This window comes from Adiantum capillus-veneris, chromosome 1 (assembly GCF_014529385.1).
Source record: "Adiantum capillus-veneris isolate H3 chromosome 1, ASM1452938v2, whole genome shotgun sequence".
In the NCBI taxonomy this organism is placed as follows: domain Eukaryota; kingdom Viridiplantae; phylum Streptophyta; class Polypodiopsida; order Polypodiales; family Pteridaceae; genus Adiantum; species Adiantum capillus-veneris.
In genome coordinates, this window is record NC_140931.1 from 16,221,991 (window position 1) to 16,294,079 (window position 72,089).

General features: G+C 41.3%; 1 protein-coding gene across 1 annotated transcript; it reads left to right on the forward strand.

The window, feature by feature from the left end:
- Positions 1-15,585: 15,585 nt before the first annotated feature.
- On the forward strand, positions 15,586-48,698 carry LOC147464363 (uncharacterized). The gene is made up of 5 exons (XM_086509024.1): positions 15,586-16,875; positions 16,997-17,181; positions 48,174-48,239; positions 48,323-48,388; positions 48,467-48,698. The coding sequence occupies exons 1-5, from the start codon at positions 15,738-15,740 to the stop codon at positions 48,587-48,589; spliced, it is 1,578 nt and encodes a 525-aa protein (XP_086365150.1). The 5' UTR covers positions 15,586-15,737; the 3' UTR covers positions 48,590-48,698.
- The last annotated feature ends 23,391 nt before the right edge of the window (positions 48,699-72,089 follow it).

Sequence of the window (72,089 nt, forward strand, 5' to 3'; positions counted from 1 at the left end):
TTCCTTGTGACCTAGGTGATGCAATGAAGATGGAAAGCTTCATGCATCAGAAACATAACATAAAATTGAAGAAACCTTTAACTATCCCAAGCCTCAGTCCCAAGACCTCAAACACCTTCGAAGGTGGAGAGATCTAGCAGGGAATGTGGGTAGGGAAGAGGAAGAAGAAACATTTCGTAGGAGAAAGAATTAGTTCCTCACTTATCATAACTCTTGTTGCTAGCATACATAATAGCATAGTAATGAAGAAGAAGGAGATGGCAAGCTTAAGCATTGAAGCATGGCTCTTGGTTGGATTTGCACTCCATATCCAAGAGTGTTGGTGTAGGCTCTCAACCTCTACTTGCTTGGAGAAGGAAAGGGAGCTCTTGCACTTTGCATAGCACACAATGAGAGTGTTTGTGAGTGTGTGTGGGTGAGTATACCCCCTAAGCAACCCCCTAGGTTTCTTGGGTCAACCCCCCCTTGTAGCTCATGCTTGAAGCTCATTGGACCCCTCCAGCGCTAGCCAATCACAAGCAGGAGGCATTACAAGCAGCAAGGGTAGCCTTGAGACAAGTGTCCCCCTTTCCCCTTTGAGAGAGAGGGCTAGATAAATGCTAAATCAATTAATTAAATCTCCTAAATTATTATTGGACCCCTTGGGTGGCCAACCAATAGGCTTCAGGCACACCATGAGGGCAACATGAGGAGGAACTTGACAAGTGTCCCTTTTGCTTTCTTTGTACCATGCATGCCTTGTGTGAGTGTGTGGGTGTTCTCTCTCATCCCCCCTCATGTAGGGATCGCCCCCTTCTTGTAGGGATTGAATCTTTGACTTTTTGACACCTCAAGCCCCTCATGCATAGGCTCAGTTCCCACCACAAGCTTGGCTCATAAGCACTTTAAGCTTGGGTTGGGTTCTCACCTCAAGTGCAACCCTAGCATCTCAAGCATGTCAAGCACCTCAAGCACCTTAGTCATCAAGCATGACAAGCAGAACAAGCACCTCGAGCTGGGTCAGGTTCCCACGCCTCAAGCTCAGCCCTAGCTTACCTAAGGTCAAAGGCCTTTTACACACATTATTGGAGGTCTTCAATGAAGCTAACCCTAAGTTCTTATGCTCCATTTGTTAGCCTTGCTCTTTGATAGACCATCTCTCATTTGGCCCCTTTACCATGGGCCCCGTGTTGAGATAGATCTATAAGCACATGTCTATATCTTAACACTTGTTCCCGTTTATTCTACCACATTAAGTGATCAATTTAATATGAGAAAATCATTTGGGTTGGTTGGATATTAGATATTAGATTTTATGACATTACCTCTCTCTTGAAATCATAGTCGTCCTCGACTATGAGGTAGAAGAGATAAAGCCTTAGTCATTAGTCAATTTTACTTAGCGGGTAGAGGATCCCTTTTTACCCTACGACATCTTTCCAATATAGATGACTAATCCATTTGGTGCTTGGGAGACATAGTTGCCGTAAGCATGTCTGCTCTTTAGTCCATTTCATTCTCACAAAGTAGAGTGACAAATTCTACTTGGTGTTTGAGAGACGTCGTCATCACAAACATGATTCTAAGCATGCATACTAGTTAAATTTGTGCACAATTAAAAAGAGGACTAGTCTTATAAGACAAAAACATGAGTCATTTAAAAGAAATTTGTACATTTGCTTACTCTAATGTAGCATTGTAAGCATTGACAAGGTTCATACTATCCTTAAGATGTATTCCTTGCATCCATCTAGCATCTTCAAAAGGATAATTTTTGAACTTAATAAGATACCATCGGATAATCTTACCATGTCGTAGTACCTTGTCTTTATGCCGAAGAACAGCTTCGGGTTGTAGCACCTCTTCTTGGTCTTCAACTTCGGGAGGGTCTTCAATAATTGGTTCAATTGGTGGCTCTCCTTTGTAGAGCTTCAGTAGGCTTACATGAAAGGCATTGTGTATGAGCCAATGGTTGGGCAACTTGAGTTGATAAGCCGTCTCATTGATGGGCTTCAAGATTTGGAAAGGACCATTGTATCTTTTTCCTAGTTTAGCATAATACTTTTGATGGCCCGTAGGATTTTTGCCCGTCGTTTGCCTTAATCGAGCCTTAGGAAACTTGAGTAAGACCCAATCATTTTCTTTGAACATTAAGGCTCTTTTGTGCTTATCAGCAGCAGCTTTTTGCCTTTGTTGAGAGATGGATAAAGCCTCCTTAATCTTTTGAAAAGATTCTTGTAGGTCACGGCTATACTCATCGGCGGCGAAGATCTTCCCATGTACTTTGAGTAGCAAGGGACTTTAGGTCTTCCCTCAATGATCTCAAAAGGTGCTTTTCCCGTAGAAGTATGTACAGTATTATTGTATGCATACTCTACAAGAGGTAAGTACTTTTCCCATTGTGAGCGTTGATCTACTTCGGTAACATAAGTCTTGAGTAGATCGAGTATCGTAAGATTGGCTATCTCACTTTGGCCATCCGTTTGTGGGTGATAGGCCGAAGAGAAATTTAATCTTGTTCCTAGATTTTCAAAGAGACCTTTCCAAAAATTACTCGTCATTCTAGGATCTCTATCTGACACGATGGATGTGGCTAATCCATGGTGCTTGAAAATCTGATATATGAAGAGAGTTGCCATTTGATGTGCCTTAATAGTCTTTTTGACAGGAATAAAATGTGCTTGCTTGCTAAACCTGTCAACTATTGTCCATATTCCTGTATTCCCATGGATAGACTTGGGTAATCCAAAGATGAAATCCATGGATATACTCTCCCATTGTGAATTTGGGATAGGCAATGGCTGGAGTAATCCAGGTTGCTTCCCTCTATCATACTTGGTCTTTTGGCATACTACACATTTTGAAACATACTCTTGTATGTCCACTTTCATGGTAGGCCAATAGAAGTACTTCTCTACTCCTCGGAGAGTAGGTTGAATACCTCTATGCCCCGCATATGGAGGACCATGGGATTCATACATAACTTTCTCACGAAGGGAATGGGTAACACATAGCCTATTGCCGTGGAGAAGATAACCATCCTGCAACGTGAATGGTTCCTCTTTCTTCCCCAAAGCAAGGGCTGACAATATGTCTCTAAAGTCAGGGTTAGTAGCATACTCATCTATCATAGAAGATAGATCATTGTGAGTAGCTATAGACACCGCATTAACTTTGGGTCGTCGTGAAAGTGCATCGGCCACTTGATTGTGCTTACCAGCTATGTGACCAATATGGAAATTAAATTGCGAAAGAAAATTTTCCCACCTCATTTGTTTGTCGGAAAGCTTGGTTTGCGTCATGAAATACTTGAGACTTTGGTGGTCGGTTCCTAGGATAAATGGAGTCTCCAATAGGTAGTGCTTCCATGTGTCTAGGGCATGTAGAACAGCTAAAATCTCTTTCTCATAAATGCCCAAGACTCGTTCATCAATATTGAGCCTTCGGCTCTCATATGCTATGGCATGCCCTTCTTGAAGCAAAACTGCTCCAAGGCAATCACCACAAGCATCACATTGGACCTCAAATGGATTTGAGAGATCCGGAAGCACAAGGACTGGTTGGGAAGTAAACTTCTCTTTGAGCTTTTCAAAAGCATTTTTCTCATTAGCAGTCCATACAAACTTAACGTTCTTCTTAGTTAAGTCGTATAGTGGTCCTGCTACTTGAGAGAATTTTGCTATGAAGCGTCTATAGTATGCGCACATGCCAACAAAGCTTCTTAGCTCATGTAGATTTCTTGGGTTAGGCCATGCTTTTATTACCTCTAACTTTGATGGATCCATTTGGATACCATCTTTAGAGATAATATGACCTAGGTATTGAATCTCTTGAAGGAAGAATTCGCTCTTCTTTTGGTTGAGAAAAAGCTTGTTCTCCCTAATGCTTGAAAAATCACTTGGAGATGTTGCTTATGTTCCTCCAAAGACTTGGAGTAGATGATGATATCACAAAGAACACTCCAATGAATTTGCGGTATGGTCTAAAAATTTTCTCCATCAAATGATTGAACGTAGCTGGTGCATTAGTCAAGCCCAAAGGCATGACTAGATATTCATAAAGACCAAACGTTGTGCGAAACGTGGTCTTTAAGATATCTTCATCCACTATCCTTATTTGATGATAGCCACTCTTAACGTCAATCCTACTGAAGTAGATAGAGCCTTGTAGCTTATCAAACAGATCTTCTACCGGAGGTACAGGAAATCTGTTTTTGATAGTGATATGGTTTAGTGCTTGATAGTCCACACACATACGGTATGTACCATCTTTCTTTTGCACTAAAAGGACTGGAGAACAAAAGGGAGAGGAACTAGGTCTCACCATCCCTTTGTCTACCAGCTCTTGTACTTGCCTCATGATCTCCTCTTGTTGAGATTGTGAGACTCGATAAGGAGGCTTGTTAGGTGGTGAGCTTCCAGGAAGGAGCTCAATGCGATGGTCATCATCCCCTCGTTTTGGAGGTAAGTCCATAGGGATATCATCGATGAAACACATCTTGGAATCCTTTTAGAAAATTAGACAAGTCTAACTCTTCTTGATTCCTACCATTTACATTTGATGAAACATTAGTATCTTTTAGAGACTCTTTGACAAAAATCATGTACGCAGAAATTGAGCTCTTCATTGACTTATCAAAAGCAAGCGGATTTACAAGTGGAATAGTGCGACCATGCTCACTAGCATCTATATACATGTTCTTTCCCCTGAGGTGAAGTAGATTCTCCTTTCAGGGAACTTCATGTTGGCAGCCATGCGATCAAACCATGGTGCCCCTAGGATAACATCCTCATGTTGGAGAGGAGAGATGAAGAAGTCTTCTTTGTCGACATAGCTTTGGACATGAATTCTCAACTTCCCAATCAAGGGAGTAATGGAGGCTTGTTGTCCCTTGAAAGCTGCATCAGCCACTACTATATCTCCCATCTCAAAAGCTTGAATGCCCAACTTGGTGGCCAACTCCATTGATATGAAGTTAAGAGTAGAGCCAGTGTCAAACAAGATGAAGGCCGCATGCTCTCTTACCTTTCCCCAAGCATAGGAAAGTGATGATCCTTTGCACTGAGCATCCTCTTTTGGAGCTTCGATGGTGGAAGCCCTAGGAGTCTCATTGCGAATATTCTTCTTGGGGCAAGAACGATAGCCATGTCCTTGCTCCCCACACTTGAAACACTTATGGTCCTTGCGAAAAGCTTCAAGCTCTTCAAGATCAGAGAGTTTGTTTTTACCTTTGTAAACTCCCTTATCCTTGGACCGATTGTTGTTTTTGCTGGAAGTGACTTGGGAAGTATTTTGAACATTGGTTTTCCCCTTTGCATCATTTTTGTCTTTGTTTTCCATGGGCTTGACATTATGTCTAGCCCCTTGATGGAAATTGATGCGTGAAGCAACCATGGTGTGATGGATTACTTTGGTAATAGTACCAGGCCGTTGAGAGTTGATGTATTCGGCCATCTCTTCAGGTAATCCCGCACAAACTTGTTGCCTTTGCTCGGCAAAGTCTATCTTTTGAAAGACAGTAGCCTTGAGATGTAAATCCCAAAACTTGTCTACGTACTTGTGGATAGACTCATGAGAGAGAAGCTTCAAGCTGCGCCATTCAGTAAGCACTTTCTCTTTTGCATTGCTTGCAAGGAATTGCTTCATGATGGAAACTCATAGAGTTTTCCATGTCTTTGGGGCTTCACCATTGCCACGAAGGCTAGCCCACCATTGACGAGCTGATTTTTGGAAGTGCGTAGCTACATGGCGTAGCTTAGAGGACTCTGTGAAGCCCTCATCTCCAAAGGCCGCATCAAATTGCTAGATGAAGGCCAGCACTTTGTCGATAGCACCGAAGGTGCCATCATAGGTGAGAAAAGAGATACTCTTTCCTCCCTCCTTGAACTTCTTTAGCTTTTGTGACCTTCGCCATGCAGGAAATGATTTGCGATGTCCTCCCCTCTTGTATTCTCTAGGAGAATAACCATAAATTTCGTCAGAAGAGGAGGAAGGTGAAGAAGAAGGAGAAGAGGGTGACCTCTTCCTAGCCCTTTTCTTCCTTTGTTTCCTCTCTTGGCTTTCAGAGTGATGAGGAGAAGTACTATGTGTTGATTTTTTCCTCTTGGGAGGAGTGGGCGATCCTCTAGACCGCCGTCTTCATGGAGCCACATCTTCAGAGGAACTTAAACTTTCATTGCTTACTTGCTCTTTGGATTCCTTCTCTCGAATGGGAGAGAGTCTTCTTTTGGGGGTCTCTTCAAGAGGCCTCCTAAGCTCTCTCTCCTCTTGGAGAGGAAGGGAAATTCCATAAGCACGAAGTTGTTGAGTAACTTCGGCTTGCAAAGCAGGGTTTCCCATAGCTTGCTACAAGCTAGTGACGGGATAATTCACAAACATGGGAGCATCATCATTAGCACCTTCATGTGCAAAATCAAAGCTATCAATGTTCATTCTACTCTCTTGATTATTGTCATCCATGTTAACAAAATTTATGTATGTACTTAGTGTATGCTTTGGCAATTCAAAACCTTAGTTGCCACTTCTCTTAGCCTTTGAAAATCGGCTCTTAAGTATCTACACCCACAGCTCGAAGTGGTTAATTATAGAGAGTAGAGGAGTAGGTCTAACATAGCAGAGTTGCCAAGGGCTAGCTCCTTTCGAACTTCTTATGGCTCAATAATGGTAAAGCCGTCGGCAAGTCTAAAAAGACTCCATTATTAAGTCCAAAGCTCCCGAGGTGTGCACCATCCCCCACATAGTGGGCTCAACAAAACCGATAATAGATCCCAATTCCACTTACCCTAATATAATTAACAACATCAACCATTTATAGGCTACTTAAGGACCTCTCTTCTTAAGCAAGAAAAGAGAAACCAAATGCTCTGATACCAATGTAATGAAATTGGCCTATTTAATTTGAGAGTAGCGGAAACTAATGAGAGTACTTTTGATGACTTTGTGAGCATAGGGAGTGAACATAATTGAAGATAGCAACATAATCATAGCAATTAGTTAACTTGGCATGAACAATACTTTTGCCAGAGAGAGAATACTTTGTGAGCATAGCGAGTGAACATAATTGAAGATAGCAACATAATCATAGCAATTAGTTAACTTTGCATGAACAATACTTTTGCAAGAGAGAGAATTTAGAGAACATGACAACAGTTGCGGACCGGATTTATGTGGAGCTGGTCCCCCCTCCAATAGGCATTTGTATTATGATTTCTCCCATTAAGAGAGACTTGTTACAATACAATCTTTGTGTTCCTTGTGACCTAGATGATGCAATGAAGATGGAAAGCTTCATGCATCAGAAACATAACATAAAATTGAAGAAACCTTTAACTATCCCAAGCCTCAGTCCCAAGACCTCAAACACCTTCAAAGGTGGAGAGAGCTAGCAGGGAATGAGGGCAGGGAAGAGGAAGAAGAAACATTTCGTAGGAGAAAGAATTAGTTCCTCACTTATCATAATTCTTGTTGCTAGCATACATAATAGCATAGTAATGAAGAAGAAGGAGATGGCAAGCTTAAGCATTGAAGCATGGCTCTTGGTTGGATTTGCACTCCATATCCAAGAGTGTTGGTGTAGGCTCTCAACCTCTACTTGCTTGGAGAAGGAGAGGGAGCTCTTGCACTTTTCATAGCACACAATGAGAGTGTTTGTGAGAGTGTGTGGGTGAGTATACCCCCTAAGAAACCCCCTAGCTTGCTTGGGTCAACCCCCCCTTGTAGCTCATGCTTGAAGCTCATTGGATCCCTCCAAGCCTAGCCAATCACAAGCAGGAGGCATTACAAGCATCAAGGGTAGCCTTGAGACAAGTGTCCCCCTTTCCCCTTTGAGAGAGAGGGCTCTAAATAAATTATTTAAATCTCCTAAATTATTATTGGACCCCTTGGGTGGCCAACCAATAGGCTTCAGGCACACCGTGAGGGCAAAATGAGGAGGAACTTGACAAGTGTCCCTTTTGCTTTCTTTGTACCATGCATGCCTTATGTGAGTGTGTGGGTGTTCTCTCTCATCCCCCCTCATGTAGGGCTCACCCCCTTCTTGTAGGGATTGAATATTTGACTTTTTGACACCTCAAGCCCCTCATGCATAGGCCCAGTTCCCACCACAAGCTTGGCTCATAAGCACTTTAAGCTTGGGCTGGGTTCTCATCTCAAGTGCAACCCTAACATCTCAAGCATGTCAAGCACCTCAAGCATCTCAATAATTAAGCACCTCAAGAATCTCAAGCACCTAAATCATTAAGCACCTCAAGCACCTTAGTCATCAAGCATGACAAGCAGGACAAGCACCTCGAGCTGGGTCGGGTTTCCTTGCCTCAAGCTCAGCCCTAGCTTACCTAAGGTCAAAGGCCTTTTATACACATTATTGGAGGTCTTCAATGAAGCTAACCCTAAGGTCTTATGCTCCATTTTTTAGCCTTGCTCTTTGATAGACCATCTGTCATTTGGCCCCTTTACCATTGGCCCCGTGTTGAGATAGATCTATAAGCACATGTCTATATCTTAACACTTGTTCCCGTTTATTCTCCCACATTAAGTGATCAATTTAATATGAGAAAATCATTTGGGTTGGTTGGATATTAGATATTAGATTTTATGACAAGAGAAGCAATCTGCTGCTCGGGGGACAAGTCCAAACCAACCTCACAACCCAAGTACCGAACTGCAGTCCCTGGGGGAATCCACCTGAAACCCTCTCCTGGCATCCAATCTGGCACAGGATCACTGCCAACCGAGAAAGCCAATGTCTTTCTGCAATTGATCAGTGCGCCTGATGCACAACAGAAGGTCTCCAAAGCCTGCTCACATCTGTGTAGATTGGCCTTCTGGCCCTCTAAGTACAAGGCTGAGTCGTCGGCAAACTCAGCGTCCAGAAGCTCATCTCCCCGAATAGGGAGTGCTAAGCCCCTCAGACCAACCTTCTGTGACACCAAAAATCTGCTCATCGCCTCCACATACAACAAAAAGATAAAGGGGGCAAGAGGACAACCCTATCTGACTGATTGTGTGAGCATGAAGTGCTCACCTCTACCTCCTGCCAAAAGCACCTCACTGTGAGTCTGTCTGTACAAAGCTGACACCCCTCTGATCCAAGCATCTGAGAATCCCATCCTGTGTAGAGTGCCCTCTAGAAAGTCCCAGTCAACTCTGTTGTATGCCTTCTCAAAATCGAGAAGAAGAATCACAAGGTCCTTCCCACGGAACCGTGCCAGGGCAGAGCCTTGGTAGGAATTTTGTAGGCTGAGGTGAGGATGGCGATGGGGCACCACTGTCGAATCTCCTCCAAGGAGCCACCCTCCTTTGGAATGAGGTAAATCGGGCCCTCACTCATGCTATCCGGCATCACTCCTGTGTGCAGAATGTACTGAAAGGCACTACAAAGATCTGGGCCAAGTAATTCCCAGTACTCCAAGAAGAAGCTGGGAGTCAGCCCATCCTCACCTGCATCCTCACCTGGACAGCTACCACAAGGGAGCTCCCTAAGAGCCGTGTGCAGCTCCTCAAGCTAAAGAGGCATCTCTAGCCTCTGGCGCATCTCCTCAGTCACAAGACAAGGCATCTGTGCCCAAACCTGCTCCCTGCATGCATCTTGCCACTCTGACTGGGGCTCAGTCGATAGTAACTCACGGTAAAAGTCAGTAGCAACTACACGCATATCCTCGGGCTCACAAACAACTGACCCATCGGGTCTCCTCAACTGATTGACCTTGGCATGTGAGTGCCGAGGTCCCAGTGTAACAAAAAAATCACCTGTCACTCTGTCACCCACGTGAGTCCACTGAGATGCCTGTCAGTGAAAGGAAAAATCATGACGCCTCTCCCCTCTGCAAGCAAGCTCCTGTCGAGCCTGCTGTTTAACTGCTCCTCCAACCATGGACTCTCTGGATGCTGCTCCTGCATCCTCTGTAGTGAAGCAATGCCTCGTCTGAGATGCTGCTCCTCTCTCGCTGTAGCCCATCGAGCCAGAGACTCCTGGAGAAAAAAGTGGCTAAGCTGAGCTAGACCTAAGGCCACTCTGTCTGCAGGTAGAGCCTGGCTGTCCATGCCCTCTGTCCAGAGAGCCTCTACCCTCTCTCTGAGTGTTGAGTCCAACAAGAACCGCTCTGGGATGCGAAGCATCGTGCTCCCACTCCTCTGCCTGTCTGCCACTGTGAGGATCACTGGTGCATGGTCCGAGAAGGATGTCCCTGCCAGGATGCCCACTGATCCCCCCAAGTCACTAAAGTGGTCACTAGTGTAGAAGCGATCTATCCGCAATAGATTCACTCCTCCCACTCTGCGGTCCGATCTAGAGAAGACAAGACTCGCTGGAGGCCTCACAAAGCCAGAGTGCTGCCATGTATCCGAGACCCTCAAAGTCATACACAACCTCTCCCAAGCTGCTAACTCGACTCCATGCACAGTAGCATGGCTGCCTCCAATCCTATCAGAAGGGTCCTCCAACATGTTGAAGTCCCCTCCTACACACCAATGGTCAGCCTGTGGCAAAGACTCAACAATCTGTGAACAAAACTCTACACGAGCACTCGCCACATTGGGCGCATAGATGTTCAGGAAGCCCACAAGGCCACCCTGAACCTACATAGTAATCCACTGAGCCCTGCCTGGCACAATAATCCCTCTGCCCACAATGGCCTGCTGCAATGAGTCCGCAATAGTCATACATACCCCACCCTGGATGCCTCCAGGTCCAAAAGTAGCTGACCAAAAGGTATCATATCGTCCATGCAAAATCTGACCACATCGCCGAATGCGGCTCTCAAACAGATGGTGCTCCTGAAGCATAAGGAGATCAATATCTCCTCCCACAAGGCAACGCTGAAGCTCCTAACGCAATCGGCCCCGCTGTCGCTGAAACTGGAGCCCACCTAGTCCCTGCACGTTCCACGAGACGATTCTCATGGGGAGCGAGAGAGAACAGATGCTGTCGCAGCAGCAAGAAGGGCTATCTTCGAGGCTGGCTTGGATGGGGAATAATCCTCATCCGAGTGTCCTCTAGATAGGCGAGACTGCAGTGAGTGCCTAGCCCAAGCCCAAGCAGAGCGAGCCGTGCGTAAAGCAACATCCTCTGTCCAGGAGTCCTCATGAATGTATACATAGTAAGGCAAACACTGCGTATCAGCAAAAAAGTACACCACAATGTGCCTACATCCTGCTGAGTCTGGGGGTGTCACCGCAAACTTGGCTAGTGGCCACAAAGTCTGCAGCAAATCTGTAACTCCAAGTTCTCCCATGTGGTGAGAGAACTCATGTATGCAGCCATCCCACCACTGAGCCAGGGACCACTCTGTCTCGGCCCTACCACAGAGGGGGAAGGAGAAACGAACTGTTGAGTCCAAGGCCTCTGTCCCCCTAGCGGAGAGGAACAAAGCGTGGACCCAAAAGCAGGTTGCCTCGTGGTCTGCTGCTACGGAATCGCCGAGAAAGCGACTGAACCCGTAGTCAAAGAAATCCCAGCGGCGTCGGAGGTCAATGCTCGTCAGACCACGAGGGATAGCTGCAAGGGAAGATGTCTAAATCTGCAGAGGGGGCCGCAAGAAGGGCTGACCCTCTCTTGCTAGGTGACTCGTGGCAAAAGCGCTGCCAAGAGATCTCCTAGCCGCAGGCGAGGGACCAATCTCCTGAGTCGACTATGAAACTGGAGTAGGAGGGGGGGAAGAAGAAGTTGGGGGGGGCGGAGGGGAAGAGGAGCGGGGTGGGGCGACACAGGTAGAGGAGCGAGGTGGGGAGTGGATGGGAGCAGAGGGCGGGGGGGAGGATGAGGAGGAGGAGGGGAACTCTGAAGGGAGGGCGGTTGGCGAGGGTGAAGCGGAGGTGGAGACTGGCGTAGGGAGCTCCTCCTGCTCAAGAGGACGAAAGCGGTTCCCCGTGGGAATCCACTACTGCTGAGTAGGCACCTGAGGGCCACTCTGAGTGCTAGGCTGTCACTGTGGCCCGTGGCGTCGACCGCCACGAGCCTCGTGCCACCCCTCTTCCACTGGAGCCCCAGGCTCGGAGGGTGGCTCTGAATCTGTGCGTTGTGCCGCTGGCTGTGGCGGCGGCCCAGTCTTGGCAGGCTGGGGCTGAGGCTGAGGTGTAGGTCGTGGCCTCCTCCGTGGATAGGCCTTCGCTAGGTGGCCCATCTGTCTTCAAATGAAGCACTGGTTCGGGAGGCCCGAGTACTCCACACTCTGTCTAAACAAACCCCCACTCACCCGATACAGAAGGATGACCTTTGGGAGCGTGTGGATATCTTTGACCAAAACTCGAACTAAGGGGATGCCAGCCGCCTTGGCAGCTACTGATGCTGCCGTACGAGGTGTCTCCAGGACAGTCCCGATGGCGGAGCCAATCCTGGAAAGAAGTGGTAGGTACTCCCTCCGTAAACCCGGAAAGCATACTGAGATGGGGATGTCTGCCTCCTCTACTAGCACATCCGAAGTCGGGTCAAAACCATGTCGCCACTGTCGAAAGTGGACGTGTGATGCTCGGATGGCCAGTGGACTCATAGCTATGACCTTGGAAGCCATCTCGGAGGTCTCGAACTCCATCTGGTAGTACCCCCTTCTGAGAATCTGGACATCCAAGATCTTGCCCACCTCTGCGAAAAGGCGGGCCTGGAGAAGGTCTCGCAGCTCTCCTCTGCTAGTGCGGGTGCCGAGAATTTTGCAGATGACTGAAGTCGCCTGCAAACGCTCTACCTCAGTGGCTAGGCTCGCTTGCTCTGTCGACGATAGAGCAAGTCGAATGGTGGGCTCAGCGAGGTCGGGCGAGGGGGCTTCTGGCGAGTCCCTCTATGGCGAAGCTGGAGCCTCCATCTGTGTCTACTTCTGTGTTGTAAGAAGAGGTCGACGGGTAGACGCTGCAATCAAGCGCAGGAGACACTGCCCCAAAAATGAAGCAATGCCGAGCAGGCCGAACTGCAACGGATGGCGAGGAGAAACCGAGGCGGGGGGGGGGGGTAGGGGAAGGCTGGCGGCAGCAGGAGGAGGGGGTGACCGAGGGGGGAGGGAAGCAAGGCGTGCGCAGGTGGGCAGCAGTAGCGAGCTCAAAGTCTATTATTTTTCTTCTTGTACACTTTTCAAAATGCAATTGATGTTTCATATGTTTTATGCAGCTCAAAAGTAAAGGTGTTCATTTGTGCCACCTAAAATTGTGTGGCCCAAATGAGTACCTTTTATTTTGAGAAGGTGTGCAGCGAAAAAAAAATGCGGCTATATGCATGGCAATAAATGCGATAATATTCGCAGATATATATGTGCGAGCATTACCGCATTTATTCGTGGCAAACCATTGCCGCAGCAATTGCTGCTTTTATTATCGCAGACGCAAAGATTTGTCTCTCCATTTCCATTTGTTAATCCGCGACAATGTTGACAGTTCTCTTATAGTGTTAAGTTATTCTAGAGACCTTCGCGTAATAGATAACATTGTTGACCTTGATGTGAAGTAACCCTGGAAGGGAAATTTGAGAAAATATGTCCATCGTGTGGAGGGCAAGAGGTTGTCTGCAAGAAAGGGCTAGGTTGCAATTTTTAGGCGTGCTTCCATGCTTGGAGATCAAATACTCCCAATTGAGAGTAAGAGTTTTGAGCAAATGGAAGGTCCCTTAATATATATTAGTTACGTACCATAAAGGGCTGTCTCATGAAGTGAAATCTAGTCATGATGAAAAAAAGGAAGAGAGTATTGTAAGCTAATGTTATATAAATTAGTCTAGCCTTTTGAGCCTGGCATGCATGGACTCCATGAATTATACACGTGAAGTGCTTAAAATTTCCAAATACATAGCATGTGCAAGTGCTTTAATGTACTAAGTGGCCATGTCTATCAATAAGAAGTTCATTTGACTTAATGCTGCAAAAGCATGCTTACGTTATCAAAATGCTTGACAAAGTTGTGAGCAAGAGGTATTGATTATTGTGAAAGTGTCCAATAGAGTGCTTTCGTGTGTGTGTGTGTGTGTGTGTGTGTGTGTGTGTGTGTGTGTGTGTGTGTGTATATGTATGTGTACACTAAATTGGTTTGCCCTTGTGGAGTGGTGGGGACCAGTGTTCGAGAAAAATGTGTCTCAGTTAAAATCATGTCATTTTCAATTTTAAAAAATGCAGGTTGAAGGCAAGGGATTCACTCCAAAGTAAATAATGTATAAATATGTAAAGATAACCTAAAATTTTGAAATTTCATCCTAGCAAGTCCAAGGAAAGGAAATTTGTATGTTTGGAAAATTTCTTGCCCATGCCTGTGTGAGATAGTGCTGAGTGACCATGTCTCCAAATGACACAGGGTGATTGAGAAGGAAGTCACGCTAGGCTTAGTTATCAGTAATTTGAACTAATAACTAAGCCTCCTGCTTGGTCAGGTCAGAAGCAAAAAAGAGCATTAAATGAATGATTGTGCCTACCTTTGTGACTATGGCGATTTTGGCATTGTTGTGAAGTTCACGTCCAATAGTTGGGAGATTGAATGAATAACTAAGCCATGTCTGACCATGCAAGCAGCTTAGTTTGTGAAGTTCACGACCCAACTATGCCGATTTTGGCATTGTTGTGAAGTTCACGTCCAATAGTTGGGAGATTGAATGAATAACTAAGCCATGTCTGACTATGCAAGCAGCTTAGTTATTCATTTAATGCTCTATTTGAGCATAATTGGTGTAGTTATCTATAACTGATAACTAAGCCTTGTGTGACCATAGCCTTATATGATTGAGAGTAGTCTTGGCCGTAGCATGACGTTGATCACATAGGGGTGACCTAAATAGAGGTGGCCTAAGTTGATCTCCTATACTTGTTCTGACAATTGAGAGCATATGCAATACCCATTTTCAACCGTAGAAGGGGGGGACGAGGGGGGAGAGGGGTTTTCTCTTGCCTCAATCCATTCAATAGTGTTTATTTAAAAACATTGCTTTTGAGCATGTCAATGAAGATGCCACTTGGAGCACTCTCCTCGTTTCACCACAGGTTTTACCCCACTGTCGATCCCGAAAAACAAGGCCTTCTATTTTAATAAGTCGTTAGGGTAGGCTTCTTTACATGGTTATATCTCCTTCCCCACAGTTTGCACCATCATTGAGAAACGACCATTACATGATTGTGATCGCCAAGGTAGTAGACCCTGTCGATGATCTCTCTCAATCAAGCTGTCCCCTTGAATATCTCATTGACATTTTCATGAAGATGACCCGATTGTGTAATAGAGAGTACGCTCCTGCATTAGGCTTTGTAATGGCTCCATGCTCTACTTAGTGCAAACAGTCTATGGCGCTAGGTCGCGTGCGTCTCTCTCTCTCTCTCTCTCTCTCTCTCTCTCTCTCTCTCTCTGAATTTCTCCAGTGAATATTACTGCATCTATGGGATAGTAGAAAATATTCTTGAATAGCATTAATTACTGGGGATATTGATAATGAGATCATGGATTCAGCTTGCTAGCTTTACCATTGAGACTCTATCAGAAAAGTTCAGCTCAATTACGGTTTAGCTCATCTCGTTCTTTGCAATCATATGAAGGATATGGTGGTTTATATTAATTCTACCTAGATCATATATATTCTAGCTAGATCATATTGATTTAGATCGATATTTCTTAATCCTGACATAGAACTGTTTGCAGGGTTGCTTGATGTAAGGCCGGATGGCCGCGGAAGAGCGACCATCTCTGCTGGGTACCGTATCTGTCAATCAAAGGGATCTGCTGCAAGGACATGAGCAACGTCTGCATGTCCTTCATCGGCTCTCTCTAGCTCGCATTAGCAACGCCCACCAATTAAACTGTACATAATGATCACGGATCATCCAGCTAGAGCAAGCACCTCATGCCCAACCAGCTATGATGCAAAGCCAGGCTACGTTAATGCTCATGGGCTATCCCCAAGTCTTATAGCTCTGTGGAGGCAGTCGCAGCTACTTGTTCCACATGGACTACAGCAAGAAGTGCATGCAATGAGTGGAGAAGAAGGCTACGACACATTCCCAGTTTTAATGGCGCGGCCGGCTGCAGGTGGACCATATCATCTTCCTCAGCTCAATGAGTATAGAGCTGCATCATCAAAATATACCAACGCTTCGCACTCTTTCAGCCCCAACAATAATATAATGTGCTCACAAGTACTCAGGAAAGCCAATGATGGAAGGATGCTAATCAATGATGCCAACTCTCAATATCCGGATAACCAACAGTACGATGTTAAGCCCGGCCCCAACATGCACACGCACATACAAAACATCATTAAATCCGGATCCCCTTTCTTTGAAGAGGAGCTAATGGATGATGCCTATCCTGGCCCTCCTCCGGAAAGTTTTCGAGAGCTGCTTCTTCAAGAATGCAGTAGAGGGCATAATAGTGGATATGTGCCACTGACCAACTCGGAGAACCCATCGCAGAACGTAGGCAGTCTGGTGACGGCTGAGATGCAGGAGTACTATCACGCCTTAGAGGGGATCGGCAATCACTCTTGTGATGGAGCACTCAATCAAGCTCTGCAAAATGATGCAAAACGATTCAAGGACGGCTACGAAAAAACAAACATTAACCTGCTACAGCTCGCATCGAGGGCAGCAGCTGTAGTCTCGAAAAATAACAGCTCATGTCAACAAGCTTATAGTTGTGCAGCTGCTTCAGACAAGTATATTAACGGTTACGATTATCCTGGCGGCTCCGCGAATCAGGGGATGCATGAAGATGCAGAGCATAATGCTGTAGCTCAGCATGGTGAGGTTAGTGGGACTATAGGTAGTCATATTGTTAATATTGTGGGTAGGAACCAGCCGATCCAGGATGGAGCTGTCGATGAAGACAAAACCAAGAATACTGAGATGGCGGAGCTTGAGCACCATTTTAACATTGTAGCTGCTAGGGCACCAGAGAAGTCGCGATTCGGTGCAGGGAGCTCCAGCAACGTCATATGCTTCGGTCAAGGTGGGTGCGGGGATTAGAAACTGGTTGATGACAATTAAGGAAGAATATTCATGTGTGGGTGAGTTCAATTGTGAATAATGCGACGCTCCTGAAGGATTAATAATGATTAATGCTGATGCAGGTGGTGCGGCGGCTGAGGAGGTCGATGTGGAGGTATTGAATATTGGGGAGGCGCTGCAGGACGCTTTTGTGCTGGTGGAGCTGCAGCATCATGATGAGCCAGCATCAGCAGCGGGGCAGCTGCAATATTCCCTCAGACGGCGCAGCGGATCAGCGGGTGCCTCCAGTAGTCTGACCTTGCAGCAGGTACATCAAATTTTATATAAGCACTCGCTTAGTACGTATTTAGCATTTGCTTAATTCCATTATAGCCGCCGCTTATCTGATAAAAAGGTGCCCTAATCAGCCGGCCTTGGAACCCTAATCCGCCGCGGCTTATGAAGGTCTTTGCATTTGCTGCATCGATTTACAACTATGACCCGCTGACTGGCTTCTGTATTTTTATCCTCTTCCTCTTATCCTCTTTTCGATCTGCTGTTTGCATCGATCTTCACGAGTCGGCAGCATCCCGATCTACTAAATTATAGTCGTCCTCCTACATCGATGCGATGACTCCGATCGCTACTGTTTGCAACGTCTTCCTGACTCCCGAGAGGCAAAGCTTAAATAGCTGCATGCATCGCGAGGCTCGTCAACGTCTCGCACCCCAAGACAGTAACTTTCCCCCTGCCGAGTCCCGACCTCTACGTCCCGGGCGCCCACTGGCCTCGCCTCGTGCTCATCTCTAATGTATTACAGTCTACTACGATACGCTTCCTTAAGAAATGATTGGTAGTTTAGTCAACAGTGTCAATTTAGAAAATTTTAGATGGCATCTCGTTCACGGTTACAACGCTCAACTTTAGATAACACGACAGTCTAATTAATTATAAAGCTCGCTTGTCAAAGCTAGCCTTCACCTCTACGGCTCTACCTTTGAAGTTTGCATAATTAGGGCCCCGTCACAGTCAGTGATCAGCTCAGTATTTGCTTCCTAGCGACGGCCCTTGCAAATGAAGAATCAAGATGTAGCGTTATACTATGGCCCGTGGCTGCCCCTCTCTCTCTCTCTCTCTCTCTCTCTCTCTCTCTCTCTGTGTCTCGTTGGAGCGGTAGGGTACACTACCGGATGAAGGAGCTCTCGCCATGTGTCAAGCGGGGGGTCGAAATATCTCTCCCTTTTATAATAATATAGAATAATATAGATAGGTAGGGCTCACACGGGAGGGGCCCCGGGTTGGGCACGACATAAGATTGGATTGAAAAGACCTTTGATACGACACCTCATACATACATGCACATGTGACTGTGGAGGGGGCTAAGGGTACCTTCAAAAGGGTCCACACTCGGAGGGACTCGGGCCGGGTAAGACGCAAGACTAGATTGAAAACACCTTCGATAAGACACCTCATACATACATGCATAAGTGAATGTGGAGGGGGCTAAGGGTACCCCCAAACAAGGACATGGTAATTGTTTCGATGAACCCCTCCCTTCAAATAACTTTACCTCTTTGAGATAAAGTTAGTAGGTTGGGTTCAGACTGAACCGGCGAAAGAAACAAGCCTTCCTAATTGTGCCGTCGCCTAGTGTGAATAGTGTGGAGGAGGAAAAGTGAAAAAGTGAAGGGGGCTGAGAGAGGCCATCAACTCTCCGAGGGGGGGAGTCAGAAGAAAAATGGAGGGCCCGACGAAAGAGTATCTCAACTCCAGTCAATCAAATTTTGCCATGGAAGATCGACGCCCTTTTGCATTTTTCTTCCGTCGCCTTGTCTGAACCCACCCTTAGCCTTGTCACAACTTTCCCTTAAATTTACGCTTGTGTGTGAGAGATATCCTTGTGGAACCTCCACTTTTGAAAAATATCTATAGCACGTGCATTCAAAAGGTATCTATTGAATCTTTCTATGCCCACACTTAATCGTGAATTAAAAGATTTTTTTTCTTTCATAAGTCTTGAACTTTTAAAAAAACTTTCATTTGTACATGTACTTTTGAAACTCTTTGAAATATATAGAACCCTTTAGTGTGAACTCTAAGTACTACACTCACATAATTTAAGGTCAACCATTAAAGGATATCCCATCACATCAATCAAGTCAAGCCTTATATTATGATTACCCCCTTTGTGTGGAGGACACCTAAGAAGCACATTTCTAATTGCACCTTTTTTGGGCCTAAGAAGGCCATACAGAGGAGTTGGTAGAGAAAACGTGCAAATCTCTCACCGTCAAAAGTTTCACTATCACATTAAATGTAATGTACCTTTTGTTTGCACTTTAGTATTTTCATTACCATTTGATTACATACAATATGATTCTTTCTTCATTTTAGTGTTTTTAAAAGGTATCTCTATATTGGTGTTGATGCGAGGCATTAAAAATGTATAAAGAAGATCCTCTCCCTCTTTCTAACTGATGAAAATAAGGGTAAATTTGAAATTCTTTTGATTTTTAGGTCAAAATTTGAAGCTATTGTTCGTAATAACACTAGAACTTGTGTAAATTTCTCGATTTTTATAAAGCAAGCTCAAAATATAACTGAGATTTTGATTTTAGCCGATTAAAATACATTGGACTCCGATTTTTTTCCAATACTACCTCCCCCCCCCCTCTCTCTCACTCTCTCTCTCTCTCTCTCTCACACACACACACACACATACACACACACACACATGCACACGTGCACACACACCAATGTTCGATTTTTTAAAATAAAAATAGAATAAAATTACAAAAAATACCGATTATTTTATAAAATTTCTTCTTTGAATCTACCCAAAAGAAATTTTGTATGTTTTTCAAAATGTTTTTTCTCGAACTTTGATATCACACACACACACACAATTTATTACAACTAAAAATTTTGCCTTCTTAAGGCCACCGTAAAAACTTTACCTTGTTTGAGTTGCAGTTAGTGGACGGAGCGAGGGGATAATCCATAAGAATTCCTTTCCCTTCATGTGAGCTTTCACTTAGCCATTTATGCAAGGTCTCATAGTCATTTATTGTATATATTGCCTCCTTTGAATCCTTTCACGACGAAAACAATGAAGTTGTTAAAGTGTCCTTCCCTTTAAGGTTGCTTATACACTACCTACTCCCCAAACTTGGGTTTTTGGATGTGCAAGCCAGCCTGTCGTTACTCATTGGTGGCTCAAAAGTGACAGTGGATGAGAGTTTGGACTCCCATGGCCCCCTGCCCAAGCTTGGATGGGCGAGGTTTGAGTAGATGCTAACAGTACACTTATTAACTAGCCAGTTTTTGCTGATAAGTCTAATGGAATTTCTAGATGTACTTATATTCTAAATCTATGGAATTAATCGCATACTCGAGAAATATTGGTGGGAAAGTTGCTCTCTCCTTTTCACTCCACCTGCACGATCGACAGAGAGAGATACCAAGCTACACAATCCACCCCTCTCTATGCAGGTGACGGAGAGACAGACGACCCAAAAAATGTCCTCCCTCACATTTGCTATCGACACACAAAAAATAGATCTTCTCTCTCTCTCTCTCTCTCTCTCTCTCTCTCTCTCTCTTCCTTCTCCACACGTGTCCTCCCTCCCTCTTTTCTCCTGAAAAATCTCAAGAGCATCTCACCATATTCTGGCTAATTAGACATGCTTGCAAAATCGTAGCAACATATTTCACTCCACCTTCAGAAGTCTTTAAATCTAAAAGTTCTCCATAACCTTACGCTCTCAAAAGGTCTTTGGATAATGACGCATGCCCATTTGTTCTCAAAAAATGGCTTCCCAAGTAAACTCCTTATAAGAGTGGCCTCCTTTGGATTTTTTTTTTCCCGTCAAAACTCACTCACATAAGTGAGTGAAACGAATTAGAAAGTTAAAATTACAAAGAAGTCTTGCTCCGACCAAGCCAAGGCACCACTGGATTTGACCATACCAAATGACACAAAAACCACCCAAAGTTCTGGATTTGACCATACCAAATGACACAAAAACCAACCAAAGTTCCGGTTTTTACAAGGAGCCACAACCTTGATACATAATAAACCCTACTAAACACATCCGTCAATGATATAGAAGGCCAAGAAGATGCCACCATGTCGGGAGGCTACCACCACAACCCGCCATGTCCACCAAGCCCACAAGCACCACCACACGTACTTGGCATGTCGAACATAATGTCGCAAGGTTGGGGGCCGCATCCCCATCACCAACCGACCAACCAGGATGCAACCATGATAATCCATCCAAGCTACATCGAAGCCGGATCAGAAGAAGAAACTAGAAAACTCAAAAGACCCAGAATACCCGAGACTGGAAGCTCCAACTAGCACAACCCGAACAGGCTATTGAAGGGAGCCTTGCACCTTCAAGAAGCGGCATGACGATGCCACCAGCATCAGCAGAACTGCCTCATCAGAAGAACCTCTCACCGAGCCAAGGGCTAATAGCAGATTGTAAAATAGGGCAGCTTTTTCCTCCATTAAGAAGGAGGGTGTTGCCTGATGGTGGAGACTAGGGTGGGTGGTGGCATGTAGAAGCCATGACGAGAGAGAGGGCAAAAAGAAGAATGAGAGAGAGCAGAGAGAAGACTCGATACTCCAAAAACTCACGCTATGTATTGATTGTGTTTCTTTGTAAAAATGCTTACAATATAAAGCAAAAGTGGCCATGCAAGCAGGCTCTAAACTAAACTTTCCTCTGCATGCTATAAGAGGAGTTTCCCATGGGCTTAGACCACAGGGCTTGAACCCAACAACCCCCCTCAAGCCCAAACCACTGACAATGGACTCGAGACAAACCATGGTAGAGTTCAATCACCTGAAACTATAAGTGGAAGTCTCCCCCTTGACAATAACATAGGTATGTGTGTGCACTTCCCTCAAACAACTACAGTGTGAAACAAACCAGAACTCAAAACCAAACATAAAAAGACGGTCTTACCACTAATGTGTGACAGTGTCTATAACCCGTACATTTTATTGACAAATGACTTACATAAAAGGAAACATAAAATAGAATGAAAACTACAAGACATCACTATCTACGAAAAGTGTTGGTGCTTCACCATCTTCATCACTTTCAAACATGTTGATCTGTCGCTTATTCTTCTTAAAACATTTATCCAAAGGATGATTGGTCTTTCCACAGTGGATGCAAGGATTTTTGCTGAAACAATCCTTGGTTTGCTAATTCTTGGGAGTCTCCTTTGTAACTCACCTTCACTACAAGGTGCCAAAATGTGTTAATTCTCACTCCATACCGTAGAAGACACTTGTGAGTTTCCTTGATCTGCATCTCTTAGGGGCCGAGTGAACACTAATAGGTTACAAGCTTGCGTCATCGCCTCACCAAAAAGCTTGAACTAGCTTTTTAACCCTGAGCAAGTAAAACTAGATAGTAGGTGAATTTGTTTTTTGGGAGACGGGGGAGGGGTCACTATGTATACATTGTGTATATCACATGTGCTCAAGAACTATTTTTAAAAATTCTTATCTGTGAATTTTTTACAAATAAAATACGCCCTTTTTCTATTCAATTTGTAAATTTTATAAAATACAAATAAAATACACCCTTTTTCTATTCAATTTGTTAAAAAAATTTCCAATTCCATTTTAGAGTAGTCTTCTATATGTGAAAATGTGAGAAATAATTAAATTTAATATTCCTTTTTGTTGCACTCTCGTGATAAATGATCGTGCCCCCCACCCTCCCAAGAAATTTTTTAAAACTAAGGTGATCTCCTGCAAGGGAGTTCATGTTTACTTTATGTATATTATACGAACGCATACATACCTATGTGAGAATATATCACCAAGAATTTGCACATTTCAACATGTGTGTGTGTGTGTGCGCGCACGCGTGCACGCACTCTGGTGTGTGCACACGTGTATATACATGCAACTTTATGTGTGTGCGTGTGCACACTGGTGTGTCCACGTTTTTATATACATACAACTTTATGTCAGTGCGCTCAATTTTATTGCCTCAAAAATAGATTGAATAATACAAATGGTTGAACCATGTAGTCTACAAGACTGGACCTAATCATGTTAAAACAACTTAAAAATTAATAGTTTTTGAATTAAATATTAGTTTTTGGAGAACTCACAATGGTGAGTATATTATATTAGTATAGCCCAAAAAGATTACAAATTCAAGCCATGCTCGTATTGAGCCATGACATATCCTAGATACAACATATACATAATTGGTGATACATCGATTGAGGAGGGAGCCCGCCCATGACAATTAAAAGGATACCCAAGCCAAGACTACCTAAATAAGTAGCAAACCTTGACATGAGCAAGATCTGATGTACTCAACCATTCAAGTCAGTTATTTCGGCACCAATTGCCCAATTTCACTCTTCAGAGTCGGTTTGTTTTCCATTGGCGACAATCGTTGCCCTGCTTTCTTGTACAATTTTTATGTAACTAGCTATTACATCATGTTCTCAATGACTCAATGGTTCTTGGTCTTCCATACGTGCTTATTGTAGAATAATCTAACAATTTAAACAACACTTGGATTTTCAACACCTTCCCTCCTAGGAAAAGATTGTTCTTGAAGAACTGTATCTTTCAAGTCTTTTTTTGAATCTATTTGCAAATCTTCCCTACTAGGTCATAAATCACTGAGCACTCCTTAAATAGGTGAGGAATGTCCTCACTAGCCATTCTGCATTGTCAACATCTATCTGGACCAATACCTTTTCCTAGAACCTTCACAACAATTGGCAAGGCTCCACATAGTGCCTTCGATAAGAAAACCTTCATCCCATGCAACCATTGTGTGCACAATATATTCTTTGCTATTGGTACCAACTTGAATCCGTCCAATTCTTACACCATTGCTTGTTCAACAAGGAGAACCAATCCGTCAAGGCCATTAGGTGTGGTGAACATTCTTTTAAGGAAGTGTCTCTATCCTTGGGCCATCACTATGATTTCCACTTAAAATGGGACTTGAAGCAGGAATGAAAACTAAATCTATCTAGCCATTCTAAAGCTCTATTGACCAGCAATCGTTTAGTCTCATTGAGGTGAAACTGGGTAGTGAGGTAGTTTGTTCCTTTCCAACTTTTGTTATTGTTGTCCCAAAAATGGCCTAGTCAATATAATCCTTTGTTTTTTATCTTTATGGGGCAATTTTCTTGTAGAATGGGTTCAATAGAATATTTCCCTCCTTAGATAGCCAAGGGGACCAGCGTGTTATAGTGTTGTGAAAATTCCTTGTTATCTCTCCCTATTCCAATTGCTTTGTTGCTCTATTTCATTTCCAAACTAGCTCACCCGTTGTGCCAACAAGTCTCACACCAAGCTCACCGAGGGACAAGAAATTTATCATGCACCTCAAGTCCTTTACATTGGCCACCTTGAGATCATAGTTCAGAGTTGGCCGACATGTCCTTTGTCACAATAGCCCATGTACCCGGTCTTGCTTCATGATTGCTACCATAAATTTGGCATACTAGGCCTCTGTGTGAGTAATAGGGTTAACGATCCTGATACCACCTTGCTCTACTAGTCTTGCAACAAACTCTCATCTAGCCCACTGCCAGGGTAGCGATCCTTTGGTGTCTTTCTTTGTAAAAAATGTTTCACCGGTTTCAAGAATTCTTTCTTGTTGCATTTGGTTAGCTTGAGAAACAAACTGTTGAAGGTATGGGAGCATAAAAAAATTGATCACTTTCACTCTACTCAGAAAGGGAAGAAGCACATAATCCCCGCTCCTTATCTTTTCCAAGACCCATATGAATCTTTGCTTATGGGTTACGTCCATACCCAAAGGGGCTCCCAGGTGCCAAAACACCTTTCCTTTTGACACTATCTCCCAAGTCCACATTGAGGGATTGAAAGAGTTTTTCTTTGAGAGTAAAATAAATCTTGATTTCTCAATACTACACTTTGACCCTGATTCTATGGCATACTTCTCCACAATATCAAGAGCCTTCCTAATCAGCTAGGGGCAAGCTATTAGGACAAGTAAGGAGTCATCCTCAAAGAGCCTTGTAAGTAGCTGGTTGTTGTTAGGTATGGACAACCCTTGAATCTCCCCTCTTGTTGCACTATCTTCGAGCAAGGTAACCAAAGTATGAGATCCAATGGTAAACAGTAGAGAGGCTAGTAGGCATCCCTACTTGATTGATCTTTTGACCTCAAATGCACCCACAATTCTCTCATTCAATAGAAGCTGTGATTTCCTATCAACCCCTAAGGTGTGGACCAAACTACATATCCACAATCCAAAGCCTAGCGATTTCATGACATGTTCAATGAACAACCATGTGACCATGTTATAAGCTTTATCTAGATCAAGCTAAAGTAGGTTACACTATTTCTTAGTGAAGGTTGCATACTATATGCCAACCATTGCTTCCAGAATGTTATCACAGATTGATCTTTCCTTGATAAATTCATGTTGGTAAGGAGTAATGGATTTGTCGAGAAGGGGAGAGAACTTAAGGGCAACAATTTTATAAGCCACTGATTTCATAGTTATGGGATGTCAATTTTTTAGTTCTAAGCATCAAATTTGTTTGGGGATAGGTTTGATGAGGCCCCTTTTTATGTTTGAGTCAAGGACTCCATCAACCAGGTCTTGGTTAGCCATTCGTGTCATCAAGGACTTAAGATCATCCTATAATTCTATTTGTCCTAGGGGACTTCTCCTTGCCTAATTCTTACAATGTGAAAGAGCATTCCTCTTCGGTGAATGCCTTCTCCAAGAGGTTGGCGGCGTATGAGTGGGATACCATTTTCTTGACACTCCCAAGAAGAGTAGCTATGGCTTCATCCACTTGAGGGGAGTGGGCCTCAGACCATTTCATCCGGATCCTCTACATTGTTCTCTTCCCCATTTGTGAGCGAGTAGACAAGGCCTAGATTTCTCTTGATTTTTAGGGCCTTGGAGAACTATTATTGAGTAGCCACTCTAGTTGAAGGTAGGTCCCCTTTGGATAATATTTTGGCTTTTCTTACCTCCTTGAGTTTTTATTCGGTCAGGTCAGACTTAACTTCTAGCCACCTTTTTTGCTCATCTTTAGAGGTCGGCCCTTCCTTATTTTGGAGGTTAGCTGCTCCTTCAAGTACTCCTCTCAATACTTCTTTCTTTTAGGGCCTGCAATTTTGATTGCTTTCTGGATATTCTTTGGCGAGTATATTCCAAGCCCTGGGTTTTCAAAATCCACATCTTTATGAAGCTTGGTCGTAGCTTTAAGGGTAGGCTTTTGAATAAAGGGTCTTTGAAAAGGTGAACCCTATAGTAATTAGTAACTTCTTAGACCGTTTAGGGCAAAGACATTCTCTTTTGGATTTTTTGATTTTCATGCACAACGGCAAGTGCCTGACAAGCACTATGTAATCACCACCTTAATTCATTTGAAGTAGCAAAGGCAATCGGTAGGCTTGGTGAGAACAATAACTACAAAAGTTTTGCTAAAGATAAATGTAATAAGAGCTACAAGTGCATTCCCTTTAGCAATTTGTCTACTGCAGTAATTATTGATGTACTCCTAAAGGAAGAATAGCTTATTGCTTGGAAAACTAAGTCCCCATGCACATCGTACTATGTGCATGTGTGCACCCCTCATATGTATTTGAGAGGGAAGATGCCATCTAAATTTTCATGCTTGTGAGTATGTGCTCCTTGCCAATGCTTACTATGTGTGTATGGTTGTTTTGCTGCTTGCACTCACATAATTAAGGGCATGCAATAAGAAATTTTATGCTCCATTGGGGGCGGGCATGCAAGAGGGAAAGAGAGAGAGAAGGAGGGAGGGGGGGGGGGAATGCTAAGGTAGTCAATTATTAAACAAGTAAAAAGGGGAAGGTAGACGAGGAGCATGAAGAGGGGTGGAGCCAAGGAGATACCAAACTGGCCACCCTTATTATTTGGTTCCCTTTTCATTGCCATACTAAAGAAGAGCATAATAAAAACCTTACTTCATTATTCATCCTAACTTTTCTTGAAAAAGTTATTACATACTAAAGAAGAGCATAATAAAAACCTTACTTCATTATTCATCCTAACTTTTCTTCACAAAGTTATTCTGTCTAGAATTTTTTTCTAGAATTCGTTTTTCCTAAAAAAACTTATCTCAATATTTTAGAAGAATGTCATGAATGTGTACTATAGATCCATCATGATAATGTAGCCATTAAATGCCTTCCAAATTGAGCCTTCCACCTGTCGATATTTTGTATAGAACTATCATTGATAGGATATTTTCAAAGGGATATTGACAAGTGATAAAACCACGAGGCCTGCCAAGATAAGATGAACCTAAATAGGTTGAGTTCATATTGAAATATAGAAGCCATTTTTGAAGTCTTCTTGTGTTTTTTCAACCCTCAATCGTCGAAACACATCCATATCCTAACAACTAAACGTTTAGCGTCTTCGTATGGCCAAACACATAAGTGACTAGTCCTAAGATCTAAATCTTAAGTGGATTGAAACAGCCAAACCGCTTACCCTAAGCAACATACTATAAGCGATTATCCTTAAACGGCCTGAATACCGATTAGCCCTTATCGGCTAGTCCTGAGCGGCTAAGCGACTGAAATATACATAATCAGCTAGTCCTAAGCGGCTAGCCCTAGGCAACTAAGCGACTAACTAACGAAGCGGGTAGGTGTAAACATTTTGGCAAAGAGACTGTTTATCTAAGTGGCAAGTCCTAAGCCGTCTGAATGTGGATTCCCCCTAAACGACTAGCCCTAATTAAGCAGCTAAACAACTAAATAATGAAGCAGGTAGGCCTAAATGGTGCGGCTAAACGACTGAATACCTAAGCAACTGGACCTGAGCGGCAAACCTTAATTAAGTAGTGTGAATATTGATTATCCATATACGACTAGTCCTAAGTGTCTAAATAAAGAAGGGGGTAGGACTAAGCGGCATGGCTAAGCGATTGAAAACCTGAGTAGCTAACCCTAAGCCGCTAGCCGGAGGCAGCTAGCACTAAGCGACGAGCCCTAAGCGTCTACCCTTTAATGGCCTAGATACAGACTAGTCCTGAGCGGCTAAGAAATCGAATACCAAAGCGGCTAGCCTTAAGCGACAAGCCATAGGCCGCTTAAATATCGATTTGACATAAACGACTAGCTGGCCTAAGCGGCTAAGTGGCTAAATAACAAAGCGGGTAGGACTAAACGGCTCGGCTAAGCAATTGAATACCTAAGCGGCTAGCCCTAAGTAGTTAGCCTTCAATGGCCTAAATACAGACCAGTCTTAAGCGATGAAGCGACTTATTACCTAAACGGCTAGCCTTAAGGGCCTAAACCAGCCTAATTAAGCATATAGCCCAAAGCGGGCAACTACGTCCAATTGACATAACATCGATTTATCATAAGCAATCGACATTACAACACCAATCGATGATTTGCAAAACACATAAAGCTAATCAAAGATACTTAGAACCTAACACTATAAAGTTTCTAATTTACATTTACAACACTGACGATAAGTCATAATAAAAAAACAACATAATTTCTAAACTTCTATATTAATTTACATAAAAATATCAAAAATAATTATAAATGGAATAAATCAAAATAACTCTTTTTTTAAATGATCAAATGCCATTATATTTCTTTGTTAATGATGATTTTTAATTACTAAATTCTATAAAATAACAAAAGGTATAATTTTTTCAAACTTTAAAAAAAAGTGTGTGTGCATGTCGTACATAGTGTTTTTAGATTGTTTAGTATGCATTTTTATTTATTTACGTGTATGTTTATGTGAATGTGTGTGTGTGTGTGTGTGTGCAAGAAAAGAGAATGATAGAGCACTCACATACGGCTTATTTGAGCAAGAAACACTTGAAGAAATGTTGCAAACCTGCAAACATACACACACACAGTGTTACTCTCACACAACACAATTAAAAATGAACAAACCTACTACGAAATTTTGGAAAGAAGCTTACCTTGTCGATGGGGGGGAGCGTGTGAGTGGAAATCTCAAGTCCGGCAAGCCCTACAACAATAGTTTCATATCAAGTGAGGAGGAGGAGAGCAAGGGAAGAGAAGAAAGAATGAACGAGCGGGTTCTATTTTTGCAAAATCCGTTGATATAGATGACAGTGTATGCATCAAAATACGGACCAAAATTGACGTTGAAATATGAATTGAAATAAGCGCCAGTATGCACGTCGAAATCGACATCAAAAATTTTAAATTTAATTTTTTTTATTAAATTTGATCTCCTTCCAAATTTACCTACACATGTATCGATGCGCCCGCCATTGACATCGATAATTTGACGTCAAAATTTAAGCAATCTCTTGTGGTGAACGATGATACTCTCTATAATCTTAAACTAAATCTCCCTTATAAACCCTAAAATAATCAGAAACTAAGTCACCTAGTTCCTAAACTAACCTTAAATAAATCTTATACCAAGTACCCTTAACCCTAAATCAAGTCCCCAACCCCAAGACAAATAGTGAACTAGATCCTAAACTCTAAACTTATCTTAAGAAAATGCTAAACTACGTTTATTCGGCCCACTTTTATAGTCAAGAATTGCCATGAAAGACTCTACAACCCTAAAATAGCTCTCTTTAAATCCTAAACTAAGTCACCTTGAACTCTAAAGCTAATCTCAAATCCATATTAAACTAAGTCAACCTAAACTAATCCTAAATTATATCATGCTAGCCTCTAAAATAAACGTACAAGAATTGTAAAATAGGTCACCATAAACCCTGAAACAATCATAAACGAGATCACCCTATACAATAAACTAATGCTAATTAACAAAACTTTATCAAACTTTAGATAATTACCCTTGAACTAACTAACTATTTCACAAAACACAAACTAGAGTGTTTACTTAAATAAAAAAATTAAACTCCACGTTCAATTAAACTTTAAGCTAACTCTAAACCTTAAATTATCCCTAAATTAACTAATTATTTCACAAAACATAAACTAAAATGACTAGTATTCTAATCAACATTTAACTGAACTAAACAAGAAATCCTAATTAAGAAAAGAAACAATTTAGCAAAACTTAGTTACAAAGTGTACAAATAAAAATTTAATGAGAACCCTAAGTAAAAGACCAAGATCAGCAAATATTAATTGTAACACAAGTAACAAAAAATTAGAAAAATTTATGTGTTTCTTTTCTTTATGCATGTGTGTATGTCTGTGTCTCTATGAAAGTATGTGTCTATATGTGTGTAGATCTATTTCAACATATGTGTGAATGTGTGTGTTTGTGTGTGTGTGCCTGTTGTGCACTTCAAACAAGAAGAGGATTATCAAGAGATCAGTTACAATTGCCTCTAATATGCAAAAACCCAATTTCACCCCACCGATAGGATACCAGATTTGAGGGAGATAATAAAAGGTTTTGATTTCAAAAAAAATAATCTATTTAGCTAATTATCCTATCGTCTAGTTAGCGATGGATGGGGAAGTGTGAAAGTGAACCACCCGTTATAACATCTAGGATAGCAATGGTTGGCCAATAAAAAAGAGAGTCTGGAGAAGGCTTGTACATATGTTCTATATGCAGAGGAAAGTTATTTACACTTTATGTTGATTCTCACTTTGCGTAGATACAAGGAATCTTATGATTCTACTCTAGTAGTTTCTTCTCATAAGACATACATTTGAACTCATAGAAAAGCATTAGTTTATTTCCTTAGAAACCAGGCTAGCAAGTTTAAAATAAGATCAAATTAGTGAGTGGGATTGGGTTTTTTGGTAAACAAGAAGTTTTGGACACAGGCTCCATGCTCTTGCCGAGCCATGGATAGCATACAAGGAATGAAGAAATCCACATACAACCAAAAATAGTCCTCGAATAACACTATCAAAGAAACATACATAATTCCACTTTCAAAGAGCAATAATGATTGGATGCCATATGCCGCATGGCTTGATAAGGGAGAGGCTAAGCCAAGTGCTATAAAGAGCTGAAAATCATACGTGTATGAATAGATAGTAGGTGATAATTTTTATTTTCATTCGAGAAGAATTACAACCAAAAACAATCCTCAAGTAACACTATCAACAAACAAACAAACGTACATAATTTTACTTTCAAAGAGCAACCTGCTTGGATGCCTTAGGCCTTAGGCCACAAGGCTTCTCCCACAAGACTTGAAACCTCCCAAACAAGGATCAAGAAGATAAGAGAGAATCACCATACCTAAAGCCTTTTGCCAAAAAAAAAAAAAAAAAGGGGGCATTGAACAACACCTATACCACGAGACGTTCGGCTTGTCGATTTCCTCCGCTTGTCGTCGCAGAAGGAAATCATAGCGACTGTCCTTCAACTTCCTATTGGAGAAGAGGTGGGAAGAAGACCTCTAGCTCCTAGCAAGAAAAAATTAGGGATAGTGTGGGTGGGCAAGGCAAAGCTTGGGTAGTCATAGGTAGGGTCTCTCCAAGGCACACCTTGACAACTCAGATAGGAGTCTCCTTTGTAACTCGCCTTCACTACAAGGTGCCACAATGTGTTAAGTCTCACTCCGTATCGTAGAAGACACCTTTGATTTTCCTTGCTCTATATCTCTCATGGGCCGAGTGAACCCTAGCAAGTTGCAAGCTTGCCTCATTGCCTCACCAAAAAGCTTGAACCAGCCTCGGACCTGCTTTTGAAGCCTGAGCATGTAAAACTAGATAGTAGTTGAAAATTTTCAGGCGTCAGGGGCGGCGGGGGGGGGGGGGGGGGGGGGGGGGGGGGGGTCCCTATGTATAAATTGTGTATATCACCTGTGTTCAAAAACTGTTTTTAAAAATCCTTATTTGTGAATTTTTTACAAATAAAATGCACCCTTTTTTTACTCAATTTGTAAATTTTATAAAATACAAATAAGTTACATCCTTTTTCTATTCAATTTTTAATTTTTATAAAATATAAATAAATTACACCCTAATAATTTTATAAGCCATTGATTTCATAGTTATGGGACGTCAATTCTTTAGTTGTAAGCATAAAAATTGTTTGGGGGTAGGTTTCATGAGGCCCATTTTATGCTTGAGTCAAGGACTTCATCAACTAGGAGTTTGTTAGCCACTTGCGTGATCAAGGACTTAAGATCATCCTAGAATTGTATTTGTCCCACCTAGGGGACTTCTCCTTGCCTAATGCTTACAACGTGAGAGAGCATTCCTCCTCAGTGAATGCCTTCTCCAAGAGGTTGGCGGCATATGAGTGGGATACCATTTTCTTGACACTCCCAAGAAGAGTAGCTATGGCTTCATCCACTTGAGGGGAGTGGGCCTCAGACCATTTCATCCGGATCCTCTACATCGTTCTCTTCCCCATTTGTGAGCGAGTAGACAAGGCCTAGATTTCTCTTGATTTTTAGGGCCTTGGAGAACTATTATTGAGTAGCCACTCTAGTTGAAGGTAGGTCCTCTTTGGATAATATTTTGGATTTTCTTACCTCCTTGAGTTTTTATTCGGTCAGGTCAGACTTAACTTCTAGCCACCTTTTATGCTCATCTTTAGAGGTCGGCCCTTCCTTATTTTGGAGGTTAGCTGCTCCTTCAGGTACTCCTCTCAATACTTCTTTCTTTTAGGGACTTCAATTTTGGTTGCTTTATGGATATTCTTGGCGAATATATTCAAAGCCCTGGGTTGTCAAAATCCACTTTTTTACGAAGCTTGCTCATAGCTTTAAGGCTAGGCTTTTGAATAGAGGGTCTTTGAAAAGGTCAACCCCTATAGTAATAGTAACTTCTTTGACCATTTTCATGCCGTGGCACGTGCATAATGTGAACCTAAAATATCTACCTCACTCTCAATGCTTTTGTTATGTGGGATCGTATGCTATAATTTACATAGTGTGATATATGCGAAAATAGATGCCACGGTTGCAGTCGTGTACATACCTTGTCGGAAAGAGGAGGCCCTTGACGTGGCATTGATGAGTGTTTTATCACATGAAAACATAATTTATTTTCTTTATAAATGTACAAATGTCAAGTGTATCAAAGTGGCATGCTCATTTTGCCTAGAAAGTTCAATGCGGGCGATCTCGGCCAAAAATAGCAGGTTTCATACGCAGGTGAAAGAGATGTGTCTAGAGTGATTTCCAAGTGGTAAAATGAGGTTCAAGATGAAATTTAAGACTAATGGGATTTTCCACAATTTCTAGGATTTTTCCTAGCTCGTTTGGGCTTTTTTCGTGCAAATTTAAAAAAAAAACATTTTTGGGCTAAAAATGATTAAAAATGGTAAAAAATGACCAAAATTGGTCAAAAATGGCTCAAAATGCCACATCACTCACGCTTTGTGACTATGAGGAGTGAGGGAACATTTTAGAAGAGCAATATCAGCACTATAAGCTCCTCTGTGAAGGGATACAAAGCCTGTACCTGTGGTATACTAGTGCAATCCCGTGCTGTTCCAACCCTGTATTCGAGGCTATGAGGCCACCAATTAGGGTTTCCCCTCTTCAAAAGCCTACTTGGGAATTAATAATGAAGTTCTGAAGCTACCATGAAATGGCTACGACGGAGAATTGAAGCATTTGTATAGGGTTTTTATCAGGGCGAAAGAGCATTGCAACTGTGTAATTGTTATTGAGGCTACACCAAATCATCACACACACAAAATTTTTGAGTTGATCTTGGTTCTTTTTCAAAGATCAGATTTCATGGCTGGAGTTTTTTTCTTTTTGAGTGTGTTTTTAGCCTCAAATCTTCTACGACTTGCGTGATTTTGCTGCGAACTCTCGTAGTTAGAGGCCCGCCGCTTTCCTAGCTGCACTTCGCACTTCTTGACGCAACTTTGGCAAACCCGACACGAAGTAGGCTAGGGTGAGGGTTCAAAAGCTTCATTAAATGTATCAAAACAAAGGTTTAAAGCTATGGAGCAACAAGAGCAACAGGGGGTTCGGTTTGATCCAGTCACAATGAAAATGTTTCAAGCTTTTGCAGTGTACAGCAACAAGCTTCGGAAAGAAGGAAGCTTTCCTCAACCAAAGCGCTTCAATCTATGGTGAAGAAAATAGATCAATTCAAAGGTAAAGATGTAACAAAGTATCTTTGTGCATATGTAAAGGAGTTGGAGCTTCATCGAGTGCCCGAAGCAGAGATGGTGCAAAGTTTTGAGCTAGCTGTGATTCTCGAGATCTGAGAGCATGTAAGGGGAATTATAAATGAGCAAGGGAAAACTTGGGAAGCATTCAAATTAGCCTTGAAAGAAGAGTATTTCATGAAAGACTCCAAAAGGGTGACAAAGAGGATTTTTCTAGAGTGGGTAGTTTGGCCAAAAGAGGGACTTTAGCCTACCAAACTGCTAAGGGAATTTGAATGCCACTATGGTCAACTTCCAAGGACTAAAAAGGCTACCCTAAACTTGGAAAAGAAAAAGCTATTTTTGTAGGCAGGAGGTAAAGAGATTCAAGAGAAGCCATAGTTACTACTTGAGGACAAAGATGCTAAACAAGGCTTAAAGACCGATTAATATGAGGTCAAAGATGCCATTTCACTGCTAGCTAAGTGACAATGACGAAGAGACAAGATGATAGTCAACCCTACTCAAGTCCCAAGTGTTCCCAAGAGTCCCATGAAGCGTGTGATTGTGGTTCCAAAGAGTGACAAATCCATCCTCGATGATATTGTTAAAGGAATGCAAGAGCTAAAGTTAAAGCTTACAAGGCTAGAAGAGAAGGGGAAACCATCAAGTCAATCTACAGTGCGACGACCTCAAAGTAGAGAAGGTTTTGTAAATAGATGCATATGGTGTGATAGTACTGACCATGCAAGGAGGGATTGTGAAAGTTTTAAAGACACTTTGACAAAGGAGCTTGTTTTCTTTAAAGATGGAAAAATTAAGTGAAACAGGTAAGCTCTTGGGAACCAATTTTGGCAAAGGTGGGATGAAGAAGCTAGTTGAGGACATGGCTACTAGCGATGCCATTTCAATGGTTGAGGCTGCCAAATATGGGCTGAAGGTGGAGTCTTTAAGCAAAAGGGATCATTAAAGTCTGGAGAAGAGGAATCTTATGGGATTGGAGAGCTATGGCCATGTGCAATAGAATCTTCTACGAAGGGTAAAATGACTAAAGAGGTTTTGTATGAAGTTGGATATTGTATTCGGCTAAAAACAGGCTGGAATGACCCTGTAGACTCTTTGTCAGTGCATGCATACATTGCCAAATGTCAAGCCAACGAGGCCGTTGTCGAAGAGAAACGTAGGCTTGAGAATGGAGATGAAGGGCCTTCAAAACGGGAGACGAGGAATGGGGGCAAAAATGACACAGTGCCTTCTAGATCACCTTCCCCGCAACACATGCCTGTCCCCGAAGTTCCTATGCAAGAATCCTTTAAAGAAAAGAAGAAGGATGCAATGAAAGCTAAAGCAAAGGGTCCGGCCTACAAACTCCAATCTGATATAGAGGCAGCAATTAACCTCAAAAAGATTTTGGAAGAGAGGATTTTGAATATTAAGGTAGATTTACCTTGGGTGAGGTTCTTGGAATACCAAATAGGGAGTTCCATGAAGAGATAATTGATATCATCAAGAGAAAGCGACAGTCTCTTACTGAATCTATCCATGTACAGGGTGAAGAAGAGACTTTAAATTCAGAGGGAGTACAATTCTATGGCAAGCAAGGTGATGAAACTATTGTTGGGTGCTACAAGTCTAGGGGAGGAGTAAAACAGGTTCACTTGTTGGATGATGAATATGAGGTCGAGACCACTCACAAGAGTTACTACTTGAAGAGTCACTGGGCAATAGCAACTACTGAGACCCTGGTAAAAGTGGGAGACTTAGAAGAGTCATATATTGTGTTGATAGATCATGGGTTAGAGATTAACCTTATGTCAAAAATTCTTTATCAAAAAGGAAAATGGCCAATTGATATAAATTATAGATGGATGATTTGTGAAGCAAACAAATCATCAGGGGAGCTGTATGGAGCTTGTCCAAATGTAAAGGTGATGTGAAAGATTATGAGAATTTCTTTGGACATGAGATATATACATACCCTCTTATCCTTGGGCAACCATACATCACTGCTACTCGCATGGAAACCAAGGTGATGGACGATGGGTCAGCTTATGCTAGGATAAGGAGCAGGGATGGGAAGCGTGAAGTACAGTTTCTTACTGTTTGTGTGGATCATGAAAGGAACCGTGAAAGTCTTAGAGAGAAACCCTTGCCAAAGAAAAACAAAGAATTTAAGGATTGTAGGGATATGAGGGGTTTTGGCCATGTACCATTGTAGAGCAGGATTGCAGTGGTACAAGAAGGGAAAGATTCTCACATGATGTATATACAAAGGAGATATTTTCTACAGGTTTTGTAGGATTAACAGACTATGGATCTATCACATTTACAAATTGTGAGGACTTAAAGCGGGGTGAACGACAACATGTAAATAGTGTACAAAGACGTTTGAAGATGAATGGTTTGCTAGAAGATGATGAATGCATTGCAGGTGTGTTTGATGAGTGTTTGTTTGTGGATACTATGCAAGACTTGGAGTCTTTAGTGGATTGCAATTTGCGTGTTCAAAATGAGGTTGTGAAAGTTTTCTCAATAGAAATGTATAGATTCATTGAGGATTTCAAAAACGCTCAAGGTATTGATCTGCGAGTGGATACTACGGATAAGTATGTGGCAAAGAAAGTGAAACCAGTGGCATTACCTCTACCAAAATATTGCACAAATAAGATGGGTCAAGTTGCTTTGCAGCTTAGCCTTCGTGACCCAAGCAAGATTGGACACAATTTCACGCAGGATTCTTTGAAGGAGTTAAAGGTTGGTTGCGAGGACAGTTTGACAAAAGCTGAAAAGATATGCTTTGAAGACATGCTTACCAAACACGGAAAATATTTTGCATTTGAGCCTCATGAGATAGGGTGTGTTGATCTATGCTGATCTTCACTATCCCTCATGTACCTTGGATCTTGAGGCCTATTCCAGTTCCAAAGGCTCATTTGCCAAAACTCGTTGAGTTGCTTAATGAAAATATCAAGATGGGTATTTTGGAGCCTTCTTGTGCTCCATATTCAAACAGATGGTTCACAGTTCCAAAGAAAAATGGTTCTTTACACTTTATCCAGGATATGCAACCCGTCAACAAGGTTACAATTAGAAATGTGGGTATAGGGCCAATTGTAGATGAATTTGCAAAGGTATTTGCAGGAAGGGCAATATATTCTATGGGAGATTTGTACTCAGGGTATGATCAATTCCAACTAGCAATGGAAAGCAGGGACCTGACTACCATGAGGACACCTTTGGGCTTGCTAAGGATGTGCATCTTACCTCAAGGAGCAACGAATTCAGTTGCGCATATGATGAATGGTATGAGCAAAGTCCTACGTTACTTCACACCTCAAACTACAATGCCTTTCCTTGATGATGTGCCAATCAAAGGATGTTCTATAAGTGATATATATGTGGCTCTGGACTCGAGGGGGTGACACAAGTATGTGGCAAACCATATCAATGATTGTGATAATATCTTGTCAAGATTGGAAGAGGTGAACCTTACCTTGTCTGGCCAAAAGTCAGTGTTTGGTGTGAATGAAGTCCTATTGTAGGACATATGTGTGGGCCATATGGTAGAAGGCCTTGTCGTGCAAAGAATTGATGTAATTCAGAGAATGAAAGGGAAATGTATAAATGTCATTGAGGTTCGAAGGTTTTTAGATGCATGCGTGTATTATGTTATCTGGATTCCACATTATGCACATGTAACGGATCCTTTGTATCAACTTTTGAGAAAGAACCAAAAGTTTCAATGGAGATAAATGCATACACATGCCATGAGTAAATTAAAGAATTTGTTGCTTATGTCGCCGGTTGCAGAGAAACGCACACAACTTGGAGAAGACGAAGGAAGCTCAAGGCACACAATAGAGATTGTGTTACTTAGTGTTCAATGGAAAGATAGATAGCCCTAGAGTGATGGGCGTATATACAATGCTCGGGGGGGGAAACCTCCTAAAGAGGGAAAAAATGCCACGGCGGTCCGATTGTGTTCACACACATCACTACCACATGTATATGGTAACATATAAATGACTCAAGTGAATTTGACAGGCAAATATGATCACCCTTTGCAAAAGAGATACGATAAAACCTTGGGCCTACATCATCACCCTCAATAACCATTTCTTCTTTATTTTCATAGCTTTCTCTTGAAAGCACGATTAAAAGATGCAAGGTTGAAAAATAAGGACAGATTTGATAAAAGGCACAAGCTGAGACCTAGAGCTATTGAAGAAGGTGATTGGGTGTTGGTGTATCATAGTTGTCTTGATAACCAACATTCAACGATAAGAAAGCTTTCAAAGAGATGGTTTGTCCCTTATGTGGTTAAGCATGTACATGGAAATGCCACTTACACCTTGCATGAGTTGGATGGTACAGAAATGAAGATTCCCATTACAGGGAAAAGAATAAAATTGTTCAAAAGAAGAGACGATACAGATTCCTTTGTTTTGCAAGAAAGTCAAAATGAAGGCTCTCATGAACATGTTATGGATGAATATGAAGAAAGAGATGATGATGCATTGGACTTTGTTGCAAGTGATGACGAAATCGATATGTATGTTGACTTAATAAATGAAGACTGAACATGCAAAAGATATTTGTGGCATATGTCGTAGGGTGTGTAGGTTTAGAGGGGGTGGATGTCGTACCGTGGTACGTGCATAATGTGAAACTAAAATATCTACCTCACTCTTGATGCTTTTATTATATGGGACCGAATGCTATAATGTACATAGTGTGATATATGCAAAAATAGATGCCACGGTTGCAGTCGTGTATATACCTTACCGGGCAGACGAGGCCCTTGACGTGGAATTGACTCGTGTTTTATAAAATCAAATCATGCTTCCTTTTCTTTAGAAATGTACAAATGTCAAGTGTATCAAAGTGGCACGCTCGTTTTGCCTAGAAAGTTCAATGCGGGCTATCTCGGTCAAAAATAGCAAGTTTTATGCGCGGGTGAAAGATATGTGTCTAGAGTGCTTGTCAGGTGATAAAATGAGGTTCAATATGAAATTTAAGCCCAATAGGATTTTTCCACAATTTTAGGGATTTTTCCCAACTCGTTTGGGCTTTTTACGGGCAAAAAGGGGCATTTTTTGACTAAAAATGATTTTTAAAAATGGTTAAAAATGACTTAAAATTGGTCAAAAATGGCTCCAAATGCCACATCACTCATGGTGATGTGATTATGAGGAGTGAGGGAACATTTTAGAAGAGCAATATCAGCACTGTGAGCTCCTCTGTGAAGGGATACAAAGCCTGCACCTATGCTAGTGCAGTCCCGTGTTGTTCCAACCCTGTACTATTCGAGGCTGCGAGGCCACCAATTAGGGTTTCCCCTATTCAAATACCTACTTGGGAATGAATAATTAAGTTTTGAAGCTTCCATGAAAGGCTCTGGGAATTGCCGTGAACGATCCTCCGCCCAACCACCCTTTTTATAGCCCCTTGGCTTGCAAGATCCCTTCTCCACTGGGCAGTCGGCCCTTGGCCTAACATTACTCCCCCCTTGGAGAAGCTTTTTTTTCCTCGAAAAAACAAGTGATAGTATCTTCATAAGAACACTGATGTTTTCCTTATTGGCATCCCTTACGCAGGCAAATTGTCCTAATGGCTGATACTTGGTGCAGTGAGGAGGTTCAATGAAACCAAGAGCAAGATCTTGATTTCCAACATTGTTGTCCTTTTGCAACCACTTGTATCTAAATGGTAACTCAATTTTATAACTCACTTGAGTACTTTGAAGGAGTAACCACAACTAAAAGGTGTCTAAAGACATAACTAGTTTTCAGACTTTCTGAAGATACCCAAAAAAATGCAAGAAAACGTTGGCGCAACTTTCCATGAAGTTGTGAGCTAGATTTCCAACTCACGTGAGTATCTTGAAAAGCTCATAGCTACTGAGGGATAGAATAGGGAGTTTCCTCATGTCAGACTTCTGACCATTTTGGAACACACAGAATTACCTACTCACCCTTAATGAAGGTTACATGCCAACATTCTTGTCAACACACCTACTAAGTCCTTGACGTATGAAACTATTGAATCGATATTCAACCCCACCACAACATGTGTTCAAAGCTGAAAACCTGAGCAAATTCTAGAATAGGGAGAGAATTGCCCATTCAGAATGCTTTGTGCTAACGTATGCTCTTAGCAGATCCTTTAGCACTATGAAAATACTTGTAAGTTGTTGCCCATCCAACACTCAATGAATAGCAGCAGTAAGAGCGAGGTACTTTCCCCCAACCACTTACAGACAGTCTTCCACGACTCACGATAAACTATGATTCAACCAGTGAGTATCTAGCCATATACTCGATATGGAGTGGAGGCAACCAACTAGGTTTAAAGCGGGTTGGAGTGGAGTAAGCTCAGAGTATAGACCATCCAACCACAGACACCCATCTTGAGCCGTTACCTTGTACGGTAGGGTGTAAACTCATAAATTGGCTTGAAAAGTTGCACTTTAAGTTGAAAATTTTGCAGAAACAAGAATTGGCATGCCACTCCGAACAAATTTGTGTTAAACACTAGGGCCCATAACACCTAGTGTGCATGCATTTAACACAAACAAATTTGAACCGCAATTACATGACGAGACTTTCCACGGCATGTACGTGAAAGCCTTGCAACAAGAGTTGGACAATCAGAATGTGAAAGCTCAGTCACACCTAGGTACCAATCATGAGACAATAACTTAGCATACTTGGCTATATGGAGAAACGACCCTCCATTAAGGTGGTTTCACAACACTTGTAATTGTAACAAGTCTTTACTTAGTACCTGACAATTTCTGGCCACTAAAATTGTTCCTGATACGGTGTGCTCCAAATGGTCGAATAAATGGATGTGACCAGCACGTAGGGACTTTGTTGTGACACATCATTAGGAATTAGGCGCCAGTGTCAGTCCCAGCGACTCATAATTGCCACATGTGGAATATGTCTCAAGGATGGCAAAGAAAGTGACATCCATTCAGCACAAATTGTACTTGTGTGTGGAGGTACCTAGGAACACTCCGCGATGCGTGTGAGAGGGACCCTCATTATCATTGCTCCACACTAGCTAAACCGAACTCCTTGAGTTCCTAGACCATGTTGTGTCCCATGTGACAACATGTGCCAAATCAAACCCTACAAGTAGGTTCATAACAGCATAATTCAGAAATGTCTATTGCACACTACGGTCCAAAATACTTTTTCCTGACATGTCCTTGGCATGGCTTGGAAATATTCAATCGTATGGATACGACTTGAAAAAAAACAAGCACCATTTCACTAGAAACTAGAGGTGTTGCCTTCGCAATCCAAACCCTTTGGTTAGAATCTCTGTAGTCAAACCCGTTGGTAAGACCCTTTATAGAAACTGCTCCACTAGCAGGTAATGGTAACCAACATAGTCAACCGTGTGCAAAAATGATCGGAATCAACTTGAAAAGTGTAATTTGTCCACTATCCCGTGGTTCATTGCAGACTACTTTCCTTGAAAGTATAATTGGGATAGATCAAACTGTGATCCTCAATGCCTATGGGGTAATTGTATATTAGCGAAATCATGGCGCCGAACTACCACTCCAAGAGACCTTCTAAGAGGCTCTCTTAAGAGATTCATGTCTTCCCATGAATCAACTATGTGATAGCTAGGCCATGCCTACTTGCTACCCATAAAAACCATCATTGGTATTGATTGCACCTTAAGTATAGATGAAACTCCTAGTTCAGGTGGACAGCCATGTTGTCTAAAATGCTTGCTGCATATATACGTCGTGGTAAAGATCAGCTTATGTGAGTTTAAGATCATCAAAAACTCAACTCAGACTTCACACTAAAAATAGATAGTGCTAAAATAATACCCAAAATAGCACTAATGGAAATACTCTTGTTTGGCCAATAACGTCAATGGGCACTCCATTGGGTAGATCAGTTCGAACATGAGAACAATCTCCCATGAAATGCAAACAGTTGGGTCTTACCCCGCTAAAAAAACAGATGGCTTGTAGCCTTTGTGGCTCATAGCCCTTATGCCAATTAGTGTTCAATCAACAAACCGATGAAAACTAATTTGAGCGGCATCTTTGCCACTTTTTGGCTAAGAGTTAGAGCACCTTGGCCGAGAATGACTCACAGTCAAAGCATATATCAAAATCTTACTTAGAAGGTTTTCATTATTCCTTTAAAGAAAAAGGAAAAATAGAAATAAAGAGAGAGCATGCTGGGCTGAGGAAGTTTCCTTAAACTACTATAACGTATATAGTTTGTTCCCATGCTCTTGTGCATCTTATGCCTAGCATGCATCTTATCTTGTAAGCATGCAACAATCTGTCTCTATCACGCCTCATCGAGAGAGGTAACAGAAAGAACAAGTCACATCTTGACGCACCTACCTTGTATGTGGGTGTGACTACCAGAATGACTTAATACTAGCAGTTTGCCAGTGACTTAAGTCCTTGATGTAGGTTCTTTTTAGTGCGGTTGACATCAACTGAAAAACAAATTTTAAAAAACCATGAAACATGAGAAACAATCCATTATGTATCGTATCCTTGACAGAGTTGCTAGTGTTATAGTGGAAGCGTAATCCATGAGGTGGTGGAATGCATTCCACATGGCTAGCATGCCTTGCATGCGAAATTGGAAGCCCTTCGCTACCATGACGGCCTGAAACGTACAAGCCAACACCATAAGTGCCTTGCACGAGCTAGACTGGTAGGGATTCTATGAGGTGATATCCCTATTATGCCAGTTCCCTAAACTTGTGTGCCAATGCCCTTGATTCCAAGTCAATGGGAAGTATCTTGGCACAAGTGAGAAGCCTTGCTTCACATGAAAACTGTCAAAGCACGTTGCTTTGCACAACAGAGAATTTTTTCCAATGTAAATGTGCATATATGGAAAATAAACAAAATGTAATAGTGTCTAACCTGGTCTTCCCCAATTATAACCAGTTGTCTTGAACTTTTGAAGCAAAAACTTGCTCAAATTTACTCCATAGCCATATCATGTGCATGAGAGAGCGTTGTCGTGTGTATCATATACACCCTCTTTGCATGGAATGAAAACAGGCACATTGACAAATTTCCCTAAGTTTGTATGCGAATAGCATATTACAAACTTTGGAAATGTGTATGCCAGATGCTAAAATTGAAGCTTTGCTTCACATAAGTACTTATGGAGTTTCTGTGCGCATAGCTAACGGATACTCCTACTAACAGACCGATGTCGTAGCAAAAGAAAGTCGACCTTGTCGATCAATTTCAACTGAAATTAGCCAGTGTTGTGGGGCAAGCATCTTTTGTCAGCTTCTAGAAACAGTGACAAGGAGTCAGCCATGCCGAACAACTTGCCTCTTGCATCAAGTCAAGCAATAGGATGTGCCAATCTCCTTGAGATTCCAAAACATTGCAAATTTGCTATGCTTTTGCAGCAAAATTGAACCACTGAGAAGCCGTGCTTGATTCGAGTTTGGAAGCTTATCTTTGGGCTTTTACCAACAGTGTATGCAACAAAATTTAATGCTTCAGATAACTATCACAAGTCGTGCTTGTGCTTGGAGTGCATAAGATGCACTTTCTCTGATGCATGTAGAGATATGCAATAGAGATGCACTTTTCTCTGATGCATGCTAGAGCTATGCAATAGAGGTGATACTTCCTCTATCTGAAGAATACGCTTCCTAAGCAATGCACATCCTTGCTGTTACAGAATCAAGTTGTACTTGCGTATGAAAAAATGTTGCAGTAATTGCGTTTCAATGGATACAAACATTAACCATATAGAAACATCATAACCATGTCATACTCAAGCCATGCTTGATGCTGTTCATCAACACAATCAGTGGTCTCTAGGCAATCAAAGTTTGTTAAACCCATACCTTGCTGGGTGTAGATGCCTTGGACAACCCATACGTGCACGCGAGTACGAGAACCACACGATTGGCACAAGCCGTACGGGATGCAACATGTGCTTGAGGAAAATAACAGAGAAAATTGAAATTTATTGCTTACCGCATAAATGCCCTAATGCAACTGGCCTTGGAGACCGCATGTTGGAAATATTCAAGCTTGCATGATCATGCAAGAGCCACTGTCCGCCTTTCTTGGTTGTGCATGCAACCATGCAACATGGCCCTTTGGTCACGGTTGCTCCTCATCCACAGGAGGCGGCCTCACATGCATAGCATATCCAGCATGGGCCGCAACCCTTAGCAAGAGTGGGAGCCCAAAATAGGGTGCCCAAAATACCTTTGTCAAACAAAATGTGAACTGAATATCCCTGGCTATGGCGGACTCTGGAGACATCGCACACAGAGAAAGAATTGCTTGCGCCATCATCTGTCGACCCTGGATGGTTTCACCAAGGAAACGTAACTTGATGGGTTTGACAAGGTGCTCCCTTTCGGTGTTGTCTGCACCATGAATCGTGCACGTTTGCCGATGGCTTCCCTTCTTGCAAGCGGTGTTTCCCACCTCGAAAAATCTCCCTTTGAGTCTGCAGGGGTGGCTTCCCGCAGTTGTTCCTCTATCGAGACCCCGTCGTGCAAGCAATTTGTCTACTACAATAATTATTGATGTACTCCTAAAGGAAGAATGGCTTATTGCTTGGAAAATAGTCCCCATGCACACCGTACTATGTGCGTGTGTGTACCCCACATGTATTTGAGAGGGAAGATGCCATGTAAACTTCCATGCTTGTGAGTATGTGCTCCTTGCGAATGCTTATGATGTGTGTCAGGTTGTTTTGCTGCTTGCACTCACATGATTAAGGGCATTATACGCTAAGAAATTTTATGCTCCATTGGGGGCGGGGCATCACAGAGAGAAAGAGAGCGAGGGGGGGGGGCGCTAAGGTAGTCAATTATGCAACAAGTAAAAAGGGGAAGGTAGGCAAGGAGCATGAAGAGGGGTGAAGCCAAGGTAGATACCCAACTAGCCACCCTTATTACTTGGTCCCTCTTTTTTTTGCCACACTGAAGAAGAGCATAATAAAAACCTTACTACATTATTCATCTCACTTTTCTTGAAAAACTTTTTTAGTCTAGAATTTTTTTTTCTAGAAAATTTGTTTTCTTCCAGAAAAAACTTATCTCGATATTTTTGAAGAATGTCATGATAATGTAGCCATTAAATGCCTTCCAAATTGAGCCTTCCATCTATCGATATTTTGTATAGAACTTTCATGGGTAGGATATTTTCAAAGGGATATTAAAAAAGATGTACAGATTTGGCAAAAGAATTGCCAACAGGCCAAATGTAGATCATCGATATGTTACTTGAATGTTTTCTTACCTTGCATTTTCTCATTAGTTTGTCCTCACTGGCCAATGAGGTGATAGAACTGAACTTTTCTCTGTTTGTAGCCGTTGCTTTACATTTCGCTTTGTATTTCACTTAATTTTCAAAGCCTCATTAGGACAATTTTCAAACCTTTGTGTAGTTTGTAAAAATATAAAGGTTAAAATTCATGAGGCCTGTCGACTAACAAGGACAAAAATTACAAATGTGAAAAGATTGGACCTTAAATTACTCAAGAGTGGAATTCTTAGCTTGTGCAATAAATAAAAGTAACGGTGCCCTTTCATTTGATGAGTGGACACGACATTGTGAATAGTAGTGTATGCAACTATGCTTTCATTTCAAAAGGATGTTCTAACTTTAATGTAATGTTCAAAATTGGACCTATTTAGGTGTTCAAAAGGACTTTTTTGAGTGAAGTCATTCATTAGTTTTTTGTTTTTTTTTTTTTTTTTTTTTTTTTTTTGGGGGGGGGGGGGGGGGGGGGAGTATTGTTGTTTTTTTTAATGCTTAAGGGAACCCCTAAGGGCAACATCGGTGAATAGCTTAGTGGTTAAGCTTCAACTTTAAACTCTCTACGTGCTGAGGTCAAATCTTAGCGATTAAGATTGGTTTTAAATTGTGAGTTGAATGAAATGCTAATTGGAGATGCTAAAACATCTTGAGAGATTCTATGTAATGAAAACTGAAAGTGGAGCCAGTAAACTTTATTTGTGAGATGGTGCTCTATTTGATGAATGATCCTATCTTAGTCAGCAATCAAATTATTTTGCATTAAAAACAAGACAAGATACTCTAAATGACCTCTCTGAGTTCTGCAGACCCAAAAAAAAAGATATTTTAAATGACCTTTGTGAGTTCTGCAGACCCAAAAAAAAAAGGTTTTAAATGACAATGCATAGGACTTTCTCAATCAATCGTTTCCCACTCTCTTGTGTCCAATATAAAAAAATTTCTTTTTAAAAAAATTACAAAAAGATCTCTCACCAAAGCCAAAAAGAGTGAAACAATGCTAAAGCTCTTCAGTTTGGGTAGGCGCAAAAAAACTATTTTATTTCTTTTTGGCTTTCTAAAAGAAGCCTTAGAGAAGAGTTGAGTTATGCATATTTTGAATGTTTTTAGTGAGATTGGGACTTACCTTAAATGTCCTTAGATTTTCTATTAAATGAGTCTTTTTTTCCCTCTCAAAAAGACCTTAAAGAATAAGAAATTAAATAGTGCATTCATGGGAGTTTGATCCTCTGAATCGTGATGCGATTCAATGAAAATTCTTTTAAATCAATGGGTATTTTTATTTTGTTGTTTTTATTTGAATTTTTTTCATTCTATTTTGTTTTACAATGCCAATGTACACATTTTTGTTGTTTAAGTGGGACCCTTTGTAATATATAAGAAATTTTTGATATGTGTATACAATGGACAATATAATTTTATGTTGAAACATAACAAAAATGACATGTGATTGTAGGCATTGATTTTAACATACTTCCCATATTCTTCGTAGTTCTCATCATCTTCGTGATTCTATCTAATACCGCTCACTACCGTACCGGGGATTAGATAGAATCACGAAGATGATGAGAACTACGAAGAATATGGGAAGTATGTTAAAACAAAACATATGTACACACACAAAAGCTCACTACTCTATATGTCCAATCATATTTTTGTAAATTATATAAGTACAAGTAATCTAACCTTTTTGTTTAAACACAAAAGCTACAAAAATTTGCTATGACTCTCTTTTGCAGTTAGCTAGGAGTGTGCAAGTTTCGCGCCAAAAGAAGCCATCAAGGCATCCATTAGGCCCTGCTCTAAATACAAACCTCAAACCACGTGCAAGACAAGGCAGTGCCAATGACCCCCAAAGCATTGCTGCACGGGTATTCATTTATTATTTTGTCTTCTAGTCTCTTCGTATAGAAGGCAATTGTTTTGTTTGTGTGTGTTTGTTCAATCCACAAAATGCTATCTATCTAAGATATTAATGTTATATGCTTTTGGCTCTTACCTTTTTTTTTTTTATAGCAATTCCTGGATGGAATTGATAGATTAATTTTAGAAAATCTAAAATACACGTCTACCTTGAGGGAAAAAAGTTCACAAACTCTAGCTATTTACAAGGAATTCGTAGCCCGTTATGAACATATGAACCAAGCCAACAATGGGTTCTACCATAGGGCCGCCCCCTCTCACAGGGTGCATTTCCCACACACAAGCTAGCCAAAGATTTAAGAAACCATACTTAAAGAGGGAGGATCCTGCTCTAGACATGAAGCCCTACTTTAAACCATCAAACGTCCTAAAACAATGCAAGCATTGGGGCACATGGGCTTCTTCAAGAACCACCAACCACATCCACCATCACCCAAGATGAATGGCTCAGAACCATCAAGCCCACAAAATGTACACAAATTGCATACCCCCGCCTAAATGCAAGTCGGTCGTGCTAGTGCTCTCAGGTCCCCAAGAAGTCGATCCGTAGCTGTTGAGACTCATTCTCAACAGGTGGAAGAAGCTAGAGCCTCTCTGCTCGCTGGCGTCAGTAAGAGGATATCTCATGCAGAAGCCAACCTCCTTGAGAAGGCCTTCACGAAAAATGAATGCTTGTTTGATTTGCAAGCTCTAGGCAAGGAGAAGTCTCCTTGCTAGGGCAGATTGACTACGGAGTTCTTTATAGAATTTTGGGATGATCTTGAGTAGATAAAAATGAAAAAATCCCTCCTCCTAAAAATAAAGAAAGCTATGCTAGAGTGACATAAATCAAATATGTGCATCCCTATCTTTGTGGTCACATATGAATGCACTTCTTGGCATGCAAGTAAAAGTAGTTTTAGAAGAAGAGACCAAAATGAGTCATTGAAGTGAGGGGAGGGGAGGGATTTGGGGGGGGGGGGGGCGGGGGGAGGGAGAGAGAGAGAGAGAGAGAGATGTATTGGGTATAAGGACAAAGAGGAAGAGGGAGTTCATTTGGGAAAAATTTAGATTTTTTTGTGACAGCAACGTCGTGAACGCATAAACTCACGTTTGAAGACATTGCAAGAACTCGTACCAAATGGATCCAAGGTTAGAATATGCATCCTTGTTTTTGAATCATGCAAAAACTGACCTTTTTTAGTACTTTTTTCACTCAAAATTTATGTTGCCAGGTTGATTTAGTAACAATGTTGGAAAAGGCAATAAACTATGTGAAATTTCTACAACTTCAACTAAAGGTAAGCATTCTTCTTAGCATTCTATTCATGATAAAAATGGGTGCCTACCTCATAAATTTGAGTTTTTTTGAGTTATAGGTGCTCACAGACGATGAATTTTGGAGCAATGCACAACAATTCTTGGGGCAAGAGGGTAGCATCTTGCTTGATAAAGGATTGGGAAACGCTTCTCTACAATCATCAAATGTTTTGTCAAAATAAACATTGACAGTTTTGAAAGAATTTTTATTTTTCTGAGATTGGGGAGATCTAATTCCTCTAAACTTCAAGATTTTAAAATAGACCTCTGAAGAGAAAAATAGGTGGAAGCTAAAAAATATTAGCTTTCCCTGCCCTCCTATTATAGATGTTGAGGTTTTTTCAATTCCGTATGCACAGAGCAAGATGTGCATAACTTTTTTTTTTTTTTTTTTTTTGCTTGGGTATGTAACTGGTTCTTATCACAATAAAAATTATGAAGCAATAAAAGAATCTCTTTCATGCCGGCACCTATTTTTGTAAAGAGGTAATTTATTACTTGCTTGATTTTTATAGTCATGTATCCATGTTCATTTTGTACAGGTAATTGGCTAGGAACATACTAATTTGATACGTTTTACATGCTTAGTCGGGTTGATTGTTTATTTGTGTGTGTGTGTGTGTGTGTGTGTGTTTTGGGGGGTGGGTTGGGGGGGGGGGGGGGGGGGGGGGAGGGGGGTGACAACACTATTGGATAAGCCTTATAATTTAGAAGCATGGTGTTTTAAGAATCTCAATCTTGTACCATTTTAGGTTTCGTATTTACTTCTTAAGGTGTTTTAGCTCTTACTAGCACAAGTGTGATCCATGAAAATTTTCCATCATCTGGATTACAATATGCTTGATTGTAAATCTTGACCATCACTATCGTCGAGACTATACCTTGGTTTTCTAAGGAGTTGATTGATGCATCATAGTCATTAGAAAAGGTACTGTGGATTCTTTCTTGAGGTACACTTGTTTGTCTATGAGAGATCTAGCCCGATTAAAGAAATCATTATATGGACTGAAGCAAGCAATTAGAACTAGCTATGAGAGTATTGTGGCATTTCTCATCTCTTTGGGCTTTTGCATGTCTTCTGCAGATCACTCTTTGTATGTGCAAAAGAATGGTGTAGAAATTTTGATTATTTGCATCCATGTGGATGACTTGATTGATGGTAGTGATAATGTGGCAACTTGGAAGAAGTATGTATATGATGCATCCATACAGGGTTACATGAAATGAGTTTATATGACGTCAAGAAATCATTATATGGGTTAGTAAGAACCTAGAGTTTGCTATGAGAGGATAGTTGCATTCCTCATTTCTTTGGTCTTTTGGATGTCTTATGCTAATCACTCTTTGTATGTGCAAAAGAATGATGTGGAAATTGTGGTTATTTGCATCTATATGGATGACTTGATAGGTGGTGGTGATAATGTGGTTGAAGAAGAGGGTGTAGATGCTCTACTTATGCAAGAACTTAAGATGAAAGATTTGGGAGGGTTTCGATACTTTTTAGGCATTGAGATTATTCACTCATAGGCGGGTGTATGGTTTCACAAATGTAGTATGTTTTGGACATGTTGATAAAGTATGGTATGGGTGATTGTAAGCCTATTGCAATGCCCTTGGATCTTTGAAGTTAGGGAATGTGCACATCAACTACTTGAGAATGCTACCATGTATAGGAAGATTTTGGGTAGCTTGATCTAGTTGAGTATCTCACATCAAACTTGAGTTACATATGCGGTGTGTGTGTGTGTGTGTGTGTGTGTGTGTGTGTGTGTGTGTGTGTGTGCGCGCGCGCGCAACACAATCCCTTGTAAAAAATTGTCAATGCAAAGGCTCCGATGTGAGGCTGTTAATGCCCAAGATCACACACAATCTTCCAATTTAAAGCATGTGTGTGCACACATAGTCTCCAAGAAGAAGCTTCAAAGCTATGTTTTTTGATTCTACAAGATCCAAGAAGTTTTACCTTTTTGCTTTCAGATTGGCTAAGGTTGAAGCCTTTTGCAAGCCCAAAGTCTCCAAGACTTTTTCTTAAGTTGATCTCTCCCAAAAAAAACTTGGTTTTTTGCAAGAATAGAGAAACTAAGGTTTCAAACTTCACTTTGCTTATTTTCCAAAGCAATGCACCTTAGCATCTCTAAGGTTCAAGATTCCACCTTTTCCAAAAGCTTCAAGAAACAGTTTTGTATTTCTTGTAGATATGAGAAAAGCTTTGCCAAAACCAAAAATGCTTCTCCAAGACTTGCATGGAGCTTCACATGTAAGGGGAGGGGAGGAGTGTTGAGCAGCTGCCACCTTGCTTTGATACAAATTGTGAGGGAGGCAGTGTGCTCGAGTGCAAGAAACGAAAGAAGAAGAGAAGAGCAATTAGGGAAAACAACACACCAAGAGAATGAGTGTGTATTACCTTTATTGTTGTACGAAGAGTAGAGCTCATGCTTAGTCATGGATGGTCGGCCATAGACCTTTACCCCAACAAGAACCAGAGAGGTTTGAAATGTTTATGTGGGAGCCAAAGTGATGGTAGCTAAGTGGAAAATTCAAAAGCTCATTGTTAAATGCTAGAACATCCTCATGTCATTCCAATTTTGAACAAAATTGCTAAGTACATGATCCCAAAGGCATACATCAATGAGAGTCCTTAGATAAGGAAAATGACCACAATGAATGTATAAAGTCTTGGGATCCAGCTGAAAATGTTATTGCAAAACCACCCCCCTTACAAATGCATAAATAAAATCAAAGATGACATCAAGTGTTCTCTTCAAATGTGGCAGATTGGGAGGACAATACTTAATCACAGAGTGCACATGTTACTAGAGAATAATGCATCCATCATCAAAGGCAAGAAGATCATAATGATAGTAAGGGAGCAGGATCAGTCTCTCAAATGCTTGTTCCATCAAGTTAGAGTAACTTGTAAAAGGATGCATGTTGAAAATGATATTGTGTTATTGTATGTTGAAATTGTGCTAGATTTACTTGCTCTCATGTAACCCTTGCCCATGCAAGAAGATGAACTACCAAGATTCTATCCAACACTTTATCCTATCTACAATGGACCTACAAACAAGATATCTTCTGTTCCGCTAGTAGAGTAGCTTTGAGATTGGCATGAGCACACCACTAATAGAAAGGACGCCGCTTTTTAGCTAAAGGAAGATCTACCTCACTTGAAAGAAGTAGTGGGCCAACAAAAAGACCAGTTGAGACATTTGGTGAAGTATACAAACGACCTACTTTATGTCATTCTAGTTTTGAACAAAATCTCTAAGTACATGATCCCAAAGGCAGGCATCAATGAGAGCCCTTAGATAAGGAAAATAATGTATTGAGTAAGGGGATCAACTGAAAATGTTATTACAAAATCATCTTGCTTATAAATGCAAAAGTCAAATCAAAGATGACATCAAGTCAACTACTATTCAAATTCAATAGATTGGGATAAAAAAACTTAATCTTGGAGTGCACATGTTACTAGAAAACAATGTATCCAACAACAAAGGCAAGAAGACCAGAATGATAGTTAGGGAGCAAGAGTAGTCTCTCAAATGCCACTTCTATCTGGTCAGAGTAGTTTGTAAAATGATGTATGTTGAAAATGAGATTGTATTACAATATGTTGAGATTGTGCTAGATTCAACTATTCTCATGTATGACTTGCCTATGCAAGATAATGAACTACCCAGAGTCTATCCAAACATGTATCCTATCTACAATGAACCTACAGACAAGATAACATATGTTCAACTTGCTAACCAGCTTTGGGACTAACATGAGTATATTGATTCTCTATGGGTAGCCTGGAAAACAATGCTACACACCACTGATAAGAAGGATACCATTTCTAATCTTAAGCAAGATCTAGCTACCTTGAAAGAAATGATAGCCCAGGAAATTTAAGACTAGTTGGGATAGTTGGTGAAGTATACAAATGACCTCCTATATCTCATTCAAGTCTTGACTAGAATCTCTAAGTAGATGATCCCAAAATTAGACACAAATGAGAGTCCTCACATAAGGGAAATGACCACAATGAATGTATAGAGTTTGGAGATCTAGTTGAAATGTTATTCAAAATTGCTTCGCTTACAAATGCATAAAGAAAATCAAAGATGACATCAAGTCTACTCTTCAAATGCGGCAGATTGGGAGGGAAATACTCGGATCATAGAGTGCACATGCTACTAGAAAACAATGCATCCAACAACAAAATCAAGATAACAAGAATGATAGTAAGGGAGAGGGATCAATCTCCCAAACATTTGTTCCATCTGGTCAGAGTAACTCATAAAATGATGCATGCTGAAAATGAGATTGTGTTACAGTATTTTGAAATTGTGCCAAATTCACCTGCTCTCGTGTGCATGCCTTGCCTATGTAAGACAATGAACTACCAAGATTCTATCCAACCCTTTATCCTATCTACAATGAACCTACAAACAAGATAGCTTATGTTCAACTAGTGGACTAGCTTTGAGACTAGCATGAGCATATTGATGCTCTATTGGTAGCCTGGAAAATAGTGCTCAACACCACTAATAAGAAGGACACCATTTCTGAGCTAAAGGAAGATTTGACTAACTTGAAAGGAATGATAGGCTAGTGAAAAGACCAGTTGGGATAGTTGGTGAAGTATGAAAATGACCTCCTATATGTCATTCAAGCATCAAAGATTCCAAAGAAGGATCTACCCAACAAAGCTAGTCATGAGCCTGACTGAGATCCTATTCGAAGCCAGAGTTCAAGTAAATAAGCCAAATGTATAGGGATGGATGACAACGGCCTCCATCTACCACAAGATGGAAAAGGGTAAGAAGACCATCTATGACCTTGACACGAAGAAGCACTGTCAACTTCCCCTTGATGAAGAAGAAATGTTGCATTCCAGAAAGGAGCAACTTGATCAAGAGGCCCTTTATAGATTGAAGGACAATATAGCCACCAAGAATCCTTAAATCAAAAGGTTACCAGACAATCTGGAGCCAGCTAGCAAAGTTGTGGGTCAGCAACTCTGTTCACTCAAACAACACCTGGTATAGTTCAAAAGTCTGCAATGAAGAAGGCACCAAATAAGAGGAAGGGAAAAAGGAACAAATGAAGCCCTGTACTTTTAAAATTTTGGATATACCAAAATTTAAGAAAAGGGAGGAGCGTTGTAGATGATGGAACTGACCTCTTGTAAGCTTCTAGAAGATGTTCCATACAAAGGCATGGCAACAACCCGATATTATACGCTGGAAGAATAACAATCAATCGGAACCCCAATGGAAACACTTAAAAATAGGATCCGTTAATCTCATTTTGGGATTCTTGGACCTCATGACACTTTTATGAGTATTTAGTGTTGACCATTTGTATCATTTGTACTTCTTAAGCCAGAATCTGATTTCATGTTGTCAGTCAATCATGTCCAAATTTTGCTACTAATATATCATTCTGTTTTAATATGAATTTGAACCATTGAACTATAATCTCAACCACTTTTTGAGTTGGATTTTATGCAGCGTTTCTATGATTTGAACTTGTCTATCTAGTAATTTGAAATACACTTTATCTAATTCTATGCATCTGATCATCTGCTACTTAAAGATCATCTGATCATCTGCTACTTAAAGATTTGAACCATTAACTAGATTTAATCAGTTTCTCTAGCTCTCAAAATTCTTTTCAATCACTCTGAGTCTACTTATGGAATAGTTGTCAAGCTCCAGCTCATTCCACATCCCGAGGTGTTTAGCAAGAGGTGAAGACTTGATCAAGAACCAGCCCAGTCGAGAAAGGCTTATCTGTTTGGAAGGATAGATAGATATATTTTATTATCGTTCTCTGAGGTCAAATAGGACCTATGGGACCAAAGTTACATGTGATGCAGTATGTGTATGGCTGATGAGTGACTCTCTATGCTCCAAAATTGTGGTGATGAGAGTCACAATGGAGAGCCCACATTGTGGCTGGGAGAGGAAAGTGTGTAGGTCTAAGTTATGGCTGAAAATGTGAGAAAACCAAGTTCGGATGTGACCAAAAGCTGAGCGCTCTAGTAGTGTGTGGTACTCAAACTCTCAAACTTGCAGTGAACATAATGTGCACAGTCGCTTTGACTCTTCTCCATTGCCCCAACGCCGTGTCTCACATCAAAGGGAATGGGAGCTCAAATGAATAGCTGCAATAGTAGAGAGAGAGAGAGAGAGAGAGAGAGAGAGAGAGAGAGAGAGAGAGAGAGAGAGAGAGAGAGAGAGAGAGACCCATTGAACCTTTAGGGTTGTTGTCTTCAAGAAAAGTCCTTGGTCAACAATAAGTAAAAGGTTCATTGAGCCTCAATCGCCTACAAAATGCATGCAAATTAACATTATCTTCTTTTGACATTTAAAGGTGTTTTGCAGGTAGACTGTGTGATTGTTGTGTCAGGCTTCTCCTTAGGTACCCCCCACATAGAGGGGGATAATTTGTAAGATGGGGAAAAATATATGTGTGGTGTGATGTTCACACATGGTGAAAGGGATTATTGTTATTTGGAAAGCGGGGGTAGGGTGAAGAGGCCAATAGCGTTACAGACCCCAGTGCTATGATGGGTCATACCCCGGTTATTGGATGCCATTAGGGACAAGTAGTAGCACAAAAAAATGGAGGTAGAACGGCTAGATCATTTGATTTAACATCATCCTACTAACATGGCTTGGTTTCAAGCCTGATGCACCTTACTCTTTTGGGCCCTGAAGGGTGTTCTCTTTGGCCCCCAATTCTCATATGCATGATTCGAAACATTGTGCTGTAATTCTCAGATCCAAAATTCGACAAACTCAAAAATTATTTTCGTGAAACCTCATGGCAAGACAAATGCAATGAGATACTTTGCACTCAAAATTGAGCTTTGAGAGAAGATTGAAGCTCCCTAAGTTATGTGCTCCACTATTGGCCCCTCTACCCTAGAGAAGTTGCACCTCAAAGAGGTGCAATTTGCTCACCCCCCACTGTAGTAAGAATTGATTTGGAACCTTGGGATTCTCTACTTTGCATGGTAAAAGGTGAACTTTTTCTAGGTTTCTCAACTCCAAGAAGTGGGCACATTTTTCTATGTGTGGAGCCTTCATTTCACTCTTCTCTAAAGGGTAAAAGGAAATAAATGAAACACTTTTTTATTCTTTATTTTCAAACTTTGTCTTTTCCTTCCAATTTTATAAGCTTTGAGAGTTGATATGATTTGCAACTTTTTTGATTGAGTGAGAAACTTTAGCCTACTCTCTCTCTCTCTCTCTCTCTCTCTCTCTCTCTCTCTCTCTCTCTCTCTCTCTCTCTCTCTGTTTGCGGTCTTGCCAAGAAAGCACCGAGCTTTTGGCTGTGAGATCTCTGAGAGAACTCCAAAAAACCATATGAAGGAGTTATACCATAGAAGCCATGAAATCTAGGGTTTGGAAGAAAGTACAATCAAAGAAGTCCCACTCTTTCTCTCTTTCACTCACACACACAAAGAAAGAACACAAAAGAGCATATCAAAACAACACAAAGATAAAAACATCATGGCTATGGTCGTATCGTATCATGGGTAATATGAAAGGGTTAATAGATGAGTTAATGGCATTCAATGTTTGCCGACCAAATAGGCTACACATTGTTCTTTGGAATTGTAATTTTGTGCTTACCATAATATATATGTTCTGTTTAGTGATTGGGATTAATTGTGTGTACAAATACTCTTGGTTCATAGCAAGATAACTACACTTATGTCAAAAGAAAAGTTATAGTCTATAAGGGGTAATATGATGGGATCCGGTGAAAGAAGTATTTCATTGAGTCTTTTTGGACCAAAGAGAAACACTATACGTTGTTGAAAGCAATAGAAATTCACATTATGTGGATTATTCGTGTAGGATAACTCTAGTATGTGCAAAATGTAGATATGAGAGAAGTGAAGGAAAGAGAATTTCCCTCCCAAGCCCTATTCTTGCCCGTAGGCAATAAGGATACTGCGGGGAGAGATGTATCTATAGCAAGAAGAGCCTAGAATTTGTAGGGAGAATGACTTTCTAAGAGTGAGAGAGATAGATTTGGTTAGGGAGGGAGATGAAATTAGAGATATATATTGGATTAGAGATAAAAAATAAAACAACAAGAAACCAACAAAATATCAAAGTCAAACACATCTTACTTGACAAACTCTCTGGGAGTTATTCACTATTATGATGGAGAGAGAAGAAGAGGGAAGACTTCAACTTTGATTGATGCACCAAGTTCAAGACCTTCTTTGATTAGAGTTGATCTTCTAAGGTCCTAGCTTACAAGATTGGCTAGTCTTCCTCTAGGAGCAAGTGTAGGCTTAAGCTTATGTTTATGGCTAAGTACGATTAAGCATAAATCCTCTCACTCCCTCATAAATGTTTCTCAAGGAAGAAGAGGTCCCCTTTTATAGGTGAAGGGAACCCCCAAGGGTTACACAAGAAAGAGAAGAGCTAGTTTGAAATGGGTTATCCCTGCATTGTGTGGGCAATTGGGGTCCACTATTTAGATAATATCTCCTCAATCATGGCACCAAATAAAAAATTAAAAATACGGGCACAAAATTCAACTCATAAGATATGATCCCCATTTTCTATACTTTTTCCAATTTGGATTGGAACCTTGTGCAAAAACATCATCAAAATAGGGTACATTTCTAGAAGCAAAAATCTTCTTGTGGTCCCCTTAGCATAGACTTTCATTTGATTCCAATGGACACCTCATGCAATATGAAAGCATGACATTTCTCCTTGACAAATTTTTGTAAGAATCCTTGCAATAATGCATTAAAATAGATCTATCTTTGAAAAGCATGCAAGCTAGTGTCCCAAAGTGTCATCACTCTAGTTAAACCACACTAGAAATGTCGTAGAAGAACAATAGTTCACCAAGTGATTGCTTTCTCGGAATTGAAGCATCTAGGTGGTGTTTCTACAGAGACCAACAGTTAATATCTTTTATCCTCTTCCTACAATGCCAAATTTTTCCTTGCTTTACTTTCATTCTTATGCCCTTCGAAAGCATTTGCAATGTGGTAATCATTGGGAAAGGGGGACAAATTCCTTGACATCCGATGCCTACCTTGTCTCTACCACATTGGTCCTAGGAGAACTTGGCGGCTCTTCAGGATCAATGGACTTCTTCTCTTGCAACACTTTAAAGGGATTGCGAAGAGAGATGCCAAATGTCGCTTCTTTTAGTGAAGCGGGGGGTGGATGGGTGTTTACCCCTTTCAAGGTACTAGAAGCCCTCGGTATCATGGATCCCCTTGCTACTGTTTTCACCCTCTTAAACCTCTTCAGCTCCAGGACTTGCACAACCAACATGGTTGTTAGTGTTAGAAGTGAAGGTGAAGAGGAAGGAAGGAAAAAACCATTTTTGTTGCTTGGAAATTTAGGGATTTTCCAAGTGACGTTGTTCTTTTCCAAAGTCTTCTCCTACATGTTTGTTGTCGCAAATCATAACTTCTTTTTCTTTGCTTACTCTTTTTTCTTCATTAATATTCATCTAATTTTCACTCTCTTCCATAGGTGTTTCCCTAACAGGGACTTGACGGCCGTCTCTTGTAATGGGATCTTGCACTTTGGGATTAGAGTTTATTTTAGGCTTCATGGGACAGTCCTTGGCAAAGTGCTTGAAATTGTTACATTCAAAGCAAGCCCCAAAGTAGGTCCCAAAGTTGAGAGGGATTGTTATGAGTCTAGCTCCCACATTGATCACCATGCTCTTTGGTGGAGATCTAGACAAATTCCAACCTATACACACCCGATTGAAGGTCTTGCCTAGACCTCTCTTATTAGAACAAAAAATGGGTCCTAGCTGATTAACAAGCATCTTAATGTTGTCCCACAGCCAATTATGCAAGCCAAAAAATTTGACCCAGATAGGATGAATCCCTTGGAGAGACTCTGCTGAGTCAAATACTGGCTCCCATGGTATGACACAAACTATAATCTTGTCAAAAATGAGGGGACCTTTATCAAGAATCATCAAGAAATCAAAGTCTTCCCCAACTGAGAAAAATCCCTTGGCGAGGTAAGTGGTACTTTCGATTGCATCTCCATGCCCGAGAAGTTGTGGAATTTGAATCCATTGAATCAGTTTGTATCTATTTGGGACTCTCCCATTGAAGCCAAAAACAAGCGTAAGCTTAGCTTGCATGGCAAGTTGCTTCTTCATAAGTGCCAAAGGAATCGGTACAATGATAGTCTCTACAATCTCCACCTGTTGTGAAAGATATTTCTTAAGTGCACTAAAGGCTTGATCTACCATCCCTTCTTCCATTGGTTTCAGCCTGAGATGTAGTCCTTTTGTTATCATTTGGGCCTATCACCATTTTTCTGTTAACCTCTTTCAGCTCTTGTTCGAGCCGAGCCTTTTCATTCTTTATCTTTTCATGGCCCCCCGCTTGTGCCATCAACAACCCTCGAAAACCTCCCGATGCCACCTGGCTATGTGCACAAAGTGCCGCGCATGGGGAGTGGATGGAGCCAACATCACTGGTGCTCCCAAGTTGCAACATCCCTCTATGATGCCCCTTGTGAGGTTACGTTGTATAATTTATAGCCTTCCAATCGAATTGGTAATTGCGCATATGGTTTGTTAAAGAGCCACGTGGTGGCCTCTAGTGGCCTCTCCTTGGGTTGGTCAAAAACCACTTCCAAACAAAAAACAATTTTTTTCCTTCCTCATTTGGAGAGCCACTCATCCCTACTCACATACTCGGTGTCCAAGCTGCAAAGCCCGACCAAAATCTTTTCCTCCTGCCTCCAAAAGTTCCAGTCCTTGCCGCATTCTGACTTCCCCGTGACTCCCAATCAAGGCCGCTAAAGCAATGAAAATTTATATGGCACCTCTTCATTGCTAAACTGCACCAAACTTTGATCTTGCATATCTTCTCCACCATGACCCCAATTTCTCGGCCGATGTTGGGTGGCTATTTGTAGTGATGATGTGCCAAGGTAGCCTTTGGGAAATTCCCACAACCCCTTAAACCCCGACGTTTTTCAGAGAGCAAAGTTAGGAGGCTTCCTTCCCACTAGCGATGTTGCAAGTGCTAAGGGGAGGGGAGCATGGATTTGAAGGCTAATCAGAGAGGGCAGATGAGTTCATACTGTGAGAGAGAGAAAGAGATCTCCAAGGCTGCAGGTCCAGGGAGTTCCAAAAGTGGATTCAAAGGCAAGTACAAAGGCAACTAAAGCCCATCAACGGGGTCATTTCCAAAGAGGAGAGTCCAAGGTGGTAAAGGGAGAGAAAAAGAGAAACTAGAATTAAAAATTAAAAAAATGCCTAGGGGCACTAGCAATGTCGCTAGTGCACCCCCTCTCAAGTTCAAAGGAGAGAGCAACGAGCCGCCCTTCCAAAAGTTTCCAAAATGAAGTGTCAGATGGTCCAATGAGCGAATAGTTTCCAAAAATGAGTGGATTCCCCCTATAAAGATCATTTTTGTATCACTTTTAATGATTTTTTCCATGAGGGGTTTTAGCCAAGAGGCTTCTTGCTTGCCGTATGCAGAAGAGCCAAGGTGAGTGGGTGTTTTCTTGGGCGGGCTTCTTTGTGCAAAGGTGTGTGCTTGCAAAGCCCAAGCTTCTCCCTCTGACTAAGTGGGTGCACCCTTTGTTGTAAGTGAGTTGTACATGGTGTCCTTTGGAGTATGATCGGGCTTCTATAGCCATTTATCAAGTGTCATTTCCCTCTACCCCCCTTCTCTACTTGTTCTGCTTTTGTGTGTGGTGCCGGTGTGTGTGAGCAGGTGTGATCTCGGGCCTTTTTTGTTCACGGAATGGAGTTGAGAGAGAGGTTTTGTGTGGCAACAATGTGTTGTTGGAAGTGAGTTGTGAGATTTGAGTGGTGGGTAGCCGATCTCGACGAGTGTGAATGTGCAGTGTTTGTGCGTTGGTGTGTGTGTAGGCGGTGGTCTGCTAGTTTTTGATACGTTGTTGATTGGTTTGGCAAGTATACAACTTGTTAAAGTCTCTGGACAAGTTTCAACAAGTTTGGACAAAATCTGATCAAGTTTATCAATTGTTTTGTGTCCGCAGACTCTGATTTCGAGAATCTGGCTTAAGTCTCACTTTTGGGATCCAAATTTCACCAAAATTGATTTGTGAAGTCGACTTGGTATGCTTGACCTTGTGGTATACTCAAACTTGCAGATTTCTCAAGTTTTGAAGCAGATGTAAATAATCGCGATTATTTACTCCACCTATATTTTTGCAACTTTTTACCCCAACTTGGAGATAGATCTGTTAAGCACCTTAAGTTAAGGTCACTAGCCAAGTTTCATCAAGTTTGGACAATTTTTTGTCAAATGGTCATCAATTATCTGTCTGTAGACTAACTTTGCAAATTTAGTCACAATTTTCATCCAGTGATCCAAATCTTACCAAATTTGGTTTGTGGGCTTATTACAACATGTTAAAACTAGTGGTATACTAACTTGAAAAATGGGGCAGATGTAAATAATCATGATTATTTACTTCTGACAATCTTTTGCAAATTTTTGGTCAACTGAGCATGTACACATGTTTATCACATCAACATAAGCCTATGAATCAATTTTCAACAAGTTTGGACAATTTTTTTTCCAATTTACACTCAAGATTCAAAAAGTCAGTACAAACTTTAGTTTCTACCCAGTTTTTTGTCAATTTAGTGATCCAAATCTCTTGGGCCTTTACAAAAGTTGTTTGTACACATGCAATGAGTCAATGGCATGAACCTTGCTCAATTTAGAGTAGAAAGTTAATAATCAAGATTATTAACTTCAGGCTTGAAATGAACACTTTTTTGCAATTTTTTCAAAGACAGTCTTTATATGAGCTATTTTAAGCCCATGAATCAAGTCAAAACTTAATTTGGCCTAAAATGTCAAGAAAAAGTAAATAATCTGAGTTTTGGCCAACTCTTGAAATTTTTACCTCGAAGTGTCTTTGAGCTTACCAACTGGTTCAAACAACTCTTAAGCTTACTCTCCAGTCGGATTGAGTGGTTTCGAGTCTATTCAAGCTATTTCTAGCCGTAGACCTGAAATTCTGCAACTTCCAATAACAACTCACATTTGATTCTTTTAGAGAGAGAAATATTCTAAAATCCACCTCGGATCCTAATTACCCTACTCCTAGATTCTCATGCAATGGGGTTGTGGAAAGTGTCCACAAACACTCGTTTTCTTGTTTTTTATGGTTTTAAAGCCTTGATCTTAAGACTTGTCTCGCCTTTCAATCATTCTCCAAACCCTAATCTAATTCTACAATCCTACAATCCTAAAGGCACTTAGCAAGTACGATTACTTCCAAGTTACCTCTACACAGCAAAAGACGACAATCTTAAGCTATGCGGTTTCTAAAAGAAAGTTTTGACCTCTAGGCGAACCTAAAGGAAGTTAAAGGACAACTTCACAAGACGATCGTGTTTTTCCCTAGTTTAGGTCTCTTCGATCCCCAGAAACGACACCAAATGTAGGACGCATGTCTAACCTCACCATCCTATCTTATTGCAGTATTAGCGAGAACCACAATTAATTTGTCAAACCATGGGACAAAGCTGACTCGACTAGTGCATAGAGGCTACAAGAGGTTGTCAATCTCTCGGAAAAAAACTAACAACTCGCATCTAACTCAAGCTACACTCAAGTGATTGAAATCACCAAAAGCCAATCGCTCACATCGACAAACAAATCACCTCCGTTACAGCATCAAATAACATCCAAACGTAATGAAACTTCTAGGACATGTCTATAAGACCTAAGCACACATGCTTATGGTCTCAAACCCCACTTTAGGTCAAGTTTTAAAGTCATGATTATTAATAGCAGTGGATTTTTGACCTAGTCGTTTTCGACCCAGAATGCATCTAAATGCTTAGCAATGATGCCCCAATACCCCACCTATGCTTAGTTTTTGATTTAAAAGTGTAAATTCCTAGTTATTATGAAATTAGGCCGCGGGTCGACGACGGCAAAAGCTACGAAATACTGAGAACTGCTTATGTCAATGCATAGAACTCTTACCTGCGGTTGCAATGCAACGAACACAATCGCAATGTGACAATCGGGGAGGGAGTAGGAAGCGTGAGAAGGAGAGGAGTGAGCGTCGTTAGCTCACGCTGTGTATTTCTTATCCAGAAACTTATAAAAAACTTACAAAAATTGGCTTTTATATCTTAGCCAAGGTTTTTGGGTGGTCAAAACTAATAATCTGGAGTTCTACCAAAGCTGGGTAATGACTGACTGATACAATCTTGAAGCTTTTAGCCCCGACTCATCAATTATAGAGTTTATCCGAGAAAATAGGAGTTACAATAGCCGCAATTTATCAAAATAATAAATGTTTACAAAGAGAACTCTGAAAAATGGTGTCCGTGTTAGCTTGCTGCTAACACCACCACTAGCCAAGATAGCAATAAAACCAACACTATGTATTTGTGTGTATCAATTAACTTATTCAAGCACTTGAGTTGGAACGGGAGCTTATTTTACAGAGGTATCTCTTGTGACTAGTTTTCAGTAAACCTTGGGAATCTTTGAAGCTACTTGGTGTTTCAGCCATAGTTCATGTACAGTTCTTGCTAAATATAAGTGCTATATGTTGAGAGAGAGAGAGAGAGAGAGAGAGAGAGAGATCACCATATACATTGACATGATTTTGTCAAAAGGATTGAAATGAAGAGCAATGCCATGTATTGGAGAGGTTGTTTGCTTACATCTAGACAACTCCAATGGAGGATCCATGCTCAAGTACATCCTTGAGCATTGCAAATTGGTTACCATCCAATGATGAATTGGGATGGATGGTAGCTGAGCCAAGGAAAATTAGCTTCTAGGTGGAGATTTTTTTTGTTTAAGAGCTTCTTATGGGTCGTGATAATTGCAATTATGGTATGATATGTCCCAAGACGTATGTACACAAGGAAAAGAATTTACAGGTTGTTTTTATTGGATTCAAAGTGAGATGTGCTCTCCACAAGTGATAAAATGTACTTACATCCACTATCACGATTCATTTAGTTAGCGTGTATGCCGATTGTGGTGCAATTTCCAAAGCACAAAAGTTGTTTTGGTCTAATCACCTTAGCTTGCACAGCTTGTAGACATGTGGTATTGTATCTTATGTCAATTATACTTTGGTGAAGTATATGGCCAAGTGTGGTTCTCTAGATTCTCTCAAATTGCGAGAGATTAGCTAGGTTGGTGCCTTGCATGTTGTGGGTTGCACGCCTAATTTTGGCATTGGCACACTCCCAATCTTTGGGCTGTGGGACATGAGTATGTAGACCCCACCCCTCTCCTCTCATTTCTACTCATCCATACCTTGCTCTTTGCCCTGCAACATCCCATGCACACTCACTACTCCCTTTTTCTCCAACAACCCAAACAACACCACTTAATGTATCCCTCTGCTCCTCCACCAACCCTAACACATAATGTCCCTATCCAAATCGCTAGAATCTTCTTCTATAGCTAAAATAGTTGTAGTTATCCATTTTACATTGAAGTGACAATAGTGGTAATCTTTGACCTTGCAAAACTTATTTAGATAATGAATTAGTGTTTATTGCCAGTATGGGTACCCATATGTGAACAAGAAGACCCACATAAAAGCCTTGTAACCTATTTTCTTCTGTATCGGAACTACTTATGCATTTTCCTTGCTCTCATTCTCTCCCACCACCTTATCTTCTTGTTCCTTGTGAGTGTGAGTGTGTGTCAGCACAAGAAAGAGGGTATGGGTGATAGAGCAATGGCAATACAACAGTCGCAAGGCAGTCAAGAAGCACCAACGATCTTGTTCTTCTGTACGTGCACAAAATTCCTTCATTGACAATGACACAAGAGGTGAGTGACACAACGTTCTCCATTGTAGATCTTGTTTGTGCACAGGTTGTGTGCTTGTAGCCCTTGTGACTCACACATGGCACCGAGGAAGGTCCCAACAATCTACATTTTTGGCACCATTGTTAGGGAACCGCTATGTTCCAAGCTCCAATCGCATCCTATGTGGTGTGATAAGGATACCTTTTTCTCTTTTCCATATAGTATAAAGGCAAGGAAGGGTGCATTTACTATCATTTTTGGTTACTACTTGCACAAATATGTCGTTTGTAGTTCAGATCTGTCTTTTTTTTGTTGTTGTCTATGAGATATGATCATTGGAAATTTATATCTTTCAATTTTTTTTTATGTGTCTAGTTGTAGTTTGTTCATTTTTTTGCCGATGTAGTAGGAAGTATGGCGCGTGCATGCGCGTGCACACACACACACACACACACACACACACACACACGCACACGCACACAGTTCTCTTTTCTCAATTTTTAAAAGTTATTTCTTAAAAATATTTGGAAACTATTTTTTTATTCTTTGAAAATATAATCTATGAAGGAAAGAAAGAAAAAGAAAAAAATACTCAAACTCAAAGTGAAGGGAAATAGAAACCCTTTTTGTTCTTGAAAAAAAAAAGGTGAAAATAAAAACCCCCAATTGTCCCCAAGACTCAACTTGAGCCCTTGGTCTTGGTATTGGTATTATGATAATATGTATGTTTGAGTTTATATATATACCTTACTCCTCCAAGGGGTGAATGAGGAATGTGACACAAAGGCTCCATCTTTCCCTCCACAAGTCTCCCTTAAAGTTTCACTTCCACCCACTTCCTTAGGTAGAAATCTGTCATTAAATCTAATATCTAACCAACCCAAATGATTTTCTCATATTAAACTGATCATTTAATGTGGGATAATAAATGGGAACAACGGTTAGAATATAGACATGTGCTTACGGATCTATCTCAACACGGGGCAAATGGTAAACGGGCCCAAATGAGAGATGCTCTGTCAAAGAGCAAGGTTAACTAATGCAGCTTAAAAGACCTTAGGGTTAGCTTCATTAAATACCTCCAATGGTTAGTCTTAAAAGTCCTTTGACCTTAGGCAAGCTAGGGCTGAGCTTGAGGTGGGAACCCGACCTAAACTTGCCTTTGATCTTAGGCACTGAGCTTGAGGTGGGAACCCGACCTAAACTTGCCTTAGACCTTTTGACCTTAGGCAAGCTAGGGTTGAGATTGAGGTGGGAACTCCACCTAAAGTGCTTGTCATGCTTGATGACTAAGGTACTTGCGGTACTTGTCATACTTAATGAGGAAGGTGCTTGAGAAGCTTCCCATGCATGGGATGTAAGGTGCTTGAGTCAAAAAGAGACCCTACAAACTTAATGAGGAAGGTGCTTGAGAAGCTTCCTATGCATAAAAGTCCAAAGTTAGGGGAATCTTTGACCTAACCTTCCACTCACCCAAAGGGCACCTTTTTTCTCAAAGGCTCGGGGGGTTCACCATTTAGTACGTACCCGACTATATAACGTGCGTTCGTGGGGTATTAAAAAAATCCCTCTTTTAACATGTGTGAATGAATAAAATGACCCCTTATTTTAGTAATTTTTCCCAAAATTGAATATAAAAACCCTTATTTAATGTATCTCTGTTAAATTGCCTAAATTTTTTGCATTTTAAAACCCCTCCTTTCGAACTCACGTTATACATTAACATGATTATATAGTGCACCCCCCGAGCTCAAAGGGCACATGGAACACATGTCAGACTCTCCCTAAGCTTAACCACATGGTGTGCTTGAATGCTATTGGCTGGGCTAAAGAGGGGTCCAATGAGCTTCTAGTTCCATCCAACAAATATCTAGATATTTTCAAGATCTCTCTCTCTCTAAGGGGTAAGGAGGACACTTGTCAAAAGACTACACATGTACTTGACTACATGTTGCATGTGATTGGCTAGGGGGAGAGGGTCCAATGAGCTTGAAGCATGTGGAAAAGCCACAACTTGCCCCAAGCAAGAAAGGAGGGTGCTAGGGGGATATACACCGCACACACACTCATTTTGTGAAGCATTCTCACTTGGTGAAAGTTGAGGAACTCCACCTCCTTCTCCAAGCTTGTGAGAAGTGAGAGCCCACACCAACACTCTTGGCTATGGAATGCAAATCCAACCAAGAGCCATGCTTCAATGCTTGAGCTTGCCATCTTCTCCATCTTCATTACTATGCTATTATGTATGCTAGCAAGAAGAGTAATGATAAGTGAGGAACTATTTCTTTCTCATATGGAATGTTTCTTCTTCGTCTTCTCTATCCTCATTCCCCACTAGGTCTCTCCACCTTCGAAGGTGTTTGAGGCCTTGGGACTGAGGCTTGGGATAGTTAATTCTTTCTACAAAGTTTATGTTATGCTTGTGATGCATGAAGCTTTCCATCTTCATTGCATCACCTACGTCACAAGGAACAAAAAGATTGTATTGTACCAAGTCTCGCTTGATGGGAAAAACTATAATACAAAGCCTATTGGAGGGGGGACTGGCTCCGTATGAATCCGGTCCTCAACTATTGTCATGTTCTCTAAACTCTCTCTCTTGCAAAAGTATTGTTCATGCCAAGTTCACTAAGTACCATGTTTATGTTGCTACCGTCAATTAAGTTCACCCTCTATGCTCACAAAGTAATCTCACAAAGTGCTTCATCTAATTTCCTAATTCCGCTACTCTGAAAATTCATAGGCCATTTCCATTACATTGGTATCAGAGCATTTGGTTTCTCTTTTATTGCTTAAGAAGACAGTTCTTTAAGTATACTATTAATGGTTGTTTTTGTTAATTATATTAGGGCCAGTGGGACTAGGATCTATTATCGGTTTTATTGAGCCCACTACATGGGATATGGTGCACACCTCGGGAGCTTTGGTCTTAATAATGGAGTCTTTTTAGACTTGCTACGGCTTTACCATTATTGAGCCATAAGAAGTCCAAAGAAGCTATCCCTCGGCAACTTCACTATGTTAGACTCACTCCACTACTCTCTATAATTAACCAATTCGATCGCGGGTGTAGATACTTAAGTGCCTATTTTCAAAGGCTAAGGGGAGTAGCAACTAAGGTTTTGAATTGCCAAAGCATACACTAAGTAAACACATAAGTTTAATTAGCATGGCTGACAATAACCAAGAGAGTAGAATGAACATTGATAACATTGATTTTGCACATGAAGGTGCCAATGATGATGCCCCCATGTTTGTTAATTATCTTGTCACTAGGTTGCAACAAGCTGTGAGCAACCCCATTTTACGAGCCGAAGATACTCAACAACTTCGTGCTTATGGGATTTCCTTTCCTCTCCAAGAGGAGAGAGAGCTTACAAGGCCTCTTGATGAGACCCCCAAAAGAAGACTCTCTCCCATACAAGAGGAGGAATACAAAGGTCAAGAAAGCAATAAATCCCTAAATTCTTCCGAAGATGTGGCTCCGCGATGAAGGCGGACTAATCGATCACCAACTCCTCCCAAGAGGAAACAGTTAACCCATAGTCCTTCTCCTCGTCACTCCAAAAGGGAAGAGAGGAAACCAAGGAAGAAAAGGGCAAGAAAGAGGTCACCCTCTTCTCCTTCTTCTTCACCTTCCTCCTCTACCGATGAAAGCTATGTCTAGAGAATATAAGAGGGGAGGACATCGTAAATCTTACCCTGCATGGCGAAGGTCACAAAAGCTCAAGAAGTTCAAAGAGGGAGAAAAGAGTATCTCTTTTCTAGGGATGTTTTTTTTACGAGCTTTCATTTTTGTGCTTTTACAGTCATTTTGTTTTTCTCGAGCTTTTTTATGTAGCTTCTTAGTGAAAATTCCTACATGGTTAAGCTAGCCACATTAAGTTCTTTGACTAAAAAGAGATTAGTCCATAAAGTGGATTCATAGATTAAAGGAATTTTCGTGACCAAGTCATGCCACAATTTACTAATCTGCATAGCAAAAGCTTACCGGCATCACATAAGGAGCACTCAAATTTTTTTCTAGAGTTCACTTTGATGGTATGGTTTTCTATCCTATAACTAGCAACACTAGCATGGACTTGATATGGAATTTAAAGCAAATTTTCCATAACATGCTCATCCAAACAACACTAATCCCCCTCTCCTAACTTTGCTATGGTGTCTAAATGACCTCCATTCCAAAACCCCTCAGCTATGTCAAATCTCAACATTTCTCACTATCTCATCTAATAATCATCCCTTTAAATTTGTAGCTTCCAGCATTTGGCACAATATACAACCTCCATTCCAAAACCCCTCAGCTATGTCAAATGTCAACATTTCTCACTATTCTCATCTAATAATCATCCCTTTAAATTTGTAGCTTCCAGCATTTGGCACAATATACAACAAAGTTTCGATAGGGGAGTCCCAAATTATACAAGGATAATCAAGTTCCTAATGCCAAATAGGGCACCCCCCTTCAAGAGCCTTACATGATCCCCTGGCTAATGAGCACGTATCTCAACCCTAAATACTACACATGAACCAAGTCATGTGCACACTAGGGAAGGAGGACTTGGAGTTGCAACTATTGAAATTTAGGAATTAGAAAATTTGCACAAAAAATTGCATGATAGAGTTGTCATTGGAGTCTACCATGGAGTAAGGTATTCTGCTATATCATTGAAATTATGGATAGCTTGTCAATGGTAAAATAGAAATCCTTTTGGAATATCAAGTTTAGTACCTTTGTAGTAATTGCTATCTCTTTTTCTTTGATGATACTGATAGTTCTCTTCAAATTATAATTCATTGGGAAGCCTAGGAGGGCTTCTTTATTTTTTGTGAGTAGGTGCACACCATAGCTGCAAGAATCATGGGTGTGTAAGAGAGGTGTAAGACTGGTCGAAAGAGGCATTTTCCACCCAAAAGGAGGGGATAATTTTATCACTTTTGGCCTTCCATAACTCCTACATATGATCTCTAATTTGAGCAAAGATTATAGATCTATGATCTACACATTGATCTCTTTTTGTAGATATGCTACATGATATGGTTTTACCCACTAAATTTTATATTTCATTTAGGAGAGAAAATATGAATTAAAATAAAGTAATTCTTTTGCCTATGTGAATTCAAAATTTGTCCTTTGATTATTTTCTTAATACCAAAAAGGTTTTGACTTTCCTACACCCTATTCTCTTCATAATGCATGGCCAATGGATCAGAGTAAATGCTCCTATCTCCTTCAAATTGCATCCTAGATTCAAGCCAAGAGGAGATAAGCCTCCAAGGTGCCTATATGGGTAGACTTTCCTAATTTTCATGTAGACCTCTACCCTTGGATTAAGCAATCGGTACTCAAGGCCAAAAGTCATGTCAAGACAAGGATCCTAAGCTTTAGGGGGTCAGGGACCTGAGCCAGGGGCTCGGACTGGACCAGTGTGGACTGGGGATCCATATGGTGGCTAGGGCTAGGAGCCAGTCTATACATAGGGAGGTAGGGTGGTGGATCCAGTATCACAGTTCCCTAGGTCTTATCGTGGTATCAGAAGGTGGAGAGGAGGGAAAAGCAGGGAGCTATGGAGGAGGGATGCATGGATATCTTTCTCTCTCTCTCTCTGGTTCGAAAATCTTCACATGGGGAAGCATGATTCTTCTTGGAGGAAGGATCTTGATGGAGGCGTGGAGATGAAGTACGGAGGAGGGATGCATGGATTCTCTCTGGTTCGAAAACCTTCGCATGGCGAAGCATGATTCTTCTTGGAGGAAGGATCTTGATGGAGGCGTGGAGATGAAGCCATGCATGTTCAGGCTTGCATGTTCATCCCCTGTGCAGAGCCAAAGTTGAAAGCCATTACGGCCACTGTGTGGGTAACACCGCTTGCAAGGAGGGTCGTCCATAGCGACCTGTGGTGTTTGCAACATGGCTGGCCCCAAACGCGAGATGGACCGTTCTTGACTCTGCAGCAGGAGGAGAAGACAACCCCGCAGGGCGCTACAAGCAGGCTTTTCCTTGCGCAGGCGTCGATGGCAAAAATCCACCATGGCTGGCCTTGATTTCACATAAGTCAAAAGGGGCACTCTAAGTTTGGGCACCCCCCCCCCCCCCCCCTCCCCAATTTAGGAGACTTTTCCCATGCGACGAGCAACGGGGAAGCAACACGATTGCAGGTCGAATTCCGAAGCAGGGTAATGAGACAACAAAGTGTAGAAATTCTGATTGCATGTCCATCCCGGGCACACACCCGACAGTCACAATGTCAGCATCCCTTGGCTGGTGCACAACTACAGATGCAGAAGGACTACAAAGTGCATAGTTGGAGAGATGTCTTTGCATGCACGATCATGGATATGCATGATCATGTGGCATGTGAGGTGTTAATAACAATGATAGGGCCTATCGAGGATAAGCCGGTTCAAAAACCATGACGGCTCTACCACACAAATCATGCAACGCATGTCGAGTGGGTAGCGGAAAATTTGAAAGCAAGCAAAGAGCTTCAGTATGAATTAAGATCGGTCAAAGTAGGGCCCCAATCAACAACGATACCAAGGATCAAGCAGAAGGCGACAACATCTGACATCATGGTTTTCTCGGTTTTCTTCTTCCTTCGATTAGTACAACGGTAAGACCAGACGACATGAGCACTTAACGAGGTATGTATTGTGTTGTGCAAGCAATGCTTGTGAGCATTCTTACAAGCATGGTATTTTTGTTTTTGTACACACAATACACACCAACCACTCACAATCAAGCAAAGGCTTGAGTGAGAAATGGTTTTGTTTCCCATCAAGGCTTCTGTCCATGTCTGGCAAAGGTTAGGGCATGGTAGTGCGAGAGAATCTCATGGAGATCGGCACGGTCTATTGCTAATCTTGCTGAAGGAGGCAGCAGATGCTTGATAGGACCAACCATTAACGACCATTTCGAGGAGTTTGTTTTCTAGACATCACTAGAGCAAGGCTTCGTCTTCGTAATCACGCCACGCAGGTATGAGGTACATACTTTGCAAGAAATTTTTATTTTTATTTTTTCCTTTTCAATACATTGTACAATTCAACAAGGTCGCTTATTTGTGACTGCTCGGCAAGGTCGACTTTCTTTTACTATGACATTTGTCTATGAGTAAGAGTATATGTAGCTCTGTGGCAAGGTAGCATCCAAAGTGGGTCTATTGAGAAGTATCACCCAAAGACAAGACTTCCATGTTTGGACTCTGCTAGAAGCATACGAACTTGGGGAAACTTGTCGAGATGTTTTCAATTTTTTGTTTACATCAAAAAAGCATGTATATGCTCCATCCGCTAGCTCACTCAAGCGGTACATATGGCTATAAGCCGGCTTCGACCGCCTTACCAAACTCCTGGCCACAAATGGGAGATAAGATTAGTCAATTTTCAAACTATTTTTGTTTTTGTCTATGTTTTTCTTTCTTTTTGGAAAAGATATCTCTGATGTGCAAAGCAAATTGCTTGGGCAGACTCCTTACGAAGCAATTGTACAAGAAAGTGCTTTACCTGTCTTCATATGAAGCACGACTTCTCTTATGCGCCATAGTCTTATCGATTGACTTTGGATGATTGATAATGACACACATCTTTGGCACTATATGGATATAAGCTCATTGTTTACGCAACGGCGCACTCTGATGTATCCATACCAAGTTTAATCATCCTACCAATTTAGAATGTGCAAGGCACTGCTGGTTTTGGTTCTCATGTTTGAGTCCATCACTTTTGCCAAGGGCTTAAAATTATGTATGCACGGCATGCTAGCTAGGTGGATTCAATTCTACCGCCTCACAAAACACTAGACACTTTGTCAAGGACAAAATAAGTTATGGATTGTTTAACATGATTTTTGGGTCGTTGTCAAAACACAACGACAC

What these genes read in the sequence shown, in the direction of transcription:
- LOC147464363 (XM_086509024.1), top strand. Translation starts at nt 15,738, where the DNA reads ATGATCACGGATCATCCAGCTAGAGCAAGCACCTCATGCCCAACCAGC. An exon ending in CGTCATATGCTTCGGTCAAG is followed by an intron (nt 16,876 to 16,996) that starts GTGGGTGCGGGG and finishes ATGCTGATGCAG; the next exon opens with GTGGTGCGGCGGCTGAGGAG. An exon ending in TTCTACAACTTCAACTAAAG is followed by an intron (nt 48,389 to 48,466) that starts GTAAGCATTCTT and finishes TTTGAGTTATAG; the next exon opens with GTGCTCACAGACGATGAATT.